Here is a 72,089-nt window from a genome sequence, read left to right as displayed (position 1 = left end):
CTTATTTGGATAAGCCTCAATTTTTTTTGTATTCTATTTTAAGCGCGCGCCTTTGCGGGACCTTTTGGAAACGCGAAAACTGAGTTAGGCTGCGCGGAAAGAAAAGAGTCTGTCGTGAAATTAAATGTCCAAAAACAAAATTTTCTTTTTCCGCACGACTACGTACGAAGCGCTGGTAGCCTAGCGGTATGTACGTGCGACTTTCGTTCCGGAGGTCGCGGGTTTGAACCCCGGCTCGCACCAATGACTTTTTCGGAATTTATGTGTAAAATGTCATTTGATATTTGCCAGTCGCTTTTCGGTAAAGGAAAACATCGGAAACCGAACTAATTCCAATAAGGCCTAGTTTACCCTTCGGTTGGAAGGTCAGATGGCAGTCGCTTTCGTAAAAACTAGTGCCTACGCCAAATCTTGGGATTAGTTGTCAAAGCGGACCCCAGGCTCCCATGAGCCGTGTCAAATTCCGGGATAACGCAAGGAGGATGATATACGTTGCCACATGCACAAACGCTTACGATAACATCGACATCTTGATACCCTTCCGTATTGGCGCGACAAAGCCAGACTGCGTTTCGATCGGCGTCTAGCGTCAAGAATTGTTATTTTGGCACAGAATATATAATAGTACAAGTACAGAAGGCTCACTCCTTTGATGTTCATTTCTAATTTCTTACCTACATTAACAAACGGACCGCACGCGAGCAGCCGACATTGAATTTTATTGCGTCGCGCGAAGGTCGTCACCACTGAATGGGCCGCGAACTCGCGGCCGCCGACATATACTTGTAGCGCGGCGATAGAATCACGGAGTGAGCCGCCCCTGATTTTGGCTAGGCCAGCTGGCTCTTTAAACGATGAAGCCTACAGAACCTAAACGATTAACCATTATGAATTAAATTGACACTTCTCTTCATAAAATTATGACAACTAGAAAAGGAGAATAGCATACGAAAATTCGGAAACTTTTACCGTGGAATTGTAAACTGTCCACATATAATGTTTTCACATATGCTCTGATATCGAATGCAGGAAAGATGTAAAAGATGGCCCCTTTATCTAGGATATCGGTCCTACATCCGATATTGAATCGGATAATAAGATGCGTTCAACTTACAGTAGGGCCATACCGCACGGCTGCGTTCGTGGTCTCACAAATGGTCTCGTCGGAAGATCAGCGCTGACCTTTGGGTCGGCATTATGCTGAAACGGAACCTTTTCGTGATAAACTTACCAATCACTTGTACATTAAAATTTGTAGTCTTAGTCATGCTTTATGCATAATGTGTAGTATTTAAGTTTATTACGAATAAATATTTTGATTTGATTTGATAATTTATGAAAACGATGTCACGCTCTGTGATCGGTTGCAAATAATAGCATAAAGTAAATGAATAACCATTAAACAAATGAACGCCCACCGTACGTACAGACAGACTAGCGCGTAAAGTGTGCTCGTTAATTTATACAAGTGATCGGTGTGGCAATGATGAGTCAGCCTGGGAATATCGATCGCGTGGGCGCAGGATGCATTGCGCAGAGCTGCGCCTGAGTTTAGCGCTGGGGCACACTGGGCCCAGCCAGCGTAGCTGAATAGCAATCGTCGACGCCAGACACCGACATAACCGCAGTCAGAATCTGTCACGCCAATACGCATGAGCGATAGAGATAGATAGCAACGAAACAGATATTATCGTTAGCGTTTGTGCATTTGACTACGTACTCAGGAGCTGCGGCTTAGAGTACTATATAATAGCTGACGCTACGTGGCGCCCCGTATGGCAAATCAAAATTTTCGATGTGTTGTAGCGATTCCTAAAATGTAACGGAAAACTGTGAAAGAAAAATTACAATGTTTTGTTTTAGTAGCCAGAGAACAACAGGGAACTTCACTGTACTTGAAACAAAATATTTTATACCATGCACAAAATAAACAAACAGATAAAATATAAGAAAAACATGGATAGATATTATTTTTAAATCCAATTTTTGTTTATTAAGTCAGGTAGAAATATCACTATCATATCACTATCACTATCACTACATAGTATAAAACAAAGTCGCTTTTTCTGTCCCTATGTCCCTATGTATGCTTAAATCTTTAAAACTACGCAACGGATTTTGATGCGGTTTTTTTTAATAGATAGAGTGATTGTAGAGGAAGGTTTACATGTAGGTATAGTACCCGTGCGAAGCCGGGGCGGGTCGCTAGTAATATATAAAGTAACTGAGTTGAACGTGACGTCACTCAATTCGATTTCTTATTAATTCCATATTAGCAAGACGTTCAAATTCGTTTTGACAGTTCTTAAAATTTCTTATTAATTCCATATTAGAAAATTCGCAGTGATTTGACTAGGAGGCAAGTAGCCTATTTAAGGGGATGAGATACAGAACGTTTTAATTTTGATAAAATAAACAACTGACTGATGTTACGTCAGGTACTAATATTTATTACGTTATTTCTGAGATGGTGAAGGCTACGCGGAAGCTGTCAATGTCAATTTCTTGATACTTAATAAAATGACAATTGGCTGTCCTTATTGTAATAATAATACCATTGCGACCATCACTAATTACTTCTACCATTAATTTACTATTTATATTCTATAAATATTCCACTTTTTTAAATAAGTGGTATTATCACACCAACGCTAAGCAGGAATGCAGTTGCATAAATCTTATTTTTAAACCCCGACGCAAAAACGACGGGGTGTTATAAGTTTGACCTGTCTGTCTGCCTGTTTGTCTGTTTGTCTGTCTATCTGTCTATCTGTATGTCTGTGTTTGTGTCTGTCTGTGGCATCGTAGCTCCCGAATGGATGAACCGATTTAGTTTTTTTTTTGTTTGAAAGCTGAGTTAGTCGGGAGTGTTCTTGGGCCATTTTTTTCAAAGTTGTCCACCCCACTTTTTTTTTGGATTTGGAATTTTTTATGTGGTTTCCACTCAGAATCGCGAGCTCTTTTAATTCCAATGGGAGAAAGAAAGTGCCCCAAGGTTTTTATCCCATTCCGTTACCATTTTTCCATACATTTTGTATGGCGGTAACGGAATGGAAGGTTCGAAAAAATGTATGGAAATCTTGGGACATTTTTTTTCTCCTATCAGGATCGAAAGAGCTCGCGATTCTGAGTATTAATCGCGTAAAAAATACCCATGTTACAAAAAAAGTGGGGTGGACAACTTTGAAAAAAATGGCCCTCTTAGCCATGTTTTATGAAAATCTATCCACTATGTCGGGGGTTTTTCAAAATTTTAATTTTGTGGTTAGGTTATTTACTCTGAAACCTATACCTACATCTATCTACGAGTACAGTACAACTCGTAGTCCTTAAGTAACATATGAAGGTGTTTTAGGTAGTCATTATTATTATTCATTTATTTATCTCTTTTCTTCTTCATTTATTATTATTTATTTATTTATTTATACAAGGAATTCCAACAGCTGTGAATGATACAATATACATTTAGAATAGATAATTGGCTCTGTATTGCTGCAATACAGAGCCAATTATAGGAACTCACAAATAGAGACTGGATGGATAGTTTTTACACAGTAATTTAAATTATGATACACAATACACATGCACATGTGATCGAGATACCCAGTACATTGGATAACCTAAGTGGTATTAAGTAACTCGAAGTAAGAAACAAGATAATTATAATGAATGAATACCTATATGATACTAAGGTACATTAAGTATACATTATGTTATTATTCTCAGTATTTATTTTCTTTCTTAGGCTAGGTATTTTTATAATATGATTATAAAAGTAAAATACAAAACCACATACAAAACAATACAAAATATATAAACACATTATAAAAAACCTACCCTAGGGTGCCGCCAGCAGCGGGGCAGGGCCCAAGCTGCCGGTGGTTAGGGCTGCAGAGAGAGGAACCGTCGGACTATCCGCGTCGTGTCCAAGATCACCGCCTTCTGCATCTGACCCTTGATCCAACCACGAGACTTGGTCGAGACTCTTCGCTATGAGACCGTTCGCTGAAACGACTATCGGGACAATGATCGTCGAATCAACATCCCACATGGCGGTTATCTCGTAAGCCAAGTCTAGGTACTTACTGGACTTGTCCTTCTCGGCTTTCACGAGATTCTCATCATGGGAGATGATGACGTCATTATTATTATTGTTATAAGGGTTATGACTAGTGGTTAATAGTTATCTGCAGCGTTTTGTACATTTCACTTTGCTCTAACTCATCAGATTACATTTTTACAAACATACCTACACCTAACAACTCTCCCCCTCCCCCTTTCTACCCGTGGGTGCGGTAGAAGTCGACTGTGATATGGGTTACATTATGGCGTAGGCGAGAGGCTGGCAACCTGTCACTACAATGTCACAATTTCGTTTTCTCTCAACCTCTTATTAATTGCCAAGAGTGGCACTGAAACTTGAGTAGTTTCATGTGCTCTGCCTACCCCTTTATGGGACACAGGCGTGATTTTATGTATTTATTGTATGTACACATGTACACCTAACGAATACTCCTCCAGGTGTGTCCTGGTCTTTAATCATGTGCAAATAAATAATTGCTTACAAAATGAAGTTAAATGTTAGCTCAAAGATTGTGTGGTGATTGATCCGTCACATTCTATTTAACACAATATAATGCCACTGTCTTGAATGTTTATGTAAATTGTGAAGCAAAGTTCAGAACTACGTGGTTCGACTAATTTTAGGGCGTGGTGTATTGATATTTGGAAGTAATGTAAGAAATTAGATTATAATAGGATACGATTGGAAAGTTTGTGTTCGTTATATTTACCTGATGTCACAACAATAGGAATAACCACATTACGATACAAGTTTTTTTTTTTTAATTATAAATGGGCTTACTCTTGACCACAGACTAGCCAAAGGCAAAGACGTGGCCTAAGTGCGTAAAAGAGGAAGATCGAAACGAGTAGCGATAATGAAATCGAATCTAGTTACGAATTTCATTTTCGCACGTGTACCCTATGACGTTTTTCAGTACAGATGACCCTTAACCCTTTGAAGCTTCGACCTGACAAAAAATGAGCCACTTCTCGCATTAGTGCGCAAAAAAGCACCATCTGAACTGAAATAGTACATTACGATAAAAGTGCTTAAAAAATAAAGTTTTTACGCACTTGTATCGTAATGTACGAATTTCTTTTTCGCACGTGTATCGTACGACGTTTTTCAGTACAGATGACCCTCAGAAGTTTCGACCTGGTATATAATGAACCACTTCTCGCACTATTGCGTAAAAAAATACCATATCTACTGAAGTTGTTATTTGTGGTTCAAGAATAGAATCCTGAACTTGCGAGTTTTTTAACACACGAGAAGTAAAATACATTTGCACAAGAGTGTAACACAAAACTTTTCCCCTCACTAGCGAGGAAACTACAACGCAAAAAATGCGTTTATCACTGCTTCCAGTAGTTCCACAGTAAAACAGGTGGTAAATCATCTTTATTACTAGATTCACCTACTTTTATCAATTTTAAAGCAGTTAATTTGACTTTATTCAAGGTCAAATTACTTTACCCACTAGTGGATAAAATGCGTTTTTACCCGCTGGTATTAAAGGACAAAACACGTGTTTCCGAGCTAGTGAGGGGAAAAATATATTACACCTTAATTATATGGAGTTGCAAACGGCTGATACTAATATTCGCATTCAAGAGTATTTACTCTTCCTTAGATAAAATCTCTTTCTCACTGATCCTCTAATCTTGCTTCATTATAGTCCTATGCTGTCTAAATGAAGTCCTGAGTCATAGTGCGGCGTCGCCATGTTTTTCCTTAATTATTAGGCGGTTGCAGAAATTAATGATCGGATATAACTAAACGTTGGCGGACGCTGAAGATTTAGCTTCCTACTGAAATTTCTATCTATTTATGAAATGTCGTATAAGTGCTGTAGCTTCCTTGTACTTAAGTCCCATTTCGTTAGGTAGGACCTTTGTAAATGCACGCGCATGAAATGTCGTATTTGAATGAACTGTTGAATATTTCTGGAGCTCTTTTTGATTATAGTTTTGAAGGATTCTTCAGTTTTTACGTACTGTGCCTTAGGAACATTGACAATTTCATTTCATTTCATTTCATTTCTTTATTTATTTAATATTTACACAGCATTACAGTTAGGACTAATACACTGTTAAACGATAAAATGACATACTATAAGTACGTAAAAGTAAAAATAAAATTAAAACACTTTAAAAACACTAGACTCCCTCTTATCCATCACCTCACAAAATCTCAGGCATACCTTACAAACATCCGTCCATCGCCACGCAAGTAGGTCACACTCAGGTGTTGACACCAGGAGCGCATTCAGCAGTGCTAAGGCACGAGGAATCGGCGAGTTTCTATACGCCACCGTGCGTGCCGTTGGCACCGCCAGCAAACAAAACTTAGCAAGCAAGTGTTGCGTCTCACCTCCAAGGAATTGAATCCAAGAATCCCAAGAATGAGCTTTGTAGGATACAGGAACGGATAGTATCCATACAATTTCTTATATAGCATTCTTAGGAAAGTTTTCTGGACCTTTTCCAAGAGTAAAACGTAGGTAGATTCATGAGGGTTCCATACTATTGCTGAAGCCTCCAGTTTGCTTCTTACCAGAGCATAGTAGAGGACTCTGATGGCACCTGGATCATTAAAGTCTTTGACATTACGAATGACAAACCCTAGCCTTCGATAGCAACTGGTAGCAAGGGCTCTAATGTCATCATGAAAGGTCAATTTCGTGTCAAAGATGACGCCAAGGTCTTTCACCGAGTCAACTCTAGTAATAGGCTCAGATCCGAGTAAGTATTGGGCATGTATGGGATCATTGGCTCGGCTGAAGGTGCAAACTTGACACTTGGCCGTATTGAAGCTAAGTTTGTTAATCAAGCTCCAACGGAACACAGAGGTAATGTCCTCCTGGAGCGATTCACAGTCAGCCTCATTTTCCACCCCGTAGATAAGTTTTAGGTCGTCAGCATAAAGGAGGCAACGAGCATTACGAATTACCAATGGCAAGTCATTTATCATAATTCCAAAGAGGAATGGGCCTAAGATTGAACCTTGGCTAACGCCAGAACGGGTGGGATACGGATCAGATACAAAATGACCATGCTGGACGTATTGTTGTCGATCGCGCAAATAACTGGCGAAAAATATCAACAAGCTCTGACTGAAACCAATAACGTCAAGTTTATGAAGCAGGACATCATTATCGACCCGATCAAAGGCTTTACGGAAATCAAAGTAGAGGACATCCATTTGAATACCTACATCGAGATGCTCCGAGATAGAATCGGCCAACGTCAGGAGGTTAGAGTCGACGGACCTTCTCGCTCTGAAACCGTGCTAAGCATCGCAAAGAAAGGGTTTCACTTGTTCCGAGAGAGTTCTGTGCAGAATTGACTCGAAGAGTTTTGCCAAGGCAGAGAGAACGGCTATAGGTCTGTAGTTTTCTACATTACTATTATCGCTCGTCTTAGGGATCGGCATCACCCTTGAGGTTTTCCATTGCTCAGGATAAATGCAAGTAGAAAGAGCTAAATTAAATAAAAAGTGCAAAGGCACTTTAAGATGGTCAACACAACCTTTTATAATAAATGCAGGCACATTATCGGGCCCTACCGCACTATTTGGTTTCAACCTTTTTATGGCAAGCTCCAAATCATGCATGGTAATGCTATTTACTTGGATAAGGGTGGCTGATGCTTTCTAACTCGTTTCTTTTCCAAAATTAAGATCGACAATAGTGTATCAAAGCTATCTCTATAAAACTAGGGAACAAATAAAATTATTTTATTATTTTTTTTTTCTTTTGGCGGGCGGGTGGTCTGTGATCAGGAAGTTAACCGCGTAAGCTGACGACCCGGGTTCGATTCCCGGCTAGGCCACCAGTGGGCCTTGTCGTTTTTTCTTTCGTGAATGATATCTATTTCAGACTATCTCTATAAATTGCTTTTACGTAAGTACGGCAAAGAGGCAAGTTACTCAGTTCTATGCTGTATGTTTTACTATATATCTTTGTAGTTGATTGTTTCATTAACAATTGCGCATCGACTTTACATTAAAGCAGTCATTTCTAAACCGATACCCTTGCATTTTTGATTAGCTGATTCGTTGTTGACGTAGACAGAGTTAGTTATGTTACGTAGATTATGTTATTAAATTTAAAAATATTCTACTATCGCAAGATAATTATATTAACTACGAGGGGTAAAATTCGATGGAACATCGTATCATAGCTGCTTTTGGATTTCTTATAAAAATCTTGTAATGAACTTTGACCATGATTAGGTTTTTTTTAGTAGTAGAGACCTGTCGAGAAGGAGATATAAGGTTTTTTTATCGGGCACATTCTGCGGATCGAACAGTGAATACGAGTTAATAAATATCTCGTTTTTATTATCATATTTTATTAATACATAACACAATACACTTTGCTTAATTTATATTCTAAGATGACAAGCTAAGAATTTTAATAAATTGTGTTTGCAATTTTTCATGGAAAGGTTTTACATTAAAAAATCTAAGGAGGCACAGTTCTCACACTATGCTCTATTTTTAGACGTCACTGTCACTATCTACACTATGTGCATAAGTTCCGAGAAATCAGTGGTATCAGCCGAAATCGAAGAAGGAAGGTTTACGACCACTGCTTCTTCGTTTACCCGTTTGACAGATAATTCTAATCTTCAAAGAAACGGAGGTGTGATTGCTATTAAAGCGTGTTTTTTTTAGTTTTTTAAACTATAATTTATTTAAATCTTATTACGAGCTCTATGGCCCATAGAGCCAATAGTAAATATAGACAATGTTGACATTGTGAAAGCATATTTTTCAGTGCACACGTGTGCCAACGCCCTTGAACGTCTTAGGTAAGTAAGTGTTGATTTATTTTCGGACGAGGGGAAAGGGTGTCCATGGCAATTAAACAGATAATTTATGGGCGAAGATCGGCTGAAATAACTGTGGTGATGTATTTTTTCTGCGGCGGGGAGAACATTAGTTCTATGTTGTCCTGGCAGGCAAGCATGGACGGATGATAAGGGAACATACCCAAACTACGTGACCATATTTTGCCGTTTTTTGACCCCCTCCCCCCCCTGCGTGACCAAGCGTAGTATATGCCAAGACCCCCCCCCCTCCCCTTGTAGTTTTCACGTAGTATTTATAAATGAAGTTTTAAATCAATTTTTGCAGAAAGTTGTTAATAGATTATTCGTGTCAAATTTAATACACTCAGCGTCAAAAAAATCGCACCTCTCAATCGGTTTCGTTCAAGCGGTTATAGCCCTTATATTATACAAGGAAAAGTATGACTATGTCAACTATGTGGCCTTATTTAAAAGGTAATCTAACGCTCTATTGGAAAATGCCATAAAACATGACATTTTTCACAAAAAGTTAAAATTTTCAGGAAAAAGGAGTCAACGTGCATACAGGTTAAAAAAAAAAAAAAATTAAAGACAATAAAATGAACAAATATCGAAAAAAAAAATAAAACTAAACTTAAAACTTAGTGTTTCTCCCTCTGGCCCTTCGTGTAGCTTCCAGGCAATCAGTTATGGACCTTTAATCAGTGTCATTACGATCCGTTTTTGAGAAAGTTATCCCACTCCTCAATAACTGCGGCTTCCAGCTCATCGAGGATGGCTGGAGCACGATCTCGCGACCAAACAAGCCGTTTTAACTCATCCCAGATGCTCGATGGGGTCCAGGTCGGGACTCGTTGCTGGCCACTCCATTAAGGTGCATTCCGACCTCATGCAGGGATTCCCGCACTGTCAAGGCAGTATGGCAAGTTGGCAACGGGCGTTGACGTGCATAAATTGGAAGTCAGGTCCAACAAACTCAGCGATGTTCTTCAAAAATCTCCATAATGTAACTGCCAGCAGTTAAGGACCCCTCAAAACGACCACAGCCAGTGCGGGAAACGCAGACGAGATCCGTTTTGCCGTCGATGGAAGTGCCGCCCCAGAACATGCACGAGCCGCTCCCATTTCTGACTGTTTCTTCGGTGCAGACTGGTGTAAAGCTGCTCTCCTTGACTCCTGTACACCCTCTTGCGTCCGTCGTTTGTATAAATGAACCCCCTCGTCTCATCGGGGAACAGAACTTTCCTCCATTGCTGCAACGTCCAAACCTCGGGAAAATTCCTTCTGGCAATTCGATGGCTTCAATTGGGGGCCCCTGCCAGCTCTTCGGGGTAACATTTTCTTCTCCAGCAATCTTCTTCTTCGAGTTGTCCTAAGCAGTATCTGTAGCTCAGCAGCGGCGAAAGCGGTTCCGCAAAGAGGCCGATACAAATGTACCGGTCCTCTCTAGCGGTAGTGCAGCGTCTTCTCCCAGATTCAGGCCTCCTGATGTAGCCACAGATCTCCAGGAACCGCAGCAAGCCTCGTTGCACCCGGAAACGGCTTATGCTTAGGCGTTCAGCAACTTGCTACTGCCGTAGTCCGTTTAGGAGCAGTGCCACCACTTGAGCTGCTTTTTCTGGAGTTGTACCCGTATTCTGAAGGCTTTTTCATTCTGCAATTGTTCAGTAGTGTCCACGGTGACTTTTGGAGTGCAAATGATCCACATGACACCTTTACACCTCCTTTTAAACCCGTCTAGGGTAGCACACCTAGAGACCCATTAAAATCGCATCATTACCCTTTTTTCTAACCACCGTAGATTGGCGATTATTGTTTTTAAGAAAGTTGTATACCTTTTTCTTAAAGGGCTTTCATTGTACTTTAAAATGATACCAATATTGATAGGTTACAGTCAATAAGATTAAAGCTGTATTTTCTTGAAACGAATTTTGGGCGAGGTGCGATTTTTTTGACGCTGAGTGTATTTGTTTAATGACGCGTGTTTATCATATTTTTTTTCCGGCCTTTAAACAATGATTTTCATCCCATCACCTTCATCATCATCACCAGCCTATACAAACGTTCCTCTGCTGACCACGGCTGGGACAATATTCCACAGGTTACGTGACAAAAAGTTAGACCCCCTTCCCCCCCCTGTGACCTAGCGTAGTATTTCGACGAACCCCCTCCCCCCCTAAACGTGTCACGTAGTTTGGGTATGTTCCCTAAGATCTGGCCGCCCCTATCGCACTTACAAATAGTGCGATAGGAACGGCCCGATGTTTTATCATTTATCGCGCGACCATACTACTTGCCTGCCTTCTTGTATAAAAGATGTGGGATAGTTATTATAACTTGAAAACCATTCTTATAGCGAAGTTGTTTCATACCGATAGAACAATGTTATCTTTAAATAAACCGGTATGTAATAAATATTTCTGCTGGTTTTTTAGGTAGGCATTTTTAAAGTGGGTATTTGTCATACATATATCACGTCTCCGAAAAAACATGCAGACGAATTGATAACCTCTTCCTTTTGAGATTTCAATGTCGGTTTAAAAAAAGAGATCTTTTTGTAGAATGCACTTTATTTGAGTTTAAACTAGATTTTAAATAATACATCCAATCCGTCAAACTGTTGTAGGTATTAACATGCGCTTATACAAAATACTCCCAGATAAATATCACCAGGACGAAGTTGAAACAACATTCACCAAACATCATGTCGACACATTGAAAATGTCGCGCACAAAAAACTCTGAATGCGTCTTCGAATCCGATACTTTCGTGGCTATAGCGTTACAAGTCTCAAATTAAGCAATCGGCGTATCCTGTCACACACATGTCACGGGACGAGAAAAAATGTCAAACGTGCAATTATGCAACTACCGGTTGATGAATGATGATAAAGTAATGTTGCTTACACTGAGAGAAATTTGCATTGTGAATTTAACAAGTTCGACTTGTTGCGGTTTATCCGTTTGAATCAGCCAAACGTATGTTTAAAACAATATGTGTCAGGTTGTTTTTATAAAATCGACTTGTTGATTCAAATATATTGCCGATTCAAATGACAAGTAGCTTGTTGTTTGAACCAAAGAGCACGTAGGCGCTATTTTAACCAAAAAACTTGTAGAACGAACATGAAAACTGGTTGTATTTTCTCTCAGTGTATGCATTGTGAAAAAATAATCATGCTTTTTTTTTAATCTATTTACTCAAAAAAGGTTACATAGTATTATTCTAATTATAGTATTTTCGCCAAACTGTATGACAGTTCGTTGGCGAATGCAAGCACTCACTATTACTTCCTTATCGTCTACTGTAAAAGGTAGGTAGTAACAGCAACACACTTGTCCGACAAGCTGGTTTAATTGTATGTACAAAAAAAATCACTTTTTAAGATTGTCACGAAAACACTTGTTACAAAATATACTGAAAATAACTTTTGACAACTTTTTGTGGCTTCTTGAGCGTTGCGATGGTTTCAAGGCACGAAGGTTAAACAAACTTTGCCACCGAGTGAAACACACAATTTCTCACCACACCAACAAAATAGGTACTGACTATAAAATATCAAACTAAATCAAATCCATCAATTTGTTCAATATTTATTTTTAAAATGAAATTTTGCTATCTATTTTCGAACAGCAAACAGAGCCTTGCCAGTTGGTGTGGTGAAAAAATATTATTTTAGGTAGGTACAATATAATTATTTAACTTCAAAAGAGGAAATAAGTAAACGTTATTTTCATCATCGGCAACGCAGATATCATATCCGATTAAACTATAAAAATGTATACACACAAAACACAAATTCAATCACACATTTAGCAATCTACACTACTTATCAACTGTATTATATATTTAGAAAAAAAGATCTGCCACAGAAAATATGATGAAAACTAACACATAATAAACTTTCCGGCATCAACACACAGCCTTTCCTCTCCTTATACTTGGATCCGAACCTCAACTAAGGTTCATATCTAAGCGAAACGCGACATAGTTTTCCACGTGCCCCCTATCGGCGAGTAGCGGCATCGGACACACATGCGTGCTACACATCACCATCCCTTTCACCACCCCCTCGCAATCCTACTCTCGACCGAGATAGACATACATCGGTCATTATGTCCCTCGCTTTTCACTTCGGAAAACGGACCAGCCTATTTGTCTCTATCTTTTCCTAATACATATGAAGATTAGAGAGGAATGGGGATATTTTCAAGGTTGCATCACATACTGGACATTGGATGACCACGGGGTTTCAGCCTATCGTAGCGTGTTTGGTCAAGCCACGGTGCAATTCAAAGGATTCGTATAAAACATGTATAAGTTCGTACCCAAACAATGTGACTTTAAAAAGGTATTCAAGCTATCATTTGTCTTTTGTTTAAAAAAAAAACGTTTCGTATCACTAAAACAGTTGACAACATTTTTCCCAATCAATCAAAGCTAAAACAATTCACGAATTTAAAAATCGAACGCAAAGTTCGCAGAGTTCGTTCAGAAACAATTATGAAAAAGTTCGTTTTTCGCCGGCGTTCTCGCGGCAGTTAAGTCGCGACTGACACTCATAAAACTTATTAAAGTCAAGGACCGACCGAGATAAGTTCCTCGTGGCGTCTTAAGTAAAATAACGCCGGGAAAAATGTGCTCTAAAACTTGGCGGAGTGAGAGTGAAAAATGTAGTGGAGCAGCGTAGCCTCGTGCGTGTTTGAGAGATGCATTATTTAGTACATTTTATCGACAACATTTTTAACCCTTTAACATTTCAGAGTCATTACTAAAAAAAATGTAACCTACATTTTTCTGTAAACATTTTATTTTGCTAGTCTAGTCAACGTTAATATTTTTACATGCAATTCATGTCTACGAACACGTGTTGCTACGAGCGTAGCATTCGTAGCGCTACGGGGAGCGATTTGACTCGTTAAAGAATAGTATTGTTAAATTTTCGTCGTTATAGAGGAAAAATGGTACATCCCTTTTACAATTTTTAAACCTAAGTATTTTTTTTATTTACCAGTTATTTTATTTTTGGAGAAAGTAGGACCAGAGTCTAAGAAAAAAATGCTAACATCAAATTAACGAACTTTTTAATATTTAAGCCGAGACTGACCGCATCTAATAGGTCCGTTCAATTAAAAATTCCATCTCCTAATCGAGTCATGAAATATGCAAGCAAATATTATCCCTTTTCTTTTGTACGCGTTGCATCTTCGCCCCACCCGCGCACGCACACCAACGCACGGCACTTATGATCGCTGGCCGTCTCTGTCGCGCGCGGGCGTTCGCCGCGCGGGAGGGACGCTGCGTCTCGCTCGTTCAGCCGAGGCGGCTGCGACCGCGAGTAACCCCTGGCTAGCCGTACGGACTCGCACGCGCCCTCGTCGGCCGGCCGAGCGAGATGGCGCGACTCGTGGACATGCGGAGGCCGCGGAGCCCTCGCGCGAAGGGACACAGGACAGACGCTCTCGGACATCGGGCGAGAGCGGGCGGCCGGCCGCGCACCTGCTACACCGCTCCGCACACGCGGCACTCGAGCGCGACTATACGTAAACTGAACATACAACTCCTGAAAATCTTTACGTTTTAATCTCTTATCGTTGATTTTAATATACATAAATAAACAGTATTTTTCCGTCTTAACTGACAATTTAGTGAACTTTCTGAAGGACAGTGAAAACAAATATTTCGAACTGAAAAGTGAAGAAGTTTTATCATACTATAAAATCTAAAGTGTGACCAACAGCCACGTTCGCCAAATAACGAAATCGCCTCTAGGTGTGGATTGATTAGATTACACTGAGACGCTCATTCAAGTGTTGATAAGAACGCATGACCAAATTTTGGCGAATAAACATCCGAAGGGCAAACCGGTGCAGAGCAACATGAAAAGAAAAAAGTAAGCAAGTTTATAAGTGCAAAATAATTTGCTAAACATGAAAAAGTTACGAAGATGACTAGAAAATTTACGCAAGTTTTCTGCCGTCGGACTTTCGAGTATCCTGTGACATCTCGACCCCGTTATCAAAAACTTTTTAAAACACTGAACGATAAGCCGTCGGGGCTGTGAATGTGAAGTGACGAACTGTCGCCGTAGAAGATATTTAGATAAAATTCTTTTTGATAAAGAAGTTGTTGAAGATCTAAAAATAGGTGACCAAATCAAGATGAGAATCAAGATGCCAGCTGTACGCATCGCGCAAGGTAAGTTGTAAAACATTTCACAAATAATAAAATCAATGATAATAATTAATGTTTTAAAAACTGCTGACCAGAAAAACATACAAGAAAAAACTGCAAAGCCAGATATAAATGTGGCCCACAAATATTTACAGTAAGATTCTCATTAAATCTCTAATAAGACAATCGCCGTCAAAGGCACGAAATTTAGCGAAACACCGCACACAGCGACACAAACAGCGTACCTCGGAGACTCCATTCACCGCACCGAGCTACTTAATACCCGAGCCCTGTGTCAATATTGACGCAAGACGATTGTGGTCATCGTTGTCCGAGCTGAAAGGGCTTTCATCAGCTGACTGGCGAGCTGGGAGATAAGGGTGCGCGGTCAAACATGTGTGGAAAGTTTGAAGGAAGTTTTTTGATGGAAATTGTGGGATTATTAAAATGGGAGCTAAAATGAAAACAAAAGACAGTATACATTTGAAGAGAAATATACTCTCAAATGTAAAAGGTGCGAAATGAAATCAAATGTAGGTAAATCTATGTATAATAAATTATTGTCATATATTATGTACAAAAAAAAACTGAAGAAATTATTCATGAGAAATTTTACTTGAGTCTAAAACAATAGGGTCGAGATATTTTGTGAAATGTTAAAATAATAAACAGTTTTAATAAATTTAAAGTAAATATCCTAAAAAATAATTTTGAAAAAGACACTAAATAATAACTATCAAACGAGTAAATCAAGAAGATATGACAAAGTTTGTGAAGATGATGAAACCAAAAAAATCAATAAACCAAATAAAAATTACTTAGTTAAGTAACAATCTAGTAAATGTAAAGAAAAAAATAATGGTATATGATTAATAAAAAAATATACAGCAAATATATACCTATCAAACAATGTTAAGTACATTCAAGTCAGCCAAGAAAAAATAAACAAATTATAAAAAAAATTAAGTAATAAACGAACAAAATAAATAGTAAAATAAGTATAATCCAGTACACATTGACCACTACAAATACGAAGAAACTGTTTTACTTCGTTAACTCGTATTTACCATTGTCGCGCGTTCCCACTGGCCAACAGTTATATATTTTAATTGCACATTGTTGCACTCAATATTTCTCATGCTTTACTTTGGCTTAAATTAAACGGACGATATATCTCGTTCTCTGGCGGAAATTGTAACTGTTGCTTTTTGTTTGTAGTGCAAACCTGTGTTTAAGCTGCCTTTCAGTATTGTTGGTTTGATGATGAATTTTAATTTGTGAAATGTGAAAAGAAAGTTTTTTCACATCGGATCGATAGAAGCGGTAGAATTTTCTCTAAGATATATATATGTTATGTTCATGTAAAAATTATAAGTCACGAATTTTAGATTTGTTATAAGCGAATTTTGGGAAACACCAAGATTTTATCAACTCAAGCAGCACTCTTCGCTTATTAAATTTATCCATTCAATTCATTTAAAGTCTTACTGTATCAATAACCAGGATTATATTACAAGATTCACAAATGAGTCAAGAAAATAATCAACAAATTAACTGTAAACACAAATTTGCATCACTAACTGTAATTATTCCTAGAAGGTCGGCATCATAAAATTAAATATTCCATGATTTCTGCGTGCAATACTCATTGAGAGCGGAGCGGTGTGCACGCGCACGGCATCTCAAAGCTGTTATCGCACACATGGGCAATTAGTCCAAGTTGACCGGAGGCGACGGACCACTCTCATTGGTCGCTGCCACCATGACGTCACCGACATCTGCGGCCGTCGCGCCCGATTGGTCGACACGCGTCATTTCGTCGATGACACGTTTGTTCTTATTTTGAACGTAAGAAGTTCGAGGTACTCAGTTTTTGCCGTTCCCAACAATGGAATCTCGAACCCCATTCGTATACTTGAACAAACCTTTTGTGTGGATATACATAGCTAGGTATAGCTTACAAAAACGTTGTAATTGCCTTGTACATTTTTTTAAATCCAAGGATACATTATCGTTAACTCTAATTAGGGATGTTGCATTAAATGACACCGTGTCATGGAGCATTAAAAATTTAAACGATTCAGGGACAGGTTTTAACGTAATCCCAATTACGCCTAAGGGTAGACAAGGAAACCTTTCTGCTTTTTAAAACCCTCCTCAAAAGTGTAAATTCAGGAATCGTAAAATCACTTTACCAGGTACGAGGCTAGACGGGAGACACCGCGGTAACTTTTCAACAAACTTTTTTGAACGGCGAGCGCAAAGTTAACTTTGAGGTATATGTACGGCGAGCGCGACGTTGCCAAGCTAAAACACTGCACATGCTGAAAATATTAAACGTGCGGGGTCATATAGTGGTCAGTTGGTAACCAAGTTTCCTCAGCACGATTTTTTTGGACAAAGCGTATCAATTGTTCCCTTTTTAGGGTTCCGTACCTCAAAAGGAAAAAACGGAACCCTTATAGGATCACTTTGTTGTCCGTCTGTCCGTCCGTCCGTCCGTCTGTCAAGACCCTTTTTCTCAGGAACGCGTGGAGGTATGAAGCTGAAATTTATATCAATTACTCAGGTCTACTGTCCCTTGAAGCTGTGAAAAAATCAAACTTCTAAGCCAACGCAATCAAAAGATACAGCCGTTTATGCCGCAAATTTTCGACACTTGCAAGGGAATCAAAACCTACAGGGTGCTTCCCGTGAACTCAGAATCTTGAAATTTGGTACGAAGCAACGTCTTATAGCATAGATAAAGGAAAAATTACGAAAACCATAAATTTTTAGTTACATCACATAATATATTTTTTTTTAATAATTTTAACCTTACTACCCATTTCCTTTCCATTTGTACGAAACCCTCGGTGCGCGAGTCCGACTCGCACTTGGACGTTTTTTCATGACCAGGCCGAAGAAAACTTCAAAAAGTGAGCGTGCTAAAAATACAATTTTACTCAAAAACTATTAAATATATATACTCGTATTAAACAAATAAACTTTTTTTATATTTTAGTAAAATAATTAATGAAATAGTAAGTAGTTACTTAATAATTTTCCAAATACAGTAGAACCCGCTTAAAACGATTCTGAGGGGACCCAGCCAAAAAAGCGTATTATACGGGAAATCGTATTAAACGTGAAAAAATTGTGATTTTTAATCGTAAACTTTTAATATGGTTATTTTTACTTGGAGCGATAATGCTTTTCTTCTTATTTTTGACATCACTAAACCAAAGATGGGACAAAGAATTCAGAAACTCAACACCGCAGCAGTGATAATGAGCGAAGTGTATGTAGGTAGCAGTGGCGGTTGGTGAAAAATTCTGCTAGGCAACACTGAGCACAAAAGAAACCTACCTTGACATTAGGTACTTTAAGAGTAATCAATTTTAGGCAAGCCGGTGGGAATCGGCTTGTATGAACCAGCCGCTGCTGGTAGGTAGGTTTTTTATAGGTACTAACTATCGCACTACCCGCTGAGTTAGGACAGGTTAGGACGACAAATTACAAATTTATCTTTACGGGTGTCGGTGTCGCCAGAATCGCGTAATTAGTACAGTACAATTAGTTCCGATTGTTGTCACCCGCATAAATAAAGTTGTAAAGTAATGCAAGGTGGGTGGTTTTAGATGGTGTATTAAGCGGGGACGCGAGTCGTATTAACCGTGAAAAAATGTCTGAAAACAAGTGTCAAATTGTGGGGACCGGCGTAAAATGGCGTAATATGCGGGAAATCGTATTAAACGTGATCGTTTTAACCGGGTTCTACTGTAGAAATATTTATATTTCGCAACTATATTAGAGGTGAAACACGTACACTAGTAGGAACAGTGTAAATGGCACATCTGCGCGGTTAACTTTTTATAGTCTATGATTGCGTCACCAAAATGGCGGCAGTGTCGCTCCCGCTCGCGAGTTTGTAGAATATTCAATCTTAAAATATTATAGACGAGTTTTTTGTTTAATTTACCGATGAAATGTCACACCTTGGCTTTTATTTGATTTCCTCGAGTGATTAGTACAATTTTTAAGCACACAAGAAGGCATTATTCACGTGGAAAGTATGTGCATCACAGCACGTCACTGCACCGCAAGGACCTGGTAAGGACTGACAACGTTGCGGTCCATTGGACCGCAGTGGGGTGTGTAAAAATTCTCTTAGCAACGTCGCCTCTAGTACGTAGTACATATACCTCAATGACGTGGGCACAACCTTTTTGCAACGAGTTTTTGTCGCTAATTGATATGGTTTTTTGTTTGGTTATCTGGCTTTTAATTGGTATTGTCTGTTGCATTATGTGACTGTATTCTCTACGTTTGTCTTAAAACGGAATTTTTTAGACAATTTTTTGTGATATTATAAATCCGTCGCTAAACAGAATCAGAAAGTAAGTAACTTATAGTAAATCCGCTAATACAAGCACTAAAATCTTTTATTTAAGTACTGTACTTGTATGCTCAATATATTTTTCTTCATAGACCTCTTTCAAGCATCTAAATATTCTAAATATATTACAGTTGTATTTCGTTTTGATGCCGTTGGATCCGGTACAAAATTGAATGAATGCTACATAAAAGAGCCGCACGTCAATTTAAACATTGCTTATATCTTGTCCATTCCCGCTTGGCGATTCAATATGTCTTCATTAAGGATATCGCAGAATCGCATTACAACCGGATTTATCGATCACGATGCCATGTTACTTATAGCTCTATCACTGACCTCAACGTAATTATAGTAATTATGATAATAATAACATTGAATACTGGAAAAACATTTGTATTAACAATTGTAATTGCGAGTGTAGGCGAAAGAAAATCAATGGCCGAGGCCGATGGAAATTCTTTATGTTAATTAAGGCAGAATGTTATTAACAACAAATAAATAAATATGAACATACTTTTCAATCGAATTTATAAAGGCATCTATTAAAATAATTTTGAGACCCTTGTTAACTCTTATATGTCCAGAAACGTCATATAAAAATAATGCAAGTAAAATTTTCACAAGTTGTATGTATTTATGCAGCTACATGCGCAATCGTGGGAAAGAATCAAGAGTCCCATCTCTTACAAATGCAAGTCGAAGAAGAGCACCAATAAATTGAATTCGTCAAGAGAACATATAAATTTAGCAATCGACATCTTTACATTAGAGCGGAACAGGGACAGGAGAAAGGACTACTCGGGAACTGGCAGTTGATATTTAAATTATGGGAATCAAGTTAATTTTCGAATTTAGAATAATGATTCCGCGGACGGCGGCCACCCGTTTTGAATTTCGATCGAAGTGGACTGGCTGCGTATTTTTTTTTATTTTTAAATGTCCGCAGCGATCGGCATTTTGCATTTGTGATTCTTAAGATAAAGACGTATGGATTTACATATGTTATGTCAATGGAGGTCCGGGTAACATTTAAATTGGATTTATTAGTCCGGCCCTATTAAGCAGTACAAAACGACGTTGGAGGCATTATTAAAAAGATATAGTATTTCGATCGATCGAAATTTATATTATTCATCACGTGAAATAAAGGAAATCGGATGACCAAAAAGGTAACGTTGTAGATTTGGGATTAACAAACAATCCATTGACAGAAAAAAGGATTGCTCTTGTTAACAAAACAAATCGTGTTGCAAACAATAAAAACAGTAGCTAAACACCTTTGTGAACGGTTTAGACTTAATCTTGGGATGTAGATGCAACGGGCGATAATACACCTTCAGTAACTTATCGTCTACAAGAAATCGGTGCTCATTGTGACCACTTTTTTGTTAACGTCATTCGAAGTATTGATTTTGATCATCAAATTAGAAAGTTTTAACTGATTTGTTTCGATAAATAAATATAAACCTACCGTAGGTTTATTTGAAATATTGTGTTACATTAAATTGTATCCTGTTTAACTATATAATTTCTTATAAATCTTATACCATCCTTAAATTCTAACAGACTCATTAAACAAATTATCGTAGTGCTTTAAAAGAAGCCATTGTACCTTTCATCCCGGGGCAAATCTTTGACCAATGTCCGCCCATTAGGCTCAATTACGGGGCCTACGAAAATAAATACTCGGCTAAAATACAATGGGATAAAAAATGTTCATAACAAGAATTAATTTATTGTTAGTCCGCGATCAATAGCCGGGAGTGGGTGGACAGTCTCTCAAGTCCATCTTTGTCAGGCTTTAATACCAATTTGTTATTGTCGGCCTTTCAATGTTGGAGCCGATTTAAAGTTTGGTAGGTGTTATTAGGCTGAGACGTGTCGACAGATTGAAGGTGTCAGCTTTTGGAGCATTACCTTGCAACACACTTGAGACGGTAATAAATAAAAAGGTCACTCGAAACGACGTTAAAAGTTGAACTTTTAGAAAAAAGTCAGTGGACACATTTCAAAACCCATCAAATAGCCAAAAGAAAGGATGCAAAGATTTATCAAAATCATACAGGTTAACAAAGGGCCCAATCCCGACTCGGATAGAGCCACCTGAAGCTCCAATATTTTCCCATGGTCAAACTTCTATAAACACCTCGGCAAAAAATACACAGTGGTCCTTTGACAAACAATTGGTCAAAAGACTTTTTTTGGGCAAAACAGGCTCACACACCCACATACTGCCCGATAACGTTTCTACAATGCCGAATGGGGTTGGTTTCCGAAGCATAGGCAAAATAACTATTGTGTGTCATTATGCGTTCCTTTCATCAATTTTATTAGAAAAGGGTTTACAAGTGTCACTTTCTATATTTTTTTGCTATTGTGTTTTAATCGACGGCTGCTGTATTGTACAGTTATGGTGTATTAGTTTATTCGTTGATAGTGATCGTTACTGATTCAAATCTATAGGTACTTTAGGTACGTTGTCAATTGTCATAATTATTTTGTTGCTTTATCTTTAACTATGTACGTTGATTACACAAAACTGTTTACATAATTATGTTCAAAAGAATCATGTCAGATTACATGAATCTCTCTAACTTGCACATCTAACTTTTACTTTATAATTATAATTTTTCGCTTCTACGGTTTTATCCGCGTATTATTCAGCGAAATCAATTTTTTTTTCTTTATTCTACCTGATCTTTACATCGCCCATGATCTTCGGATTCCTGACCCTTGTCCAAAGTCTTTTGATAGCACGTCGGATCGTGTTCTGTGCGATATTCACCACACGTCACGGACGTATTTAATAGAGCACGCTATTGAATTACATCCATTTTCGATTCGCAAAAGGATGTTTTTTCAGTTTGCGCGAGTAAACAAACGAACGCTTACCTACCATTTTTTGTCTTCTGCCGCATTCCTTTGGAATTCACTGAGTTTATTACAAAAGTTCCTAATATTAATCAAAGTTCATAAAAATATTTTGATACATGCAAAAAATATAACATTTGAAATACTTAGCATGAAATCGCCACTAGTTTACTTTAGACAAATAGATCAAAATCACGATAAAGCAATTAAACCGGCATCATTCATTCGAATATCAAGTCGCTAAAACATTAATCGTATTTAGTCATAGCATAGGGCAAAGTATTATAAATCTAACAACCGCCCACGACACAAGAACAATACCAACACACGAAACAACACAACATAAATCATAAGCGAACATCGACTATCGTCTTTCACTGGGCCCTGTGTTGATGATTTTTAACACCCACTTTATCTTAAACGGAACAATAACTTGTGATAATGTGATAGAATTGAATCTGGAAGGCGTGATGAAGGATATATTAGCATTGTTTCCTAAATTACATTTCTATTTTTGGAAACTAAAGAATCATTATAGCAATTGCAAAAGTAATTGAAGAAATGAGGTTGAAACTATGTACGTCCTATTCTTCTCAGATTAAGGTACTTACTCGTATAATACTTTAGTAGTCGTTATTACATTTCTGACATCAAGCTTCAACTATATGTTCCGTTGAATTTTAATTTCAGCCTCAAAAGGTGTAAAATACAATGTCAGAATTACATCGGAGAATTAGAATTACCTGATGCAGTCTGAAACGGAAGGACATTTACTATTCAAAATAATTTAATTAAAGAATAACATACGGTTAACAATGCATACAAACATCAAAACCTAAGCAAAGTAAATGTAAATTTGTCACCAATAATCGCAAACAGTCATTCGGTCCAAAGGATATTGAATCCCATTCGTAGGTGTTGCATTTCCGACAACAATATACGTATGTTACTTGCAACTTTGTTGTAGTACCTAGTCCACTTCCCTCTTGTAGAAAGATAGTATTCTTCAAATATCTGTACAAAGTAGTCTTTATTTTCCTTACTCAATAGGTGCACGGGGTATGCTCCTTCGTTTGGTTTCACTACTGAACAAAAGTTACAGGTTTACATTTTTTGCTTGGTTTTTCATTCTAATATCTTATTATTGTTTAGGCACCTAATATACCTCAAATAGTGAAATAATATTTTATCTATTCAAGAAGAAAATGGGGTTATGTTATAAAATAGAAGCTTATTCTCAGCATAGAAATAGGAAAGTTAGGGCCACTTGCACCAACGAAAATGGAGAGTTAACCCACCATTTTATATGGAATTTGACAGATGGCAGCCCACTAACCCTGAGTTAAGTGGTTGGTGCAAGTGGGCCTTAGAGATTCACAGCCGCAGGTGAGTCTAATATTAGTTCAGGATATTTAGGTGAATTAAGATTTAGTTCTAATAGAATGATTAATAATAAAGAAACCGAGGAACAGGCCGGTGCAGGCCGGGGGCAGACCAAAAAGGAGTTGGTGGGATGACCTGGACGCATTCTACCCAAAATGGTGGGCAAACGCCGACACCCTTTGCCCAGCAGTGGGACACTAAAAGAGGCTAAAAAAAGAGCGTGTCGGGCCACGCTCAGTGTAGGGTTCCGTAGAAGAACTAATTATTTGCCCTTTCGTGTTAATATTATCAAAAAACGGTCTTAGTAAACCCTTATTCATTTTTTAATAGCTAGCGATAACCTACGGTAAAACATATTGGTACCAAATCGCCATCTCCATCACACGCTCACGCCCCAGCTGCATACGGTCGTAACTGCATTTGTATGCTGGGAGCTTTCCCATACCGGGCACTCGTGACCGCTCGCCTTGTTACCGATGACCTGCGCTGAGATTATGCACTTACATCCGTCTGCGCGATGACTGTTTAATTGAGGCCATGTGAGTATGGAACAAAGGTTTCGCGCGTTTATGGCGAGCAGATTGACTTTCTTGCTTTATGACCGGTATAGTAAAAATGGCGTAAAGATGTATAAAGGTAAAAGGAGGCGCTATTTACTTAAACATGAACCATGTATACCTAAATAAAAAAGTTTCACAAGCAAAATTTAATTCAGGACGGCCGTGTTCAGAGGTTTAATTGTTGTTAGTATATTTCTAGCTAGATATTAACGATATTTTATGAAGCTTTCCATGTCTAAACTATCTAAAACTGCTGCAGAAATTCATAGGTTCTTAAAAACCCTTTTGACATGGAACGTTACACACCTATTCTGAATTTTGTAATGTATATTTTTTCTTTGCCTCATATTAAACGTAGGTATATATAGGTATAATTATTAATTACTACATTCTACTCTAGAGATGGGCCGAATACGGACTTTGCCGAATACGAATATTCGGCCGAACATTCGGTTCAGCTGTTACCGAACCGAACATTCGGCCGAATATTGGGTCCGCCATATTTTAAATCCTTAGAGCACTTAAAACTTTTCAATGATTGGTTAGTAATGAGTACTAAGGCTCTTAATGTTCCTTTAATGTGGTGCATAACAAAATTTTGGTTTTTGTATGTTAAGCTACGTTATTTTACTTTTTTACATCACTGTCACTACATAGTATAAAACAAAGTCACTTTTTCTGTCCCTATGTCCCTATGTCCCTTTGTATGCTTAAATCTTTGAAACTACGCAACGGATTTTGATGCGGTTTTCTTTTAATAGATAGAGTGATTCAAGAGGAAGGTTTATATATGTATAATAACATCCATTACATAGTGGAGAAGTACTGTTATTTTTGAGGTTTCTAATGTGATGTCGTAAATAATTACATGCGGGTAGATTATATTTATTTGTCTACCCCGAACATTTATATAAATTAATATCGGGTAGTTTTGTGTTGTTTACATCTCCGGTGACATTTTGCTGGGACGTCAGTCTTCCGCGACCACGGCCAGTGCAACCTGGCCGAAACGTTGGGAAAAAAGGTAAAAATAATGTTAATTAATCGCTTTCGACCTGTATGTGACTTTAAATATGTGTACAAAGCGCGAGAACTTAGTGTTATCTTGATAAGGGATAGGGATAGCGATAGGGATAGCGATAGGGATAGCGATAGCCATAGCGTTAGCGATAGGGATAGAGATAGGGATACGGATACGGATAATATGGGTATCGTTAGAGGGATACGGATAATCGGTCGGCGGTCTCTTACAATCAAAGTGCTCTAAGACGATCGTTGTTTGCTTGCTTGAAGATTACGTTTGCGATAAGTATAAGCAAAATGTAAAAAATTGTAAGGGATAATAGAAAAAAGTACTTTTTACCCACCGATCATATAGTGTCGAAATACGGGCTATGTGGGATGTTTATAAAGGTTTCCCCAGCGTATATAGAATTACCTACGCTGTGGTCGATGTGTAATATTTCTACAATCATTGCAAGCAAAAGTATTATGTGCAATCGAAATAATCGCAGATAAATATACCAGAGAAACCTAAGGATCCAAATGAAAATCTTAATGAATACTTTTATTACGCGGGCGAAGCCGCGGGTAAAAGCTAGTAATTAATTAATTATTTTAGGTATATATATTTTAACGCATATTTAAATCCCTTTGGTGGTTCCTTAGAATCCTGAAATAGGATGTCATTATCCGATGAATTACGAAACAACTTACGCTATTTATTTACTTTGTTTATTCGGTAAATATTCGGCAATATAACCGAACTATTCGGCCGAATACGAACATTGAAAAACTTGCCGAATATGCCGAATACCGAATATTTACCGAATATTCGGCCCATCTCTATTCTACTCATTATATACAATCCCAAGAAAGAAGGTATCCTTTGGTACATTATTTATTTTAAGCCTCTTTTTGCGCTTACAGGTCACTCAGAAGTAAAAGCATTCATATTGTGGATTTGACCGCTCATTGTTTGCGATGACCTGAGATTTTGCACTTACATCTTCGTGCACGGTGTCCGTTTAATTGAGGTCACACTAAAACAAAGCTTTCTCGTCTTTATGACCCATAACTTTCATGAATTCTTATGCTTTATGAGTTTTAAGAAAAAATGTTGAAAACAGTTTACGGTTAAGCGATATTAAAACCGAGTAAATAAAGATTATTATCATATAGGTAAGTACGAAATTTTTATTTTAGTATATCGGTTGGGGGCTCTATGAGTAATCCTAAAGATTAGATTAATGGAGTTTATGAACTTACCGCCACATTTAACTGCCTCGAAATTTCCGACTTATTGCATCCCTGCTCCCATAGGGTTATTATTTTGCTCCTCTCCAACTCACTCAAATTTGCTGGCATGCTGGCTAATTTTAAATTAATTTAAAATTAACAAATTGGTTGGTATTAGTCACTTGGGGAAAGCGTTGTTGGCAGGAGGACGTTTAAAATGAAACTGATAAACTGACAACGATGTTTGGTCAACAAACACGTGTTTGAGAGATTCAGGTCAAAACCCTAAAACAATACTGACGTTATATACTTACTGCACGACCCTTATTGGTTGTCATAAAAGAGGCGTGACGCCTTAAGAGTTTTGGCTACAAACGAGTCTCGTTAAGAAATGCTCAACCTCCGGCGAACGCGATAGTACAACAAAACGGTTTATGAAAACGGTTATTTGTTTAATTTTTTTTTAAATCTTAAATGTAAAATAGAAGGGATGAACTACTATTACTACTAATCTAAAGATACCAGAGGAGGTAAATAAAGAGATAAACATAAAGTATTAAAAAAAAAACACATTCAGATACAAAACGCGAATAAACTATGTTCCATGCAGTTAGTTACCTTCAATAATCACAATTATTGTAGGTACTAGAAATAGCAACTAAAATAAAGTCTCCTATTGAGCTAGATCACTAGAGGAGTGAAGCATCGATAATTGAATTTATCGATATCTTCTTAACATACGAATGCGAAACGAAAGAATACTAAAGATTAGCAGGCAGCCGTGTCATTCCTCACTAGAGGCTAGTTCGTCACTTAAATGAGCCAGTATGAGCGTGGTCTATTATTACATATGTTTGTCATGGATCTCAAGGCCAGATTACACTGGTGAGCGCATGGGCTCGTGTCCATGGTAACGCGCAAGTGAACCTGCGCGGGCGGCGATAAATTTGACGCGATGCGCGATCGCCTGATAACCGCGGACTGACCCGCCATTGTTTGTTGGGAATGGATTGGAACTTTGAATTAAATGGAGGCATTTTTAAATGCGGTTTTCGTTGGGGTCATTGTTGTTAACGGGTTGACAGTTGAAAAGCTTTCTTTTTACAAATAAGATCTAATGTTACCTATTTGGATTATCTTGGAGATTTTATAAATTTTAATTATTAGGTAATTATGTAATTAAATTTGTAATTTTAATTAAAAATGTATTATTTTATCATTTTTACTGTAAAAACGACTTCCGTAAGTTCAAATAACGATTCTTTATTATTTTTTTTTAAATTATAATATGGGATTATTCTTGGCCAAAAGGCAAAGACGTGGCCTACGATGGAGTGAGCTCGCCCAAAAGATGCCTGTTCAAGGGTTCACCATTGATTTGAATTCCCTTTTACAAATGTATTTAAATGGCGTCAAATCGAATGTGCTAAAACTTCGTCAGATGTCTACTACATTACCTTCTCCATCAATTCCTAACTCCGCGATGCGAACTGCAAAGCATTAAGCGACTTAATTCACGCCACCGTAATTGGTTTCATCAACGTACCTCACCCATACCGACCAGCGTAACCTGACCCCTCCTTAACCGTTAACATTTGTATCGACATCGATAGTTCATATCGATACGTTCAGGGGCCACCCTATGCTGGTCGTGAAAGATTAATCGAGATGTAGGAAATGATCGATGAGAACGATGCGACCTCAGGTTTTATGGGTGTATAGAAAATCTGCGGGCGCGGAAGGCCTTTTGGAAATATGTAGTTTGTATTGTTAGAAAATGGCATTTTCTTATAGGTAGGTCCAGAGTAGTTTAAATAGAAATAAATATACCTACGATGCCATAACTCATGAAAATCAGATTTCTATTTTGAAAAGGAATACTATTTTGACATAGTATTTAAATACTATCGGAATAAATTAGTATTATGATCAAAATATCGGTAACTTTTTTTTGCAAAGATTTGCAAGGATTTGCTATTGGCCTAATAAGACATGTCAAAAAAATGCAGATGTAAAATAATACCGCGATGCCAGCAATCGTCCCACGCTGTCTTGCGAAGATACCGCAACCCTTTTACCCTACACAATACCAACAAAAGGTTCCTTGACCAGAATCAGAGCATTTGGGAAAGTTTTTTTTGCAAACATGATAAATTGATTCCCCGGTCCTTCCGCTTTTAAATGCGTGAGATAGGAAACCATTAGAACGGGGATGTTGGTGATGAAGATAATTAAATTAGTTTTAAAATACCGTAGATAATTTAAAAAAATATTTTAGAATTTATTAAGTACTTATTATTAAAAAAAAAAACATTTAATAACAAACAAATGACCTGTATTAAAACATAATTACACATATAATAATGATACAGTATTTATACAAAATACCTACAATTTAAATACATTAAGCCGTCTCACTCTCAATATTGAAGAATGTCAATAATGACGCTGCACCACACCCAAGTAAAGTACAAAATATGCACTACTTTTCCGAAATTAACTTTCGAAGAACGCATTATGTACAAAAACCGCACCATTCCATTTCGAATTCTCCGACAATGTCACAGAATACAAAAACAGCAGTGATTTCTTTTGGGTCTTAGTTCATTTCGGTTTGCGAGTATCTTCACACAGGAGAAACCGCGACGGTATCCACTCCCGCGCATCACGCGTCGCATTGTCCGGCGTAATTGCCGGGTCGGAAGCCACCTGTTCCGTTTTCACACGGTGCAGGTAGCCCCTGACCGGCCGAATAGCGGGACGAGTGGCAAAAACTTGGTTCTACCCTCACTGTCAACATTTTTTTGAGGCTTGGCGGATGGGATAGTCAAATTTCTTGGGCGTTTTTGATTTGTTTAAAAATTGGTCTAAGGTTACAAATTTTAGTATTTTTATCAGCCTCTGAACTTTGTATGCCACAATTATTTTTCTTTCAACTAAAAATTTTACAAATTCAATGACAATGCACCTGATCTTGCAAATATAGCACAGAATTAATTATATGTATGGATTAATTGTCATGAAACTAAGAGAAAGATGAAAAAGTTACATAAGTATGTATATCGTAATCCTAAATAAATAAAAACAAGTTTAATTACAAATGTATCCAAGTACCCACATTACGTCCATACATTTATTTACATTTCGTGGTCAGATCAATAGATTCAAATGCCCTATACAAGCTTACTCGTTAGCCCCAAAAATCACAAGCGTTTTCTCATTTCCTGCTAAATACCACACGCAATTTGTCCCGACCGTCCGTAGGAAAATCAAATTATATTGTTTATCGCATCCCCCATTATTTGCGTCAGTATACCAGATGTACGCTGGATGTCAATCTTCCATGTTTGTTTACCTAGAAACATCAAACACTGTAGGGTCACTCATTTTGCTCGCCAATGTGATTGTCGTAATTTCATTACAGAAGAGTTCCATAACTTTCGAAGACGATGTCGTAACTTTGTTTCCACTTTTCAAAGAAGTCTTTTGTTCAGTCATAAACAGAAGTATTTGGCTTTAGATTTGAAAGGTTGATTCGGTCTTATTGGCAGCTTAATTTTGTCGTTACATTTATTACGTTTTTGTTTCTTGATACAATTCTACGGATTCGTATTAATCCCAAGTTCTCCATTTGAAATTTTTTTCTGCACAAGTATTATGTTAGTTTAAAAGAATTTTGTGATTATTTGACGCGACGTTTTTATGTTTAATCATAAACCCGAATTTACAGAATTACATCGTATTATGGATGTCCTGGCTAAGCTAGTCGATCACAAAAACCACGTCAAACCAATAATTCATGCTAAATATAACGCGGCACAATTATAAGTCATCCATCCATTCAGATCTGTGCAAAATCATATTCATCCGCTAATGCCATTTCGTAGTGACATGCACTTTTTGCCATTCAAATGGAGGGACAGTTGTGTTTTTCTGTATGGAACTTTCGCGGGTCCCCTATTTCATAGGCACTGGAGACGATTACGCATATTTTTGCTCACACATTATTAGGGGTGCCGTGTGTGAAAAAAATGTACTATTATAAATAAAAGGAGCCTAACAAAGGGATGGGAGTGCGATCGGGGTCACTAGGAAACGGCGGTTTTGATACGGGATTTTTTTACCTGGGACTCTGGGGGTTCTTTTTTCATTGAAATTTCGGGACTCGAAGTTTATCGAGGTAGCCAGTCAGTCTGTGTTCATCTGCGAAGATGATCACATGCTTTATGACTTCAAGGAGTCTACCCAGTGCCCAGTGGTCGTTCGGACTTGCCAATTCTTGAGTTTAGTTTTCACTTTACTTTATTAGTTCTTCAGTAGGATAAGGAACTTATAAACTAGCTCTCGTTAGTTATAGTGGTAATATTGTGGATATTTATGAAGAATGGATCTTTCAACGAGGAGTAAGTCAAGATTTTTCGACTCTGGAATCGACTTAAGGCGAAAAGGTAATTTAGTGAGTTTCAAATTCAAATTGCATCCCATTCTTATTTATGGCTGAATTTGGACTGATTTTTGAAGCTCACTTACTTTTAATTTTGAATATTTTCGTGTAATGCTAAAGTACTGAAGTTAATATCGGGGGTGGGGTCCGCAATAAACGAGGCAATAACCAATGCTGGAGACAAATTGGAAAATAATAAGGCAGTGAAAATGATATCTACCCCCGAAAGATATCTCTGTACGAATCTAAAGAAATCGGATGCTATTCACATTAACATATAAATAGCAACGTAAGTGGACGTTATAGTATATTTATATGTATTCTTATAGATCGGTCCGAACTACAAATTAAGTTCATTTACTTCGTCGAAATTGGATATTTTATGGCTTGTATCGGTTTGCCATTAAACGTTATACCTACTCTTTTCGAACCGAGTCATAAATGGAGCTTTGCTTAACGCAATGGGCATGCATAGAAAGTCATACGAGTCGTATGCCAAGAAACCTCGCCACTATATCAAGGCGCCGTACAAATACAAATACAACTGCAGATAAAATTGCGTGCAAACTCTGCAGTGACCACAAATTTCTTGCCACGGAGGCTGTTTGTCAAAATAATGACCGCGAACTAATAGGAAAGGCCAGACTAGAAACGCATACTGGATAATAAATTCGAAATACTCTCGAGTCAATACAGCGGTATACGAATTCAAACTGTAAACTTGTGAATTAGAGTTGTATTTCCAATGGAAAACGGCAATAATATGAGCTTTTGGAAATAATATAGGACATCCTATTTTATTTCCGCAGTGCTCCGTTTTCGTTTCATGAATTATTGTGCTCGTGTTTTTAATATTCTTTCTAGATTCCTAAATCTTACAATATTTTCAAGTTAGTACGTAGGCTTTTTTTACTGTAGAGAGTAATATTATAAGAATCTTGTAAAAAAATTTTAAAGTTTGTCCCCAGTAGGATATAAACAACTATTGTAATTTTTTGGATACTTGCATCACTTGCATGTTTTGTTTTTTGGGTAATAATGGGCCAAAGATAATGAAATACCTGTTTACCACAATTTTTATTTTTTATCTATTCCTTCTATTAGAAAAAAATCATACAAAAATCATTAAAAAAAAATCTAAGACTGCAGTAAAGGGTAGGTGCTGGCAGGCCTCCATGCCGGACGCAGAGCCTCTTTTATTACCCCGGAAAAGTGCCGATATTTCGCGCGAGCCGTACCATGTACGGTTACGCGAAAGTTTTTAGAATTTGAATTTGTACAGTTCAGTACTGACATGGGAAATAGCCTTAAAGAACTGAGATTGGTAACAGTTTTCTTTAAAAATAAGTTAATGTGTCTAAAGTTAATGTGTGTAAAAATATTCTGAACAACATTATAATTTATAATACCTTATAGTTTCAATATTTACTTAGGTAGGTTGCGATGATATATTTTTTAAACACAATATTATATAGATCTACCACGTCAATAGTAAAAAAACATACGGTCCGCTTAATGGTTAGCAATCACCGTAGCCGATGGACGTCTCTCACTTCAGCTAAATGCGTGTTGACGACCGATGTGTGTTAAATATTATAATTTAATTTATTTAATAAATTTTCGGCATTTTTTGATAAAAATAATGTCTACAAATCATACTTACTTTATACTATCATCATCACTACGTCGTCCAATTTGTCTTTATTACATAACATAATAAATATTCTTTATTTACATGAACGTTCATAATTATATAAGAAACCAAGACTAAACTTAAAAGCTAGATAATGTCTAAAATAGGCCCTTGAGGCATTGTACCAAGGATACTGGCGACATTTCCTCGCTGTATCGCAATGCTCATACGTTGTGCGAGGAAGTCGCCAGCTCTTCGTCACCAGTAACCTCAACCAGACGCTTCGCGATTTCTCTGAACAACTTGTTCGCGCTTGGACCCCATGGACCTAGAGTTTCTACGCCAAAAGATAAATAAACATATAGTAGTAAATATATATTTATCTCGCAATACATTAAAAGATCAGAGCCATCCATATAGGTATCGAATACATACAGTCGTAATAGGTATCTGGCAATAATTACTATCGGGCAGTTAAGGACAGAGGCGGAATTAAGATTTTTGCCGTAAACGCCGGGAACTGCTGGATTAGGGGTTAAGTGTCCGCTTTAACGGTATTGCGCTAGGGAGGGGTGAAATATCGATATGGACAAATAACAACAAAATAAAAATGGAATACAGGATTATTGTTAAAGTAAAATTTGTTGCCACAGTGAATTTAGTGCCATCTCTCGATACAGTGTGTAAATTTTTAGAACCTCAATATTGACAATAATGTAATATTCACCTGATATATGTCAAATTTGTAAATTATTAATCAGTGTCGCCATCTTATCGTTAAAATTGTTATTATCTGCATTAGTGTAATTAATTACAATTAAGTGAACACGTTCATATGAGTTTTGAATGATTTGATTTGATATAAGTTTATTGCACGTTCATATGATTAACATTTCTTTATTTCATGATAAAATACACTATATATTTGCTACATGTCAAAATTCTATTTTTGATTTCTTCTCATAAGTCAAAATAATAAAATTTTCCTATTTAAGGATCGTCATTTACAAAAAAAAAACAGCATTATCAAATTAACAAAATAAACTAATGTAGCAATATGCTATCGACAGTTCATTATGTCCCCTCACTATCATGCCTCGTGGAGCACAAGACAGTCCGGCGTGGCGTTTTTATTGACACTTGTACGGTGACAAATATCTCCAGAAAGAATACTGTCGCACAAGGGTTGCTATTTATAAGCACATTTTGTGGGTTGCATTCGACTTGTAGATTTTAGTAGCACTTATTTAGGACTTCATTTGTTGAGATGATTGAAGATTTGTTAGCTGGACGTTATTTTATTACATCACAGTATTGTCACTAATTTAGTCTTATCTATTTTATATTTTGACCAAAAACTGACTTTGAAGTCGTGTCTTGAAAATTTCCATAGTGTTAGAACGGCTTTTTATGACCATTTTTCTATTTCTAAAGTAAAAATGGGTAAATGTTATTTTAGATTAAGTACCTATGTAAATTTTAAAGACTGATACATATTTTAACTTTCATAGGAACAAGAAAAAATTGCGCTAGCGAAAAACGAAAACTCCTTTAGCTTTGCAATGTTTATAGGAAAGACGAGAAACAAGTTAAAATATACAACACTAATACATCTCATGGTATACTCACTTATTTCGGTTCAATGTCAGTCTTATTATCTAGGGAATAGTTTCTCCATAAAACCGGACACCGTCCAAAATTAATAAATTTTCATCAAATTTTCACTTGACGTTTTTCTATTAAGGGGCCGCCCCCCGCATCATATTACACGCTTAAATCGAAAAAACCGCGAAAAAAAATTGAAATCCTTCTAACGAAGGACAATACACTGGAGGGCCCTGTTTTCCTTCAGTTCTCTGGAACATTCGAGCCGATATTAGATATCGGTAACAGGATTACTGACCCGGTCTAATGTAATCAGTGGCCGCTGTTTTTTCGTGTTTCCCTCAGGAGCTTGACAACCTTTGTGCGAATTTGCGTGTTATATACGGGTGGGGTAAATAAATACAAGAGAAATATATTTAATGTTATAGTGTTCATTTATTAACAAAAATAGGTACATACCTATATTATTGGTGCTGCTTTTGATATCAAAAGCTTTAGAATTAATATTATATCTAATTGTGCAACTCTAGAAAACGTGACCTCATGTTTAAAAAAAGAAAAAGGACATTTTAAGTATGGAAAATATTCAAAATTAAACTGTTTCAGCTATTAAAAACTTGTAAAGTATTTTTTCTGAAGGTATTTTATGCATTAGCAAAAAAAATCATGCTCAAATATACTCATACATATATAAAATAGTACATAAGAAATAATACTAACCAAAAATAAGGCGTTTAAACATTCATTAATCTCAAATACTCCTAATGAGAAATTACCATGTCAAAGGGCAAATTTAATAAGTTAAACACCTTGAAACAATTTGGCATCTGGCAGTGATCTCCTTTGCTCTCTGGGGTAAAAAATATGGATATAATCAACCGTTTTGTCTCTTCGCATTACGCAGTAATTTGATTAGCCACGGTGAACGAGAATCGGCCCCTTATGTAATCCTGTTTATACGAGTATATTTTACTTGGTGGTAAGTATAGATGTGATATTTTTCTTGTAGTCTAGAAAATATTACCGTTAGATGCTGGTTAATTTTGATTACTTACATGGCATCTTCTGGGTGAGCGCACTCCATCGTAGGCCACGTCTTTGCCTTTGGCTAGCCTGTGGCCAAGAGTAAGTCAATTTTATAATAAAAAAAACTTACGTGTATTACCTACAAGTACATTAAATTGATGAAATTTATTTATCTTTTTCTAATACGTATTCTATTAATAGTTAAAAGTAAACGAAATTTTATTCTAACTTTTAACAGTTGGAAAAATTCCCAAGTCACTTTTTGACCCAAATATATCAACAATGGAATATGCCCGAGCTAGATTTAAGTAAAACTTTCTTCTCGATATTTTTTTACGACAATGATGTATAAATTAATTTACTTTTGTTCATGGAAACAACCATAGAACGCCATTACGCAAGTACGAAAAACTTAACTAAAATTTTAACTTCAAAGAAACAGTTCTCAAAACAAAAGCCGCATAAAATATGGCTTCCAATGAAAGGTGCACACTTAAGACTATTTGAGCTAAATCTTAAAGGGTACCCTATATACTTGGCACATACACTTTATTGGCCAAGTAATTATAAAAAGCAAAGGGTAGAAAGTGGCCATATTGAGCCGTGTGACGTCATTAGTTGGTGTTGACACAGCCCGCCTCCTATGAATGGCCAAGTGAGGCCTAGATGGGCGTGGTGTACTGGCTATTTACAGTTCAAGGCTGGAAAAATATATTTGTTTGTCGAAAATACATAATTTTGCTTTTTTTTTGCTCTAAATGGGTTTACTTATTGCCACAGAGCCGAGTCTAATCGAGGTAAAGTCTACGATGGAGCGAGTTAGTGTTGAAATACACAATTTGCATTTGGATTCTTTGGATGCCCGTTTCACAATATAGGCCTCTTATTGAAATGTCAGTTTTACGAGAAAGTCGCCCGTATGCTATCAAATATCAATTAAATACGCTATTAAATTAGTTACTCAATTCTATTATACCCTTTTATTCGTTCCGATAGCTACTACTATTACATACATACATTTTAGACTTTTCGACTGAAACAAACTTATCAGACAAACAGAAAATCAAGATCTTTAAACGAATTCTATTAAACCCTGCTTATTAAAGCGCAATACCGACACTCTTTGTTCTTGTCCATTTCCGACCTCGGGCCAACTCGAGCACTGAACAAAGTCGTCAAAGACGCCGAAACCGCCATTCAGTGCACAAAAGAGAAAACGTAAACAGAGGAATTCGTCACATGATGGCGGCAGGATTTTAATTTATATTTAAATAATTAGATTAGATATAAGAAACGGAAAAAAATGAAGAATGCCACGTCGCGTCAATAAACCGAGTACCTAATGAAAGATTTTGGTTAACACCGTACTACACTGTCGCACTTACCGTACCAAAATCAGTAGGTAATTATACTAATTTAACTAATTATTACTCACATTACCTTGACACTAGCGAAATGTTATGTACAACATACCCACTGTAAAGTTATAATTATTTACTAAGGAAATAAATAAATTGAAATTGAAATAAATGGAAATTGAAATAGTCCCAATGGACTGAAGCCATTTAATTAAAAATAAAACCGGCCAAGTGCGAGTCGGACTCGCTCACCGAGGGTTCCGTACAAACTTTCTTTCAAACTACCTAGTAAAAATAATCTCATATTTTCATATAACTCTAATGACTTGACTAGAAGACAAAAGTATAGGCACTAATGAGTATTATAGTGTATAGCGCCATCTCCCGGTCAATTTGCTAACTAATTTGAGTGACCTGGTTTTTCAGGGATAATTCTTTATAATGTTAACCGATTTAAACAGTTTTTACTTTATTGGACAGAAGATGATTTACGTAACACCTCGTATTAATTTGAAGTACGATATACATCCGCAAGAGTGGGAAAATTGAAAATAAAAATCTGAAAAGTTTTTTGTGAATTAAAAAAAAAGTATTTAAAATACAAACACGATTATATTTTTCCTGTAATATATAGCATAAAACCAATGTTTACTAAAATTTCCATAATTTTTCGTTGGTAAACTTCGGAGATAAGGGGGGGGGACGGTATTTTTTTTTTTACATTTTCCTTCAAAATTCTTTTTTTTTCACAACAAAAAAAATATAAAAAATAGCTTATCTACGTTCAATTTGAGCTCTTTCCAACGATACCCCACTTGACCTAGTAACTTGAAATTTACAGTTTTCCCCCCTTTCATTTTGCCATTTTCTACAATTAAAATTAATATATTTAAAAAAATTATACTTTCTATTTGTAGAGGTTTACAATGTTCACAACTATTCCAAATTTCAAGTTGATAGCATTAGTAGTCCTCGAGATATTTAGGAATGTGACAGACGGACAGACAGGCGGATAGAGTCGCACCATAAGGGTTCCTGTTGTACCTTTTTGGTACGGAACCCTAAAAACTGAACTGAAAGATTTTGATTGATATGATAACTCGTTTATGATTGACAATGAATTACCCAAATAGTACGTTACGATACAAGTGCGAAAAATAGGAAGTTTAAATCGACACGAGTCACGAATTTTCTTTTCACACGTGTATCAGACGACGTTTTTCAGCACAGATGGCCATCCGAAGTTTCGACCTGACATATAATGAAACTCTTCTCCCACTATTGTGTAAAAAAAACCACCATCTGTACTGAAAAATTTATTTCTTGTATGTGTGACCTGTGACCTTAACTTTCACGAATAAACAGTATCAAGGCATTACAATACGTAATTATAATAACTATTTTTGGAACGAAACTTTCGCCCAGTTTCAATTGCTACAGTGGTCCTACGTATATAATTATTCCAAATTTCACTATTATTACCAAAAATCAACCCACAATCGGAATACAACAATACACCCCCGCAACATACGATAGCTATTCTTATTATTTTTATTCGAGCTATTGTGGCCCAAGCTCCATACACAATAGCCTATCCCTTGCCAATTAATATTGGACACGGTGGTCACCAAAATGTCAGAGTTGGATGCATTTTTTGTTAGACATATTATGGATAGAACGGCTATCAATCATTTAATATAATAGAAATTATAGATGCGAAAGTTTCATCTATGACGCAAAAGGCAGTCAAAAGATATACCAAAATACAAACTGACGAATTTTAGACGAATTCTCTGTCTACAAAGTAAATTGTAACACGTACAATTCCGACAAGCAAATTAACACAGGGGTACGAATCGCAGCGCGTCGGGACAAAACTTAATTAAATATTAATGTGACGTCCAAGTCGAAAGTTTTAACACACAAGTTACTCCACGGTGACCTTTTCTGTAGCGAAAAAACAAAACTCGGATAAAACTGGCGTGTTACGCCGTGTGTGGTAACGAGCTAATTTAAACTTTTCGGTCCTCAGCCCTTTGGAGGGTGGCTCCCCCCACCGGCACCTGAGGCGTCAGACTATCCTTGCGGCTAGACAGCGCCTTTCAATAAACCAGAGCTACACAATATCCAATACAAACTTACAAGTACCTACATTCAATTACAACTGTAGTCCTTTGTTGTAAAATACTAACAACGGTACGCTAACATAAAGCGAAAAGTTCCCACTTAAACGTATTGTCGTAAAAGGTTATATAGACTATTTATTAGTTACACAAAGTCGTAAAGTGTAACTACCCGCCCACACAATTAAAGCTTAAAGCATTTAACACCCTCATTTCAATAGTTTCGATAAATCACCGGGTGTAAAGTTTTGTCCGGCAGGGCGCATGTTTGACCAGTGTCCAGTCGTGTGCGGTGGGTGTGGCTTGGCTGCCCAGTGGGCATTTGATCACGGATTTACGTGAACGTAAACGTTTTGATACGTCATCTAGTGTCGTAGATATTGGGTTCATATTGACTCGATTGTAGATGTTTGTACGTATGCTATACAAATCATATAGCAATATTACGGTTATGATTACAATATTGAGAGTTATATAATTAAAAAAATATGGAATAAATAAAAATAAGTACGGTAGTAATGTTCATATTGGTTCAATTGAAATAGTTTTTTGTCTTGAAATATAAGTTTACTTCCTGTTCACATTTAACTAAAATGAAGCGTGCCTATATGTAAATAAATCCAAAAGGTAGATTAAAAAACAAAATCCATTTGCCACGAGCCATACCGTTGAGTAAACGTGAAAAAATCCCATTAATAATGACACATTTACATAATAAACCCCCTGTACAAACCCAGGTACAACGGTAAACAAAACAGTCGAATCACGTTTTTTCCCTGTATTAATTTAGTACTCAGGTTTCACCCCTGTACATTAAGGAATGGCCTACATTTCTTTTATGGCGAAGGAAATAATAAGCGAATGTAGACGGTACTTGTGTGAAATTAGCCAAAGAGCGCCTTTGATCCGAACACGGGCCAATCGTGTGTGAAACACTTTTGTAAATTGTCAAACTCCTGTACAATGAAATCGTGCACATTATATATTTTTGCTATTATGTTTGGTTATTTGGTGGCAACCGCAAGAAGAGAATATATTTTTCAGTACATACCTCTATGGTGTTTTTATCCTGCACTAGTTAGCAAATTATAGTTCACAACTTGATTACGCTTTAAACGTGTCAAAATTATTTCTGTACTTACGCTAATACAATACGAGTACTTTCTTGGTTTGTATAAGTTTTACTTGATTCAATACTTAAATACCTCTCGTAAGGTTTGAATGTTTGTTAAACTTTTGTTTTCAAACATAGTTGTTTTAGATCCATCCCCTTAATTAGGTATCCATTTGCAATAAAAGACATCAAGTTGACCCTGATACGCAACATATTATTAAAAATTCAAAAGACGCGAAAGCGATTGATACAAAAGAATCAAAAGACCCTCGCATGACCGCAAGCCACTTATCCTCAGAGATAAGTGGTCAAACCACCTGACACCTGGAACACCGTGACTTACAACTCGTAATTAAATGTAATTTCACACTCAAAGGGATGAAAGTTTCATTGTCCATATGTCGCAGAATACTTTTTGTGTCTGACGACATGTTCCTTGGACCGCAATGTGTAAACAATACTGGCAATACGCCGCTTGCTCTGTCGCGCCACGCGCGATAGAGATAGATATCTACTAGCGCTTCGTTTCGACGTGAGCGATTGTGCCATTCGGCTAGCGTTGCGTGTACATTTGTGTTTCGACATTTTTGACCAAACGAAAAAGCAATTATTAAAAAGACCAAACTACAGAAAAAAACTCAGAATTTATTTTAAATCTTCGATTGTCGTTTCTTTTTCTTTAAATACTTACTTAGATTTATTGTTAAAACTGTAATTAGTTGAAATACTAGCAATTTTCCAAGAGATGATGATATAGTGGTATGTACACCAAGCAACTGTTTAAATATTGAACAGTGAGTAATGATCGGACCACGTATTGTATCAATACAAAGTGACACGATGGCATTGGCCAATTCAGAATAAATTAAAAATATTTTTCATAACTAATTTATCTTTACGTTTAAGAATCCTTTCAATCGCAAGTCAATAATAAATTTCAAGAATATCATGATCAAAGCATTACCTAGAATTTGAAATATCGTAGTTATTTTTACTTTTTATGCTGTAAATTTATCTAATATTTTCTTGGTATAACTTCAATCGATATCATCCTTCAAACTATGCCGTGTTGAAGTCTATCTTACAATAGTTGGATGCTGATAAGCAACAATGTGTCAACCCACACGCCAACCATTTTGAGAAAATGGTGTCTAAAGATTTTTTCTCATTTTTTTGTGTTTCTCTTAAAAAAAAATGTTTTTATATAGATTGTTGTGTTTTTCAGCTACAATACGTTCAGTAGTAGTAATTATTGTAGCTTAATTTCAAAACAAACTTCAATTTGACGAAATAATGCCCTTTTCTTTTATTGCGAATTGTTCGACGACGTCAAACTTTTTCAAGACTGTGTTATGATACTTAACCCACTTTTGCTAATTGTTTAAAAATATCTATGAGTCTTAAATAAACATGTTAAAGCACATAAATTGTTGTTGTAAAATACTCTACCTATGCATATTTTTAACTTTATAAGTGTTAAGTAACATATCAGTCATGGTCACTTATGTTATTAGGTATGTAGGAATCAATACATTATTTATTAATCAAACCTTTTAATGATTTTTCTACTCCCGAACTGTTATTCGTCATTTACAGGATTGTGCGTATCGAAAAAACTGAAAACGCATTGTTTGGTTCTGTAATCATGGCAACGCATTGCATTAACGATAGGTACTGCGTGCGTGCGCGGGAAGGGTTTGGGCAGCTGAGCTGACAGTGCAAACCTTTGCAATACAGGAAACAGTGTGAATTTCGCGAGAATTATTAGAAAAAAACTATTAAAAACTAAGTGCATGGTCGTTGTAAAAGTATTGTATGCAATGGTGTTTAACTGACTCCAAAATACTCGTGGAAAGTACGCCACTCATATTTCTTGACCTCCTTTAAACGCCTGTTGAATAAAATACTATAAATTAACTATTAGAGTAATGATCATTTCTAGACACATATTTAAATTATCTGTGCTTTTTCAACAAAAAAATCGTTACAAAAACCAAATAATCATCTTTAAAAAAAAATAAACTACTTAAGTACTTATCTAAAATATACAACAAAATATTTTTTTACGCTAAGAAATAGACTAAGTCATTTAAATTATGAATAACTCACGACTTGTACAAGAACAAAACATAAAATATCTTTAACAAAATAATAAACTACCATTCAGTAAGTATTCAAAAATCAAACAATATTTTTATGCATACATTAACAAGTCTTAATGTAATTAGTAATTATAAAAAAATAGTAGCTTATATTAGATTTTTATATAAACACGTACTTGTAAAAAATGTTTGCAAATTATAATAACGAATATGTATATTCATGACTTAAAATGTTCAATTTCGTACTGAATTTACCATTCATGTGCAAAAATGGACTAAGTCATAACTTATTCAAACATAGATTAATATGAACAGTTATATTTTACAATATAGTGTCATGGTACTTACACCAAAAACGAACAATTTATGACCCGAATATAATTTAACAATAATGACTTATGTTTTATAACACGGGTCGTAGCATAAAACAACGAATAAAATATCATTTTGCAATAATCATTCAAGTCTCATAGTGGGTAACTATGTCATTTTTTGCGTTTTGCAAGAATGAGTCAAGTGTAAAAAAATCGTTGAGTCAACCCTCATAACACATTATTGTAATTTAAATATGTCTTCTGCCAATTACTATAATAAGTTAAGGTTCTTGACACATTAATGCAAAACAGGCAACACACGATAAAGGATTTGTGTTAACCTATTTTTTTACTTTTGGGATAGTAAAAATTTTCAAAATGAAAAGGTCATTTTTGCAAATAGAAGTTTAAAAATCCAGCTATAACATGGCATTAAAATCTCATTTTTTTAGTTTTTGTGGGTTGACACATTATTGCTTATCACCATCCAGTTATGAAATTTATTTCAATAAATAACACATATAAAAACTAAGCTACAATATATTAAAAACATGTCAATTTGTCAAAATTTCAAGGTTTATTATTTTAAGTTTTATTTTTAGGTTGTTTTAGGGCCAGTTGCATCAACCACATTTGACAGACACATCATCGTCACGCAGTAGACGTCTATGGAACTTCCCATACAATAAAATTTAGCGAACGCTTTAACGGTGACAGACGGTTTGATGCAACCGGCCCTTAGTTTATTATATTAAAAACTTAAAAAAAATTACACTTGTCAGCTTTGTACGCCATATTGGTACACGTCAAAGACAAAGACATCGTTTATGTTTTTTTTTTAATTTTCCTTTTCTTTCAGCGGATGCGGACAGCGCGGCCGAAGGCGGCGGTTCGCCGACGCCGGGCATGTCCGACACGCTGACCTGCGGCGCGTGTCGGCGCGCCTTCGCGCTCGCCGACATCGTGCGGTTCATCCAGCACAAGATCTCGTCGTGCGACAAGGACCTCACGTCGTACCACTGTTATAGTGCTGGTGAGTCCACTTTGTCATTGTTGTTGTATTTAATAAGTAGGTAAAATGACACATTTCATTGTTTTCATTAAAATATATAAAACATACAAACCATCATCCAAATCCACAGCGCAGGCTTCGTCAAACGCGTAAGTACAAAATAACATCCGCTACAAACTTCGTCCTAACTTCATCACTCATAATCCACCACAGGCTTCGTCAAAAGTGTACATGATAAAATTCGTAACAAGCTTTGTCCAAAACCCTGGCAACACCTACACGCTTCCATTAATCCCCAAGACGACTGCCCGGTGCAAAAGTCCCAAAAATACTGACTGCATTACCACGCTGCACTGCTAACGATATTTGCTGGACCAGGTATAAGCCAGCCCGTGGACCCCCACCTCGCTCTCTTAACCGCAGTCCCAGGCTGTTGTTGTTGTTGTTGAATGTCCTAAGGCACCCCATAGGTGCACAGGGCCTCCACAAGATCCTTCCACGCCTTTCTATCTTGAGCCACAGCCTTGGCCTCGTTCCAGCTCAGTCCGAATTCCCGCAGCTCGTTCTCTACGCTCCACCTCCAGCGTGCGTAGCCGAATGCATAACCGCTCAAGAAACGAAACGCTCGTAGATATCTATCTCTATCGCTCTTGCGTATTGGCGCGACAGAGCCAGACTACCTTTCGCGGCGTTTCGTTTTCGTTTCGCGTCGTAGAAATGCCATTCGGCTACGGGGCCAGGAGTGTACGGGGCGTTTGCGGGCTCGCTTTCTTCCTTGAGGCCGCCACTCAAACGCGATACTGGCGCTATTGGAAGCTTCTCTTCGAAGGGACTGATCCATCTCCATTTCCGCAGAGCCACTTCCTGGGCACCACTTTCACTTTGTCACACCACAGTATAATAAAAGTACTATAGTACAGTAACTACGTCCACTCCCGTTTCCTGAAAGTGCCGCCCATCCACTCTCGGTTACATCACAGTTACTGCCTGTCAAAAACGCGATCAGTCAACCTGTCATATCTCACTCATACAAGCATGGTACGCGTTCACCTGCACGAGCTTAGACTGTGTGCGTAGGAACGCGCCTCTTTCACGTATAAGTATTTGATCGCCATTGTCCGCAGTGTGGCCATACAGTGAAACTTGAAATGTTGACAATGTATACTTACCATATTTCTTCTACGATGATCCTGTGTCCATTACAGAAGTAAAGATTAAACGCAGCGCGAATTGACTGCAGTAAAACCCTAAAGGCAATTCTTACATGCATAATTTTAGACATGCCAAACATTTAATTCAACAAGACTACTGTTGAACCTAAAAGATCTCGTATTTAATTCTTTTCTCAAATACCTGTTTTCATCACAGGTCCTAACTCTGACCCTGAAGACGGGTCCCGACCCGGTCAGGTGTCAAGCGCGAACGCGAGTGGACGACGGCCGTCACTGCTAACAGCTAGAAGACCGCCCAGCAGCAGAGTCCATACACCGCCTCTGGCTAGTCCTTCCATCGCCCCTCCTGATCTCATTGAAGATGGAGGTGCGTCTAGTACGCCAAAACGGTTATTAGACGGTAAGTTGTCACATCCTCAAAGAAAATGGAAATAGTGGGTCTTCTTGATTCTAAATTAGCGAATCTCAATCACTTTTCCTTCCCATTTGTTATTGACCAATGTGTCTTCGGTATACTCCGTTATTTCATCGCTAAAATCAAAATTCTTACCAACAGATGCTGACGCTAGTGTATCAACGCCAAAGCGGAGAGCATCAACATCACCGATGCCATCAAGTTCCCCTGATGAAGACATCAAACCTAAGATCAAACAAGAGCACATGGACACCTTAGCCTCTGCAGATGATCAAAAGAAATCTAGGACCGAAGTTGCTGATGCTGAATCAAATACCATGCACAGTGGTGAGTAGAAACAAATTGTCCTTACCACTCTACTTGATACTGTTAGATAGAGTTTTCATTCGAGAAAAATGTTTTAGCAAAATTTCTGTGTCAACTGGGAAATAATTCTCCTTCATTTCTATATACGTTTTTAACGTATCATGTTTTCTTTGTTCAAATCTTTTCTTCAGATTCTTTCATATGAAATAATAATACCGTATACGGAGGTGACGCATATCTTCAAGCCAAACGTATCTCCAAATAGACACGTGCGACTGACAGATTCCCTATTATTTAGAAGCTTCACGTCATCGCCGTTTGGTCATGTTTAGTTTATAAATGATTCTTAGGTAATCGGTTTGTGTCAAAGGATTCGGCCGCTGAAGACAATTTTATCGTGTCCTTTGTCGTCTGCGAGAAGTTGCACAATAACAATGTTGGTCCGTGGAATGCTGATGTCATCGTCTGTCCATATATTTCTTTCTAGCATATCTCGTCACTTTAGCTGCTCATTGATGCAAGGGGTGCTTTCATTTTGACCAAAATGTGTACCTGTTTTTTTTATACCGATACGGTTTGGCAATGATATGGCACAGGCCAAAAAAATTGTTTCCGATATAATACTTTAATTTCGTCCAATAATTACGTCTAAACTAAATTAAGAAATATTACTTCCCTATATCTCTAGTAAACCTTCGTCCAGAATAAAACTACACTCCTCTTGAAATTTATCTTTTATGTTCAAAAGTTGTCTAAAAAATCAACAATCCTTTAAGCCATAGTTAATAGAAATAAACGTCTAAAATCATGAACATCTGTATAAGCGAGCAATCTTGCGGGGGTGGTTCGGAAAATAATCTAAAAGCCGAGCGTAACCCTTTGTGGGAGCAGATGTGCCGTCATTTGACACTTTTGTATTAAACCGTTGCACAACAAAAGCTTTCTTAAACCCGAATTTGTGCAACGTATAACATTCTCTACCCGCATTACCTCGCTTTGTAGATTTAGAAGTTTGACGCTAACTGAAACCAGACAATTTACATTTTGAGATGAAAACGTTATGAAACAGTTATTAAAATTCCATCATAAAAACTCTGGCAAAATATTGCTGCAGCGTAATACGATTGCGCTATCATCCAAGTGTCAATTGCAGGTTTGACTCGACACCAGTTGTTTCGGCTTATTGCGTTTATCCTAAACCTTAATATAACCCCTTCGAGTGAGCTGTCACACAGCCGTGCTCAATAAAGCATGAGGGCTCCGTTATAATAAAATATCACATTAAATTGATAACCAGAAACAAAAGACTTCAATCCATAAATCTACAGAACATTAAAACCGCATTCAAATGGAATCGTATTGTCAAAACAAGGACATAATTCTAATGGTGACAGTAAGTCGTGACCTCGCGCCGACTTAAAAAAGTGAATATAAATTTAATTGTATTATATTGTACATATTAATTAACCCCATCGCTGTATGAACAGATAAGGGGAAGGTTTCGGAAGAAAAAAATATTTGCATGAGCACACGATTGACGTGCGTTCATTGTTATCTTGTGCCTTTTGTGATGACCCTTATGTTAACCATGACGACGAGCTGAATACCCAAAACCAGTTCTGGCATTTTAAATTCCTGTTGTCATTTGTTTAGAGTTTAACGTCGATCGACAGCAAGATGGCCGTAATGACATTTCATAAACGGCCGACTGATATTATAATTGTCAAAGATGCTACTGAGGTCTATTGTTAGTCGGCCTTTTATAATTTTTTCAATGATAAAAAATGTTTGGCGTGTTCCTGACACGCGGTACATGCTCATGCGCTGCCGTGACCTATGGAACTTCTTTGAGCGTGACACAATGGTCGGGGATATTTTTAGTTTTTGTACAGACGGGAAGGTGGCTAAGTGGCGGGTTTAAAATAAGTGGGCTTTAATTTTAGAAGTGACGTCGCCATTAAAGGTGAGGGGAAGATTGTCTCGTGCCTATCGCGTGTCCTTTGAATAAGCTCCTAGTTAAATTTAGAACAACCGATATTCGATTTTGTGTCAATGACTATTTCTTTAAGAATTTAATGTGTAAAGACTGCCATATTTATATATCGTTTGAATTTTTAACAAAGAATATGACATATGGATACTGTGTCCACAAGGTCTGCCACAGTCATTACCATCACAAAACCGAGAACCGATGGCCGTCACTTATTTGTATCAAAACAAATATTGGCTCAAGTGTACGGCGGGTCCAGTATTTGGTATCCTTTGTTTGGCTTACAAATTAATGAAGGATTGTCGAGCTGTATAGGTGTTTCGTATTCAAATTACTCGTTTCGTCGTTACAATTTAGTGAAGGGATAAAATCATTAGGGACGTCATGTTTTACGCTATGGTTTTGTTTTTTCCAACTGGTTGCATGTCGAGTCCATCGCCTGCGGGTCATTCTTATTGCAGTGCAATGACAATTATGCGGTCTGGACAGTTGTAGCCGCGCCGGTTCCGCGGCGCCCCTGCCGCAGATCAAATTATCCTTTTAAACGTGAGCCTGCACGCTCTACCGCATCGCAATGCTTGGTCCGATATGACTTAACAATGATACGCTTTTTACTTCGCCACTCATGCAAAATAAACGCCGCCGTCCCAAACCCGGGGGTTAAAAGTTTGACCAATTATCTACGCATTCACAGATTCTGATAATTTCTTCCGACGAGCGATCACCCCCGTAAATGATTCCTCGATTACGTCCCGTTGAAGATATTTCCATATCAAGACATGTTTTCTTAAGGGTCGGCCACAAAAGGGCCATCTTTGCGCCCAATCTTTAATCCTATCTTGGGACTCGAGACCTTTGCGGGTGAATTTAAATTTCTTTAGAAATATCGTCCTTATTATGTACGTGCGGGCTCCATTCCTTGTTGCGTTCGTGGGCGAGATAACGTAAGTTAAGTCCGAGAGAAGATTGTTGTGAAAAAACTACCGCTAACTTTGGCGAGATCCCATCTACAGGCCTGACTACATTGAAATTTGATCTTTAACATCTCCTTCTGTAAACGTCGTTTGGCTTGGGATAGTTCGGATTAGTATAGCCTTATTTTGTATATGAGGTGATAAGTCTTTATGAGGGGTCAACCTTTTCTATAGTGAAGCTCACCCTTTTAGTGAAAAGAGTCCGTTGATAGCTGATTTAGGAATGGCGATAATGCATTCAGTGTGTGTAAATATATCATAGATTTTCTGTGATAGATTGCCTCGGGTACGCAACGGGTGGAGATGGGCTATCTATATTTTCTGACAAGCTTTTTATAGAATAGTATGGCTTAATTTATCTGTGGTCCCCTAGGTCAGGAATATGAAGGATTGTTGTCGGTTCCATTGGACGGGTCGCGGCGAATAGCTCCCATGGTTGCTTTGTGCACTAACGAGTGACCGGTGGGGAATTCGTTAATTAAAATCGAATTTGATTTACAAAGCGATTGATGTTTTTTGAACGTTATAGTTATGATCTGTTGTAAAGTTTATACGTTGTAGAAAAAAATATTTTATGGTGTATTTAAAGTCACACACAGGTCGTACGCGATTAATTAACATTATTTTACCTTTTTCCAACGTTTCGGCCAGGTTGCACTGGTCGTGGTCGCGGAAGATGTACACAGTAGTACGCAGAAGTATGCTTGTAATATTTTATGGCATGTTTTATACTGTTGTCGTTTTGATATAAAAAGTTTAAAACGAAAACATGCCGGTTCGTAGTTGTTTAAATACAGTGTTTTATAAATAGGTATTACAACCCATTGCTAAAAAGTATTAATATTTCTGACTAAAACCTGATTTCATATCGTCTCCGCGTCTTCTCAAAATCAATTTTACAGCGTCCACTTATCCCCCGATTTTATTGTTTCCCTCGCATTTTTTGTAATATGTGGTAATGGGTGTGTCACACGTGTGGCGTTATTACGAGTTTAAAATAGCCGCCACATGTGTTAGGGCCAATTTTGGGCGATAACGCTTTGTACTGTGATGTTTACAGGATCCATGACTTTTCTAAGTTTATAGTTTAGTCAGATTACAAATTTGTGACCAAAACAGACAATTTGACTCGTAAAAGCTTGAAAAGTTTTTGAAAATTCGTTTGTCTAAAATATTTTACGTATACATTATATCTTTATTTTAAGGATAGGTACTTAGACAGTTCTTCTATTACACGTATGTAACTAGCACATATTTACAGCAGAATCCATACTAATAATAGTATTGTAATAGACATCTAAGTAAGATAGATCCCTTTCATAGTTCTCTTTATAGTCTTAAAAACCAATTAAGGAAAATTATTTTATAGGTAACCTTTTTTACTTCCTAAAAAGTTAAACTTCATCGTTTATATAATTATGGTACACCTTGGACATCTTCATTCTAAATTCACTTGTTACTACATGCTTTATAAAGATTTACGTAGTAACCATCTTTGCATACTTTTGTATTTTCAATACTTATTGTATTATGTAACCTTAGCCTTACCTTAGCATAGCTTTGCAAGTGTTATGTATTTTTACTGTTCTAAATTTTATGAACCTCCAGGTCTTTTTTAGAGTAAGTTTGCATGCGTATATTTATATGCACCCTTTTCATATCTATAAATGACTGTATGTGTTCTAAATAAATAAAAATAAAATAATATTATAAATGGGAAAGTGTGTGTGTCTGTTTGTTTGTCCGTCTTTCACGGCAAAACGGAGCGACGAATTGACGTGATTTTTTAAGTGGATATAGTTGAAGGGATGAAAAGTGACATAGGCTACTTTTTGTCTCTTTCTAACGCGAGCGAAGCCGCGGGCAAAGCTAGTATTTTATAAAAACGACACGAACGCTCCGGCTGTGGAATGAGCTCCCTGTCAAGGTATTCCCGAATCCGATGAACTACAGTATAAGGGTTCTTCAAAAAAGGAGTATACAAGTTTCTAATGGGTAGGCAACGCGCATGTGATACCCCTTGAGTTGCAGGCGTCCATAGGTTACGGTGACCGCTTTCCATCAGACGGGCCTAGAGATGGGCGCTGACGGGTAAATACCGGGAAAATACCCATATCTACCCAATCCACCCGGTATTTACCCGTATCTACCCAAATGAGCGGGTATAAAAAATAATCTATGAAATTAAAGATTATTCTTAATTTACATGACTGAAATACATTTTTCTATTAAAATTAATATATAATTGACTAACTAATATTAAAATGTTAACAGAAATTCCAATATATCATGTGTAATTTACCACATTAAATTAAAAACTTGTATTCCCTAGATGTTTTTAGGCCCACTAAGTATTAAAATAACTTACTTAACTTAAACACGGTGAACAGACTGAGGTCACAGCTTTACTAAAACTAGTTCATACGCCAAATCTTGGGATTAGTTGTCAAAGCGGACCCCAGGCTCCCATGAGCCGTGCTAAAGCCGGGATAACGTAAGGAGGATGATGATGATGAGGTCACAGCTTTGCAAAACGCCAGGTAGATGCATTTGTATTGAAAGGGTGCAATGTGCAATTAATTAGTCACTTGAACTTGACCGGTCAGTTACTGCTTATCACTCGAACCGTCAAGATCTGTGTTTGTACTTAGAGATGGGCGGCCGTATACCTGTTTGCCGCCGACGTGGTATTAAAAAAAAATTACATCATGAAACATACATACAATACCAATGTTTTTTTTTATCGCCGTTTAGAGGTCAGTTTGACAACTGACACCTGACATACTGTTTTCAAATATACATTTTCTATGTTCAAAGTCACATTAGTTGACATTGTATATATTAGATATGATTGTCTTAAAGTAAAATAAGTTATTAAAATATGGCACCGCCCGCTTCGCCCATTTTGGCTTGATTTCTGTAAACTATCGCGTTTCACAAGTTGTACGCACCCTCCATCATTGGTCACGCCTGTGTGCCGAGCCGTAATATTGGTGTCAGTTTTAATAATTTTCCCCAACATTTTGTCTTGGTTTAAATTATAATGGTAGGGCTTCTTGTTTATAGGTCGTTGATGCATTTATTTGAATTTTGTTAAACCTAGGAAAAATATACGTCTTTTTTTAATTTTTGACAAACGTCTACACGCCAATTAAATCAGCAGTAATTTTCCACTTTGAAATTTAAAAATTGTAAGTCCTAAATCGAAAAAAAATCCTCAAAACCAATTCAAGTTAAAAAAGTATATTTTTGTTCCTTTCATTTAAAAATCCCACGTTTTAAGTAGGTACCTTTTAGTTTTATTAATAAACGGCTAAAAATAAAATTTCCTGAAGTACCGTTCAAAAAACAAATTATTTTTGTCTGATATTTATTGTGTCGTGTCTACGACAATAAAATATTTATTAGGTACCTAAATATTAGTTATATATCCACGAAAATACCTAGACAATCAATTTGAGTTTACTTTTTTCAACACTTTACTTTTTGTACACTGAAAACAACCACGTTGTCAAAGTCTAGGGGTCACTTTTTGCAACCACGTCGAAAAACACTTGTATCCATACACCTACCTACCGGCGGTCGAATCGGTCATTCTCCGTAAATTCAATTACAGTCGCGTACTTATGACCCAGACGCTTGTCAAATATTAGCGAGTTTTATGAGTCAGTGGAATAATATGTTAGGTATCCTCTTAATATATACATAAATACGTGTAACACACAATTTATGGCATTTTTATTTTATTTGAAAAAGCGGTGAATTAGACAGATGCTTTAATATTAAGCGAAAAAAAAAATTAATAATCTGCATTATCACAGTTCATAAGATTATTTTAGATTCGGAAAATAAAAACTCGCAAAAGCATACATACATAATACGATTCGGGTAACACAGAGAATATGATATAGTTACATTTTAAATGTAGGTTAGAAGTATTTTATAGTTTCTGTACCTACAACTTACAAAATATGCCTTAAATGAGATAAAATCTTTACTTTTGTAAACATTATCAGAAATTATAAATAAGACTTGTTTTCGAAGTAAATTTGGTAACCTATCCAATACGTGTTGGTATTTGATGCCGCGTGAGGATTATGGAGTTCAAATATAATTAATTTCTGTCAGATGTCCTCTAAAATTAGATAACAGATCACATAATAAACAAAGAATCGCTCAAGGTAGTCGCTTTTATTTGATTTATATATATATAAGGTGTTACCAAATTAGTCACGGGTAAATACCCGTTAGGGAAGGGAAGTTATTTAACATCAAAACAATTAATTTTCACTAGAAATTAAAACAAAATTTTCATATGATTTTTTTTTGCTTTCATTTACCGAACAAAAATAGTACATTACGATACAAGTGCGTAAAAAAGGAAGTTCGAAACGAGTGGCGATAAATTAAAACACGACCGTAGGGAGTGTTTTAAATCGACACGAGTTACGAATTTCCTTTTCGCACGTGTATCGTACGACGTTTTTCAGTACTTAACTCGTGTCGATTTAAAACACTCCCTTCGGTCGTGTTTTAATTTATCGCCACTCGTTTCGAACTTCCTTTTTTACGCACTTGTATCGTAATGTACTAATAATTTATTTTCTAAACAGCCATCCCTTTTAATGTAATTGCATGTTAGGATGTTTAACACTGTCTGTCATGTCACGTTAACAGTGGCTAGAGAGGTCTCATTTCAATATTTTATTAACAGGGTCTTTTAACATAACAAATTTGAATCCTAGTTTTCTTCAAAAAACATTACAAAACCTATGATGTCATACATAAATCTCCAGCACGGGAAACATGGTCGCGTGATAGACGATAAAATATCAGGCCGTCCCTATCGCACTTACAAATAGTGAGATAGGGACGGCCTGCTATTTTATCGTATATCGCGCGACCATGCTTCCCGTGCAGGAGAGGCGTACTATCAGCCGGAAAATATCCTTGATTAATTTGTTAACACCCTATATTTGTAAAACCTGACTGACAATGGTTTAACTTTTTCACTGAATCACGTGGTAATAATATATGCACGATTTTTAGGGTTCCGTAGCCAAAATGGCAAAAACGGAACCCTTATAGTTTCGTCATGTCCGTCTGTCCGTCTGTCCGTCTGTCCGTCTGTCCGTCTGTCACAGCCGATTTACTCGGAAACTATAAGTACTACAGTGATGAAATTTGATGGGAATATGTGTTGTATGAACCGCTACAAAATTATGACACTAAATAGTAAAAAAAAAGAATTGGGGGTGGGGCCCCCCATACATGTAACTGAGGGATGAAAATTTTTTTTTCGATGTACATACCCGTGTGGGGTATCAATGGAAAGGTCTTTTAAAATGATATAAAGTTTTCTAAAAAACATTTTTCTTAAAGTGAACGGTTTTTGAGATATCAGCTCTCAAAGTCGTAAAAAGTATGTCCCCCCCCCCTCTATTTTTATAACTACGGGGTATAAAATTCTAAAAAAAATAGAGGTGATGCATGCTAATTAACTCTTTCAACGATTTTTGGTTTGATCAAAGTATCTCTTATAGTTTTTGAGATAGGTTGATTTAACTGTAATTTTGGTTAAGTTATTGGTTTATTATATTTGCTGCTACGGAACCCTTTGTGCGCGAGCCCGACTCGCACTTGGCCGGTTTTTTTGGCTATTTAATATGACTTATGTAATTGTAGGTATTGATGTACAATGTAACATTTATGTACCTTTTTTCTCTTTTATTTAACAATAATAATCGGTACCTACCTACGCAAGTTATAATCTGTCAACAAGCATGCTTGAGTTTTCATAAATGAAAAAGTTTTTTTTTACATGAAACTACCGTAGATTCCGGATACATACAAAACTAAAACAAAAATTAAACACAGCTTCGATTTCAAAAGGCAATCGCTGATTACAGCATTGTAAGGCTGAAGGCAGTGGGGGTGAAATTTTTAAACACCACCCGTCTGGACCCCCTCCCCCCTAGGGTGGGGGGAGTCCACCGTATCCTGTATTTGCTCCGTGGACAGTAGGTTTTATAGACGTGGTCTAGGTACAGTATAGATTCGGGTGTATAACTTGAGAGTTGCTCATTTGCGAAGTACGCTTGCGAGTGATATTCAATGTAATACCTATTTATGTTCCAACAGTTTTATTAAATTAGTTATTTTAGAATCAAATCGCTTAATCCTGTACGGATAGAGATTTAAATATATTTTAGCGAGTATGTTGTATGTTTATTTTCTAAATGTGATAAATCATTTAAAGCGTAGTCAATATTAATAATAACATCTGTAGGTATGCTTATTAATTACTTGTTGTTGTCGATTCCGTACCGTGCATATCAAAAATAGAAAGTGCTCTTACCATATTATTCTCAATTTCCGTCTTAAAACTAATAATTACATATGACTCGCAATTACTAATAGACACATATGATTCGCAATTGCCTCTGTATAAGTAAAAAGTTAAAAAGAAAATGTAACATTCAACTGTTTCAGTTTAGAATGTGTAAAATTCAAAAAGTCGAGCCTAAATCGCTGTACCGGAGAACTACCCTCGACCGGAAGCCGGCGCGCAGCATCCGGCGCCGCCGACAGTTGTTCGCACCCCAGTCCTACCATTCCCTTCCATTTTACGAACGCTCGACTCTAACTACCAACCAAACCACTATAACCTGAACTCTGACCCCGTAGTAACAGCGTAACATCAGAGCGCGCACTTATAATGGATGATGTAAGCATTCGACTTGACGAGTGATTATGATAGCACCCAAGCGCCTCGCGCGGACACCGCGAGGAACTACAAACTACTAAACTCTTGAGATAGTGATGTGCTAATGAGGCGTTTTTTTTACATCACATAAAGCATACCTACAAGGACTCTTCTTCGATAGGAAATATAGGAATCCATAAATAATCACGAGGATGACTTTAATATTGTCATGAAAAAAGACGTGCATACCTAGGTTTTGCTAAATCGATATATTAGGATGAGATAACGATGAGACTACATCGAAACAAAATTACCTATGTGATATAAAATTCCTTATACAATATTTTAACATAAAATAAGGTAGTAATAGTAAGTGAGTTGAATTAAATGAAACGATTCCCGTTATCATAACAATTCAAAAAAGGAACAACCAATCACGCAACACTAAAACCCGCAAAATTCACATTTCGTATCTTTCGAAATAAGAACGCGACCATCGACTTGTTATGCGGCGGATGTCCGTCGCGCCGCTGCGCTGAATGACCGTCCCTCCCCCCACCCGGTTATAACCCGAATGGTGCAAATTGTGACCCATAACAGTGAAGCTGGTTGGAAAATTTAAATTTTGAATTTCGAATGTAGAACACCGATACTTTGTTATTGCGGATTCGATTTTTAATTGTGTTTGCAGTTACTTTTATGTGTCGGCAATGTTGGTATAAATTTCATCGTTTCTATCACATTAATAAAGGAAGAGTACAGATATAAAAGTGCTAGCCGGTTAGAAAATTTGATTTTTTAAATTTTTGGAATGTTGCACACAATATTTATTATGTTTTTATTTTTGATAGCAAATTGATGTGATTAAACTATCATTTTTATCATAAAATTATATAATTAAGAGAGATAATAAAATAAAATAGGCAGGTGATAACTATTTGAGATAATGTGTTATAAGTACCTAGTTAACAACAGGTCACAAGTACTTACGTAGGTGCGACCGGGTAGATAGTATATACTGTAATTTTTTATCAATTCAAGACTTGCCAATGCATCATAAATAAATAAATAAATATTTAGCGCGATAATGTATTTAAATTATTTAAATTATATAGAACACATTTATAAATTTTATAATTTAACGACTTGTTATGCGGCGGATGTCCGTCGCGCCGCTGCGCTGAATGACCGTCCCTCCCCCCACCCGGTTATAACCCGAATGGTGCAAATTGTGACCCATAACAGTGAAGCTGGTTGGAAAATTTAAATTTTGAATTTCGAATGTAGAACACCGATACTTTGTTATTGCGGATTCGATTTTTAATTGTGTTTGCAGTTACTTTTATGTGTCGGCAATGTTGGTATAAATTTCATCGTTTCTATCACATTAATAAAGGAAGAGTACAGATATAAAAGTGCTAGCCGGTTAGAAAATTTGATTTTTTAAATTTTTGGAATGTTGCACACAATATTTATTATGTTTTTATTTTTGATAGCAAATTGATGTGATTAAACTATCATTTTTATCATAAAATTATATAATTAAGAGAGATAATAAAATAAAATAGGCAGGTGATAACTATTTGAGATAATGTGTTATAAGTACCTAGTTAACAACAGGTCACAAGTACTTACGTAGGTGCGACCGGGTAGATAGTATATACTGTAATTTTTTATCAATTCAAGACTTGCCAATGCATCATAAATAAATAAATAAATATTTAGCGCGATAATGTATTTAAATTATTTAAATTATATAGAACACATTTATAAATTTTATAATTTAATTCTTAGAGTAATAAGAATTACTTAGTAATAATGAATGTTTATGTTTCTGACGTGTAATGTATAAATATGCAATATCAATAAATATGAATATGAATATGAATATTATAGGACATTCTTACACAGATTGACTGAGGCCCTCGGTAAGCTCAAGAAGGCTTGTGTTGTGGGTACTCAGACAACGATATATAAATATATAAATACTTATATACATAGAAAACATCCATGACTCAGGAACAAATATCTGTGCTCATCACACAAATAAATGCCCCTACCGGGATTCGAACCCGGGACCGCGGCGTAGCAGGCAGGGTCACTACCGACTGCGCCAGACCGGTCGTCAAAATAGATTAATAATATTGATTCACTAGCTTTCTGCCCGCGGCTTCTCTCGCGTGAAATTCGAAAATTGCGGAATGCTCCATACAAAATTCCACCCCCCATTATAGGGAAGTGGGGCTTTAGAAAGAGACAAAAAGTAGCCTATGTCACTCTCCATGCCTTTAACTATCTCCACTTAAAAATCACGTCAATTCGTCGCTCCGTTTTGCCGTGAAAGACGGACAAACAAACAGACACACACTTTCCCATTTATAATATTAGTATAGATACACCTAACTACCAAAACGCTTTAAGACGTAATCAGTGAAATCTATTCACATTCAATCAAAATTAAATAATATGACAGCTAATACCCGTGATTGACCACCCACACCAGTTTATAATAATATCAAGATCCAAGCTTATCAATTATCTATACCTATCACTATTAAATCGTTTATACAGGCCGTACTCGAATTGATATGTATTAATGTTTATTTTTATTATTCTGCAATACGTAGGTACTTAATTCAATTCCACGAGTCTTCTATTTTCGTGCAGACTATCTAAAAATAAACATAATATTTCTTTGGACAAAGTCAACTCGGCAAGGCGATTACAATCATAAGGGCATTTTCAGAATTGGTACCCCCCAATTAGCTTAAGTTGTTAACAAAAACTAACTCACTGTCACAATTAAGCATAAAATCAGTCTAAAAATTTACTTTTTTCACATTTTCAATGTAGATTATCGCTTAAAGCTTATGTAATTAACACAAAAACAATATTTTTATTGAAATTTCATTCTTAATTATCGTCACAAACGTACCTAGGGCAATATTGACAATGTCATCATTAATAATAAAAAAATAGGTATTATAATTATACGCTTATCTTCGCTCATTTTAAATCGGCGCAGAGTTAGGTTAGACAGACTCTCATTAATAAAATTAAACAGAATTATGAATTCTAAAATTGAAATATACAATAATCCTATTCAAAACAAATGAGAAGCAAATCACTTTAAAAAACTAAACCGCCCTATAAAAGTACGGTCAGGCGAAGCGATTTTATCGAACAATCGATTTAAATTACGAGTCGGTCTGTAATCGGTGTAATCCGGCATCGATCGCTGTAAGCCGGGACCGCTACCAGCCTCATTGTTGACCGTACGACACACGTCTTTAAGTGACAAGTACTGGTAGAAGACAAATATCGGTGTTAAATATTTAAAATCGGTAACTGTATTTTACTTACTTTTATTTAGTAGCTTGATTTACACGATAAGTGTATTTTTACTTGAAATATTATTCTCATATCACAATACAAACACTTCGAAAAGACCAATATGCATAATAGTAATATTTCTTTTGTTTCCTGGATTGGAAAAAATACTACATAATATATCCGTATTCTTATTTTATTTTAATTCCATCATTTGTTTTATAAAATCCCATCATTATATTTACATAAAGATATTTCGAAAAACAAAATGTTCAATTCAATAATTTGTTAGGTATGTGAAAAATAAATTAATGAGGATATGCAAATTCAAAGTATCCCTGTAAAGTGGAATAAGAAAATTAATTTTAACATCATTCAAAAGAAAAAAAATGCAATCGAATGACGGGAAATGAAAAGTGAAGGAAATGAGAATTTATTCTACTTTTTCTGCAGTCGCTACCTTGATGACCAGACACAATGAACAATGCTATTAAAGGTCATAATATTTATGAGTCGTGTTTCTATGAACGGTAAAATTTTAATAAGTATCTGTAATTTTTTCTACGACAATTTTCAACACTTGGAATACATATATAATATGCTAGACTTCGCGTAAGGTATTAACTTTGCGCAAGCTGGAATAGTAAGAAGCAGTTTAAGGAAATTTAAGTTACATAAACATAATATTTTAATAGAAACTTGACTTTAATTATGATAATTTTATAATTTGTCATTACAAATACCATATTAGCTTTTGAGTTAGCTTAGAATGATTCTACTGCACCATTTTAAACACCTGAATCAACCGGAATCGATATATATTGTCAGTATATGATACCTCTGTTTTTTTTAAATTCCAGGTTGGAATATTTAGACTATGGAAATATAATTTTATAAAAAAACTTTTGAAGGTTGCTTTCGACACAATATTTTTTTCAAAAAGCGCTCGAAGGCGAAATAGACATATCTAATTGATACACAGTCAAATACATATTGTAAGTATTTACCACCAATAAATCCAAAGCAGTAATGGTACAAGAAAATCTGTCCGGCACCAATTTGACCGTTACAATTCAATAAGCATCTTAACAGGCCGGCGTTATCGGCGCGCCCAATAGTGCTGTTATCCTTATCGATGGGAACTGGCACATCGATACAAAATTACGATTATATCACTTATGTTTTTTGATAAGTATTTTTTTAGTTTTTAGTTTTGGTGGGATTTAATAATTGATATGGAAAGCAGAAACAAGAAAAAACATATAATTAGAGTTCATAATTATATTGGTTTGGTATTACTTATTAGGTAGGATGTATGGCGTATGTAGACATAGGTCATGCACATGTTACTTATTATAATATGATTAACTCAGTTTGCACCTGCATCTTTCCTGTATCTACGAGAACAATGTTAAGTTTTGATAGTCTAAAGCACTCTAAAGGTAATCTGTAAACGTATTTTTTATAGAAAATCAGATATTTATTCTTCGGCAGCTTCTATACTTTATCCAAAATATATTTTTAATTCTAACAAATTAAGTCTGTAAAAACATAATTTCAGTTACCTTAAACAACGTGGTTATAAAAATAGGTTACATTGCGTCTCATCACTAGTTGAGAACATTATTGTCTCCACAATAAAATGTGGCCCGCGCTTACAATGAGCAATCAAATTACTGTCAAAACTCCGCCTGGCCTGTGCTTGACCAAGCGTCCAGTGACTTCTGAGCTGGCATTAGGAAACAATACATTAATTTTGTTTTTGTTTTGACTACTTGATACCGCTCTTAGTTTTGTTCATCCGTTAGAAATTATTCCTAATTACAAGTGTCTAAGTCTAATAGTCTTACTTGTTGCGAATCCTATATTTATGTAAACGAAATTTTGTTCTACTCAGAATGTGTTCCTGAAGACACCTACAAAACTTAAAATCTGTTATTAGCAATTTAGCAGATCAATTCCTGCAATTAATACAAAATACAAAAATACAAATACAAAATCATTTATTCACCAAATAGGCCACGGGGGCACTTTTACATGTCAACATTACAGAGTATTCATTAAAGTTAAACAAATGAAATTAATAGAAATATTAACTAAAAATATTAATCATAAGCAAAGTAGCTATACACTGATATAGAATTAGAGATGTATAAAGTCTCTAAATGTCATATTATTACTAACTATAATCAATACATAAAGAAAGTGCAAACAGATACAAAGATAAAAGAAATCTATAATACTTCAATAGTTGTAAAAGACTGAATATTACAAGTAAAAATATTATACTTAATCAAATAATCCATGGAGATGTATAGCGTCTCCAAGAGTCAAATTTTATAAAATTAAAATATTTAAAAGTAAAAACCTTTGTCAAATAATACAAAAAAAAATAAAAAATACAGAAAATGAACAGCTAAATTACACATTTCAAGAGATGTACAAGTCTCTAGTTGTCAATCATTAAAGAACAAATCAAGTTTACAAATAAGGGCCAATCAAGGTTACAAATTAAGTTTAAAAATATAATCAAAATCTCAGAGATGTATAAGGTCTCTAAGTGTCCAAAAAACTAACATTAACTTAATCAAACGACAACAAGGTCATTAAAGTAAGGAGTCTATTTTAAAATAAAATATAATCAAAATCTCAGAGATGTATAAAGTCTCTAAGTGTCCAAAAGCTAAAATTAACTAAATTAAACGACAACGTGATGGTCTCTAGTGTCATCCTTAAGACATTACTTACTTAAGTTTAATTCTTACAAGAACCGAATGTAGTGTCTCGCAATCCGCTCAAAAGTAAAGTTAAATAATCTAACAAAACATGTGGCCCAGGTAAGCTTGAACAGACCAGTCTCCACAAACAGCACCCGTTCACGAGTATGACGCGTATCTCAGCCATCGCCTCCTCAACCTCCATTCGGGAAGGTGGCGACCCGATCAACACGCCACCGTAAGCAAAGACTTTTAAGCGAGCATGACATGTTCAAGCTAACAGCAAATTGACAAAAGAAAAATCGACACAGTGAAACACGACATTAAGCTTGTAGGTGACATTAAAGAGGGCAACAATGCCTAGTATAGCTATACATAACTAATTACATGCTCAACGTGACTTAGAGATGTAAAGGTCTCTAAGGGTCAGTGTACTATCATACTTTAAATAAATTTTATATAACTACGCTATATAATGAAAACAAAAATCTTAGAGGTGTATAAGGTCTCTAAGCGTCCTACTAACATAACTAATGATACAATACAATCACATGAGAAAAATTACGCTGTGTCATTTTTACTGGATACTAGTACGGTTGTATTACAAACTTCTGCTACCATAATCAAGCTACTGGCTTAAAGGCATTTTTATCATTTATAAAATCATTTACCGTATAGTAAGCTTTACCTAGCAAACAGCGCTTAACATGTGACTTAAATTTGCCGAGTGGCAAGTTCACTACATCAATGGGGATTTTGTTATAAAAACGTGTACAGTTCCCAACGAAAGACGTACTAACCTTACGGAGACGGTGGAAGGGCACGGCAAGTTTATGTTTGTTTCTAGTGTTATAGTTATGGATATCACTGTTAAGCTTGTATTCATGGATGTTTTTCCTAGCATACATAATATTCTCAAGTATGTACTGAGAGGCAACGGTAAGAATGTTCACCTCTTTGAATTTCTCTCTTAGGGAAGCTCGAGCGCCCAGTCCGTATATGGAACGTACAGCTCGCTTTTGCAGCACAAATATCGTCTGAATATCTGCGGCTTTACCCCATAACAGAATTCCATACGACATAACACTATGGAAGTAACCAAAGTATACCAGCCTGGCCGTCTCTACGTTTGTTAGCTGTCTGATTCTCCTTACTGCGTAGGCAGCTGAACTAAGTTTGTTAGCTAAAGTAGCAATATGTGCGTGCCATTGCAGTTTTGAGTCTAAAGTGACTCCCAGGAAAACAGTTTGGTCTTCAAACTCCAGCGTATCACCTTTTATTTGGATTTTGCTGTTATTTATCTGCTTGACGTTAGGTAACGCAAACTTGATGCATTTGGTTTTCTTGGCGTTCAAAAGTAGATTGTTTGCCGTAAACCAGTTAACTATAGTTGATAGGGCATCATTAATACTGTCGAAGCTATTTTCCTTCCTGTCCACTTTGAATATAAGAGAAGTGTCATCCGCAAATAACACTATATCATGTCTGCCTTTAACAAGAGTGGGTAGGTCATTAATATATACTAAAAAGAGGAAGGGACCAAGAATTGAACCTTGAGGCACTCCGAGGGCTACCGGGGACCCCGCCGAATGAGTTCCATTAATAACTACTCTCTGAGTCCTATCCGACAGATATGATGAGACTAAGTCGAGGGCACCGGCTTTTATCCCGTAGTGGCTTAATTTTCGTTTTAAATTTTCGTGATCTACGCAATCAAATGCCTTGGACAGATCACAGAAAATTCCAACAGCATCTTGAGCTTTTTCCCAAGCGTCAAAGATGTGCTTTAGGAGTACCGCACCAGCGTCAGTGGTTGATCGACCTTTGGTAAAACCAAATTGATTGCTATCAAGCAGTTTATTTCTGTTGAAATGCGACAGCAGTTGATTTAAAATAAGTTTCTCAAACACTTTGCTTAATGCAGGTAGTATTGAAATCGGCCTAAAGTTCGTAGGATCTGTCTTCGTTCCTGATTTAAACAACGGGATAATTTTGCTATGTTTCATAATATCTGGAAAAGTGCCAACATCAATGCATCTGTTGAAAATCTCAGCTAAATATGGTGCAATAGATTCAATAATGGAATGCAAAACTTTGACTGACAGGCCCCATAGATCTTCAGTTTTCTTTAAATTCAGTGATCTAAAAGTCTTAAGAACTATGTTCGGAGTGATATACGAAAATTTGAAGAATTCTGTACATTCCGCTACATTTCTCTTCAAAATTTCTTCAGCGACATCTGGCGACGAATTAAGAGACTTTGTTGTTTCTACCGGTATATTCGAGAAAAACTGCTCAAAATGATCTGCCACTTCACGGTCGGAACTTACTAAAGCGTCACCAATTCGTAGCTTGTAGTGCGGATCCTTCATTTTACGTTTCCCAGTTTCATTGCCGATCACCTGCCAGGCAGTTTTAACCTTATCACTAGAATTTAGGATCTTTTTAGACAAGTGATTAGCTTTCGCGGCGACACACATCATCTTAAAAGATTTTGAAAAATTCCGAACATGCTCCAGAAATTCCGGCCTTTTATCAGTGGCTTTTAAATCGTATAAGTCGTAGAGTTGGCGTCTTGTCTTATGAATATCCGGCGTAGCCCAGTCGCTAAATTTAGTCTTGGTCCTGCTTTTTACTTTCTTTTTAGTGAAACAGACATCAAATTCATTTTTAATGCAGTTAAATAAATCAGAACTCAAACAATTGGGGTTTTCTTGCGTACATGAAAGACAACATAATCGTTTGGTAACATTACGATTAAATAAATCTAGGAGCCTTTGAGAGATTGGCCTACATAAAGTATCTTGCGGAATTTCTTCTGTTTTCTCATTGAAAGAAGCTTTTAGACCACAGTGATCAGAACTTAGGTTGTTAATAACAGATTTACTAATCGCATCCTTGTTACTAAAAATGTTATCTATACATGTAGCACTGGTTGCTGTGATTCGAGTGGGTTCGCAGAATAAGTTAACCAAGTTAAAGGATTTGAAGGTGTTTAATAACCTTCCACATAATGGCGAATGTTCAAGTATGTTGACATTAAAATCGCCACACACAATTATACTTTTTTGGGTTCTAAAAACACTACTAAGTACGTCATCTATTACTGATTATGAAATACTAGCAAGAAATGATAAACAGCAATCGATCTTTTAGTCTTGTTCCGCGGGTTGTATGGAACTTGTGTTTGATAGGCAGCTATTTATGTTTCTCTCGTTAGTAGATGTAACGAAAATAAAAAGTTCCATTTTTTATTGAATTACAGGTTATCTTAACAAGATACACTATAAAAATACGTTTCAACGTTCAAACATACTTCACATATGAAAATTAAACACTCAAGCGTTTTATTTTTCTCATCCGGGATAATGTTACATAGATTTCAATATCAACACTGGGCCGCTACGTGATCCCGGCCCCGTATATTTCATAAGATTTTAGAGGTGCATGAATCTTGCGGGACACGGAGAAGCGATCATTCACGGCCGCCGACGTACCCGGCCCTCGGACCTTCTGATTAGCATGCGTGCCACGCGCACTCCCTAGGCCCAACACTACGATATGTGAGAGCTATTACTAGACACTTTGCCCGTGTTAATATTGCTGTAAATCTTCCATTGGAAACCTTTCCCCTAAGAGATTAGTTTTCACATTTTTAAACTTGGTTTTCCTTTGCCCATAGAACCGAGCAACTACGTGTGCTCCACTTGCAAGGCGCGCGTGCATTCGGCGTGGAGGCTGCTACAGCACGTGCAGCATGTCCATGGAGTCAAGATATACGTGGACAATACTCCACAGCAGCTTAATAAGCAGAACCATTCCTCGTCGAGCACGTCTTCCTCGAGCTCAGGCTGCTCGTCGACTGGCGCGCCGCTCCCGCCGCCGTCGCTTCGCCACCACCCGTTACTACCTCCTCCGGATATGCATTCGCCTTTCGGAGTCGGTGGGCTCTTAAGAATGCCACTCCCGGGTAGCTTACCACCGCTGGCTCATCCCTCAGTTCCTCCCGCGCCACTTTTTGCGCGACCGAACCATCACGACCATAGGTTTCGGATGGAGCAACTGGTATCAGAGCAATTTCGCCATCATGGAATCAATTTGGCTGCAGCTGCAGCAGCAGTAGCGGCCAACTCCCTCCCACCTCACCAACCGTTCCCGTCACCGGCAGACCGGCCACCCGTCATACCGACGTCGGTCTCCTCTCGGGACAGAGTACCTCCAGTATCACAACCACTATCACTTGAACCCCAGCTGGATTTTTACTCGCAGCGCTTGCGGCAACTGGCCGGTACGACCAGTCCAGGGGCGGCCACAGGCAATTCGAGCTCTCCTAGCCCCAGGAAGCATTCGCCGCCGTTCGCTTCCCCGTCGCCCTCCCGAGTCGGCCAGACTCCACCGGTGGGCGCCGGACCCGGGACGGTGGACGCGCCCCGCGACGCTTCGAGGCCCCATAGCTCGACGTCGCCGGAGCGCCGCGCGGAGCCGCCGATCGCGGACGCGCCGCCCGATCGCCCGTCTTCGACTCCGCCTGCAAAACGCAATAATGACGAGGCTGTACATTCCTGTGAGTTTTGCGGAAAGAAGTTCCGCTTCGAGAATAATTTAATGGTGCATCGTCGCACACATACCGGCGAAAAACCGTACAAATGTAGTGAATGTGATGAAGCGTTTGAGAAAGTTTCCAAACTAAAAAGGCACATGAAAGTGCATAGGGGCACTGATGCCAATACGGAAGATGGTGAGTCTGGTGGTGACACTGGGGAGGATGACTCCGATGAAGATCTCGAGGACGAGGAGTTAGATGGCGAGGAAGAGGAAGAGAATGAGGATGGTGAGGATGTTGAGGAAGCCGAGGACTTAACCGTATCAAATAGCAGTGCTCCTTCCGCGCCACCCCGAAAACAATCTCATCCTTTGCCAGCTCATCCTCCTTCCGCTTCCGTTGTTGGGGAACTAATGGATAAATTCGGATTATCAAACATCGCTCAATATAGTGAAGCTTTCAAGCAGGCATTACAGGAATCGGGAAACTCGCTTAAGTGGCAACTGGCAAAGGATCGTGACAATAACAATGGTCCTTCCAGCGATAAGCCAAACGGCATGCCCCCCACGGCTGCTTTACGGCTAAAAGAAGAATTCGCTAAGATGCCACCGCAACCACACCCCTTGTTTAATCCCTTTGAAAATCCGTTTGAAGCTTCCAAGAGGATGAAGTTGGATATGGATCGAGGTGAAGGTTGGTGGCTCCCAACTTTACACGCGCAACGACCACCTGAAAATATTTTCGATGGACTCAAGAATACTGCCAACGGTCTCTTACAAAACCCTCTCTTGAAGTCGAAAGAAGGACGGCGAAATGACACTTGCGAATACTGCGGAAAGGTATTTAAGAACTGCTCAAATCTAACAGTACACAGACGATCTCATACTGGCGAAAAACCCTACAAGTGTGAACTATGTTCATACGCGTGCGCTCAGAGTTCCAAACTGACAAGGCATATGAAGACGCACGGCCGTTTGGGAAAGGACGTGTACCGCTGTCGGTTTTGTGAGATGCCCTTCTCAGTGCCGTCGACGCTCGAAAAGCACATGCGTAAGTGCGTCGTGAACCAGAGTAACGGAGCACCGTTAGCTTTGTCCGACGACTCGAACGCGTGTCGAGAGGAGGCCTCGTGACTCTACCCGTGGGGCGGTCTTCGCCTGCCGCCGCCTGCGCCGCCCAGCCAGATCTTCTAGGCCTAAACTCGTTGCGTTTCTTATCGCTTGAATCACACTAACATTCTAGTCTTAAGAATTGAATTGGTTGGCGAATGATTGCAATATTAGCCCGAGAGCTTCCGCACCGAAGGGCATTAATTTAATTTATATCTTAAGCGACATATCGTATAGGCCTGAGCTGAACCAGTGTTGAGCAGTTCCCGTTAAATTGTTGATGTTAGTTTGCGAATTATGTTTTTATTTTGAGGCTGTACTGTTCATTTTCAATGATCTTTAAATGTTACATTCGATTGATCTTTGTTTGACATGTTTTAATTTATAGAAAAATGTGGAAACCAATGCCAAAGTTAAGCTATGTTGATTTAATGTATGGTTTAGTTGTAAGCTGTATAGTGTCAATTATGAATAGATTTTTCCAGTATTTTCTTAGGATCTTCATAGTTCGGTGTAGCATGTACGTGTTTGGGAGTAAGTTGTTTGGTATTTTTCGGGTTTATTGTACAATAATAAGCAAATGTTTCCTATCGTAGCTAAGACCTTGTAAATACTAGATATAAGTATGATATGTAAATCGAGTACCTATTGATGTTCATATTTATAGAAGACAAGATGTTTCGGAAATTATAGAAAATAAATAAACGAAATTTGGAAAATACGGTGAGTTTCCTGTAATCGATATTTTAAGTATTGTAGAAAGCAAAATTGGAATCGATTTTAAGTGTACGTGTTATAGTAATTGCGTATTTCTAAATTTAATTAGTGTTTAAATTAATCAAAATGAATCTATGGAGAAGCATTAGACCTTAGTTTCGTGCTCGAGTCGAGCCGACGAGAGCTAGTTTCTTTGTTAAGACTGAAGAATAATTCCAGTTTTGTTTTTAAAGACGTTTTCGTGATTCATGGAACCTTTCACTCGTACCTAAATTAGTCCAAGTGTGAAATCTTTCAGTATACGTACTTAATGTAAATTATGATAGAATTTATATTAGATAAATATGTAAGGAAATTATAGAAGTGTTTTGTCTCCAGTCGTGATGTCTATGGTATTCAAAATGCTTAAGGCCTCTTCAGTCTTGGTTTGATGTTCTTGATCTTATGTGTTCAGATTGAAATGAACCTCGTCTGGACAGGCCTTTGGCATGTACTTCTGTTTTCTCTTACATTCAAGCAAATTGTCATTTCTATCACTGTTAGAACCATGAAAATGTTATATTAAGTCGGTAAATAAAGCTTTTATGTAGCGAAAATAAAAATTATGTTTCCAAGTAAAGCTTTATTTATTGATTGTTATAATAACATTTACCATTTGCTTAATATTTTAGTTATCACTTTTGGTCCTTGTATTATTTCATTTTTGAAACTGACAAATTTTCAAATCGAAAGGCAATTTCAAATTGAAAAATTGATGGTTTCAAAAACATGTCTTCATAATATATAAGTAAATAAAATAAAATCGTATTGAATTTCCTTGATATGAATGACGTACGGAGACAAAATAGTAAAACAAAAAACACTAAGACAAATTTTATTGTGTAACGACGTGAAATATGAACTGTTTTTATTATATTTCATTTTATTATTTTTATTTCAATAAATATCCACGATTTGTTAATCAATTTCTCTGTTTTTATTGAACCCCTGCAATTATAACGATAGGAACAAAAACAAGCACAGTCTAAGTAAATCTAACGACGATTTGTTAGTATCCTAGCAAATAACAAAACTGCCAGACCAATCGAACCTACCTGCAATGAATTAAGAATGCTAGGTACTACAAAGGTAGATAATATATTATCTAAACAAAGTATTACTAATAGTAAAAAGTAATAGTTAAAGTATAACAATAGTTTAATTTTCAATTAAGCTTATTACAACGCGCTTATGAACATAAAATACCTATACCGACTCTATCATTAAGAACGCCATGGCCTCGAGAATATTTATAACTCGAGCTATAACTACAACAGTACGAGGAAAAAGCAAAATAGCAAAATGACTTCATTTCGACTTCGTGTCCAGTGGATTGGCCTGTCTGGCAAGATTTCTCAAATATTATATTTTATGTTTACCTATAATGGATACATCGAATCCTTAAGCACGGCACGGCACCGATATCATGGTCGCGCGATACACGAGAAAACATCGGGCCGTCCCGCCGTCCCTATCGCACTTACGAATTGTGCGATAGGGACCGCCTAATATTTTATCATTTATCGCGTGACCATGCTTGCCTGCCAGAAGATGAATTTTAATTTCGTCGGGTTCGAATGCCTATACATACGTGCATATTGCATAATACCTACTCTTTAGGTCTAGAACAATCTTTAGGTACATAGTTTAGTTTTGTAGTACGTAACCTAACGATTCTACTGTCAATGCCGTAATTTACAATGGTCAAAACTTAAACCTGTATATATTACTAGACTTTTCCCGCGGCTTCGCTCGCGTTAAATTCGAAAATTGCTGAATGCTCTATAAAAACTTCCACCCCCCATTTAGGGAAGTGGGGGATAGAAAGAGACAAAAAGTATCCTATGTCACTCTCCATCCCTTCAACTCACGTCAATACGTGGCTCCGTTTTGCCGTGAAAGACGGATAAACAAACACACACACACTTTTCCAATTAGTATGGATAACATTTTCGAAATCATGGTGACATCAAATTGAATTTGATGATAGATTCGGAAGCAGGGGAAGCTACTAGATCTAACGGAAAGCGGAAGGAATATAAGTATAAGAACTAGATGAAAAGACGTGTCAACCTTAACACGTTCAATATGAGTTTTAAATGATTCACGGTTAGTTTCAAGACTTATATTGACCGGGATACTCGTATAGATATAGACCGTGATTTCATTTTTGATTGTTGGTTTCCCGTGATCATGATTAATGCAACTGCGTCGAAATATCGGGACCTCAATAAAAATCAAAAAGGTAATCACGGTCTATATCCCGTTCCCGGTCAATATATGTCTTTACCGTTTGACACCAAGAACCCACCTGGCGGGCACTCGTTAACTTTGCTCACATGCCGGAAGAACCCGCCCGCGGGTTCTCGTCATATAACGAATCACCATTACTTTCGGCTATTTACTTATATTATTTAGGGCCGCTTGCACCAAACCATCTGTGATCAAATTCAGCGTTCGCAAATATTTTCTATGGATGATGCACCCACATAATACATATGAGTCAAGTTAGACCAATCCTGATCATTGCTTAAAGCAACTCTGAGCCGAAAGCAAACAATTCTGCGCTACTGCTGATAGCGGGCAGTTGGAGTTGGATACCATACATTATATTATATGCTAGAAAATGACACCCCGTTTAGTCCAATGATTTCCAAATTCTTGCTGTATTTCAATATTAATGCACGAAGTTCGTGCATGTTTTACGAACTATTGAGCGTTGCAGTTTGTAGCATATAGGTAAAACAGATTAAATAAACGATTTGCATATTAAATTTGTGTATATCTATAATCGATGACTTATTTATTTTCTTTGAGAAATCAAATATTACGTCAGTTGACAGTAAATACAATATGTCAGCATCTCTTTTTAGTGTTATTTGTCAACCAAAGAGTGCGAAAAAGGTTACTGTTGAAAAGGAATTTTGCACAGAAATACCATTAGATATCTTGGTAGTTCGGGTATAACTTCAGTTACAACATAATAGTTAAACTAACATATCGTAGTTATCGTAGATACTAAATAAAGTTAAAGTAACGTATTTTTTGAGATGCTATAACAATTTAAAAACCGTAAGGTCTACCTAGAAAACAATTATGAAACTCTCTTGATTAACTTGTAAACTAGTGACAGTCATTATAGAAAGTTTCCGATAAAAAATAATAAATAGAACGTCCTCTAGATTGTTCCTGATGAAAACTGTTCGCAGAAGACTGCCCGTGTAGCCACTGTTCAGAACATACTTGACACAAGTTTAATTTGTATTAAAACTTTTTGTATGTGAAACTTTAAGGTAAAAAGTCTATAACTTGTTTATGGATGAAAAACAATAGAAGAGAGAAGAAATGAAAAATGGAGAACGATATGTAGGCGGGTCAAAATGTATTTTTTACTTTTGATATGAAATAAATGATGCAGTGAGAGTTAAAGTTGAATTTTTTATATGGATGCTACAGAAATTGTGGTGACCATCAGCCACGTTGGCCACAACGACACAGAATAACAACAACACTGGTTGATAGTGCTCCGTATTATTGTTTTCATCAAATGTATTCCGTGTTTGAATACTAATGAATAAAATTATGAATTGATGGAATACAGGCAAGTCAAATGTGTGCCACAAATCTTGGCGTGCATGGAAGGAAACATCAGAGAGCAGTTAGGTCATCAATTATACGAAACAAGTAGTTTACTGACTGACTGAACAACAAAACATCAGCGTGCGTAGCCGAATGGCATTTCTCCGACGCCAAACGAAAACGAAACGTCGCGCAAGTTAGTCTGGCTCTGTCGCGCCAATACGCACGAGCGATAGAGATAGATATCTACGAGCGTTTCGTTTTGAGCGTTTGTGCCACGTATATTTCACTTACAAATAGTGCGAAAGGGACGGCCTGATGTTATATCATTTATCGCGCGGCCATGATTGCCTGCCTGGGGCCCGTTTCTTGAAAGGTACAAGCCTTGTATTACAGTAAGTTCGCGAACTGTCAAATCGTATGGGTTGTCATGGAAACACACTTGTAATACAAGGATTATACCTTTCGAGAAACGGGCCACTGGGCCCCATTTCTCAAAAAATTGTCACTGAAAGATACAAGTTACAAGCGGAAGTCTCTTTCCAACTTGACATATTAGACATTGACAACCACTGTAAATTGTAACTTGTATTTAGCTTCAAGAAATGGGTTCCGTCATATGAAGTCTAGCTTTTGGAAACAAAATTAGTGTTTCGCGTTGTGGTGCTATTAAATGACCAATAGAGAATAATCTCTCACACGTGGACTTTTATATTTTGAATTATTCCTGAAATTACGCCCTAACCACAGAATAATAAAGATTACTATCGTAACATAAGTCTTACAATAATAAATAAAGATAACACTTTACTAACGTTACCACAAAATTATGAATAGGAGGAAAGTAAATAAATTATCGTTAGGAGAGCAAAAACGACTAGTGGCCTATGACCATGGGTGTTGGTTGGTAATCAGGTGATTACTGCTCATTTGAATCCATAAAAAGAATCAGCCAATTGCGTCTACTTTGTAACTACACAATTGTTTCTAAAGGGCTACTATCTATAAGTTGCTTAAATTCTCACTATACTTCAGGGAACATTTCCACTTTCAGACTTCACAGTTTTAGTCCTGACTTTTTTTAATTAGGTACCGAACTATTATTTCTTGATGCCATTCTAAAGGGACTACAAAGGAAAAGAGATCATTAGAAGTCTAGTTTCTTCGCGATATTTTAATTCACCTAAAATCACTCTCAGGTAATTGGCACGAGCTTATCTCCCATAAGCTTTGACTTTCTTGCCGTTATTATTACAGATAATAAACAATATGTA

At 36.9% G+C, this 72,089-nt stretch overlaps 1 protein-coding gene across 1 annotated transcript; it reads left to right on the top strand.

The window, feature by feature from the left end:
* The first annotated feature begins 14,347 nt into the window (after positions 1 to 14,347).
* Positions 14,348 to 68,156, top strand: LOC125235248 (B-cell lymphoma/leukemia 11B). The gene is made up of 5 exons (XM_048141743.1): positions 14,348 to 15,081; positions 43,066 to 43,239; positions 44,587 to 44,790; positions 44,947 to 45,132; positions 64,511 to 68,156. Exons 1-5 carry the CDS (start codon positions 15,045 to 15,047, stop codon positions 66,502 to 66,504), a joined length of 2,595 nt encoding a protein of 864 aa, XP_047997700.1. The 5' UTR covers positions 14,348 to 15,044; the 3' UTR covers positions 66,505 to 68,156.
* Positions 68,157 to 72,089: the final 3,933 nt, after the last annotated feature.

The sequence above is a fragment of the Leguminivora glycinivorella genome, chromosome 17, assembly GCF_023078275.1.
Source record: "Leguminivora glycinivorella isolate SPB_JAAS2020 chromosome 17, LegGlyc_1.1, whole genome shotgun sequence".
Taxonomy (NCBI): domain Eukaryota; kingdom Metazoa; phylum Arthropoda; class Insecta; order Lepidoptera; family Tortricidae; genus Leguminivora; species Leguminivora glycinivorella.
The sequence above is the reverse complement of the archived record's forward strand: the minus strand, read 5'-3'. Positions and strand labels throughout refer to the sequence as shown.

Bases quoted from the DNA above. Each gene is read 5' to 3' on its own strand.
- LOC125235248 (XM_048141743.1), top strand. From the start codon at position 15,045: ATGAGAATCAAGATGCCAGCTGTACGCATCGCGCAAG. The intron at 43,240-44,586 runs GTGAGTCCACTT...TTTTCATCACAG, and splicing joins GTACCACTGTTATAGTGCTG to GTCCTAACTCTGACCCTGAA. The intron at 44,791-44,946 runs GTAAGTTGTCAC...TCTTACCAACAG, and splicing joins GCCAAAACGGTTATTAGACG to ATGCTGACGCTAGTGTATCA.